Genomic DNA, 67,391 nt, shown 5'->3' with positions numbered 1-67,391 from the left:
AAAAGGAGATAATATTACTCTGCTACAAAGTGTTTCCAACTAGAAATGAAGGGACAAGTTGTTGAGAAGTCAATACATGTTTTTAGGTGTCACTTGTTGGAAATATAGTTCTAAAACAATTGTTCAAATTGTTTTTGATTACCCTTATTTTATTACCAGATCACAATAAATGCTGTGGGGCTGTTTTTATTAAAAAACAAAAAACAAAACTCCGGAGCCTCCTCTCCCAGGGACTCCTTGGGCCGTGGCAGCCCCCCTCCCCAAGGGACAGAACCGCTGGAGGGACAAGGCCTGGCCCGACTGCAGTGTGGCAGGGTCGGCAAGGTACCCAGTGAGGCCAGAAGAGGTGGGGTGCAGGAAGGGCCTGCCAGGGAGGACGAGGGGAGGCCAGACACCAAAGGCAGGCCCCAGAGCCCATGGAGGGGACACTGCAGCCATGGAGGGGACACTGCTGGGCCCACGGAGGTCCAGAGCCAGGTGCCTTGGAGGTGGGACCAGGCTCCCCAGGGAGGAGGCCCAGGTGGGCGACATGGGCAGTCCTGGGGCAGGGGGTGGGGTGGGGTGGGGAGGGGACGTTGAGGACGGAAAATAGCAAGGCAGGGCTCTCAGCTTCTTCCCACCACATTTGGGTAGGAAACGTCTAGAATGCCTGCAGAATGCATACAGCAGGCATCCATACAGGGTTTCCTGCAGCATGCATACAACAGGCATCCATACAGGGTTTCCTGCAGCATGCATACAGCAGGCACCCATGCAGTGCTTCCTTACCACTGCGAAAGCATTCAATTCAGATTCATGGGTTTAGGTGGGATTTGCATCCTTGGAATTTACAGCTGGAGAAACCGACGCCCGGCCAGCCAAGTCCCCGTGTCCAAGACTGCGCAGCCAGGGGTGTCTGGGGGACTGGGGGCAGGCCACGGGATGCCCCGCTGCCTCCGAGGCAGGTGGGCGGGCTGCCTGCGCGCCCCCAAGCACACCCCGGCGCGAATGAGGCTGTGCCGCGCCCTTTGCTTGGCCTGGGAGATGGAGTCGCAGCCCGCCCCTCCCTGGATGGGGAGACCTCCCTGGGAAGGCAGACTCCGTATCCCTCAGGCAAGCTCACTCCGAGTGGCCCATGGGGACACACCTGAGACACTCGAGGGCAGTGCCTTCTCCCCCACCTGCCAGCACATGGCCCCCGAGCGTCACCCACGTCGCCCTCCTGCAGCCAGGGTGCCGGAGACCTGCCACCCTCAGAGGCCCGGGCAGGGGACCCCGCACAGCCCCTGGCACCCATCCTTTGGGACCCTGCCTCGGGGTGGCCGCAGCTGGGAACGGCAGCTGGAGGCTCAGCTCTCGGTGGCCTCAGGGCCTGCGGGGAGGGGCAGAGGGCTCTAATTGCTCACCTGCTGCTCCACCGCTGGCTAATTGGACAGGTGCCTCCGCCTGGGTGGGGGGGGCGCTCGGGCTGGATTGCACAGTGGGGGGGACTTTCAAAAGAGCAGGGACCATCCCCCTCACCCTGCCCCAGCAGGACAGCCTTCGCGCCCTTGCGGGGGTTTCCCAGGTGACCGGTTTCTTTGCGGGGCTGAAACACACCTGGGCAAGAGCAGGTTTTCCTGGGCAGCGCTGCCTGCCCCTCCCAGCAGGTCCGCAGGTCCCATGACAGGAGGGGGGCCTCCTCCTGCCACACCAGTGATTCCTGGGCTCTGTGGGGGGCCTGACACAGGAGGCCCTGCTGGGCCCCAAGCAGGAGCCCCCTCTGTGGGGAACACAGGGCCCCGGGCCCCCGCCAGGTGCTGCTGGGGCTCAGATGGGGTCACCTGCTTGGCACGCGCTTCCCCATTAGGCTGTGAGCGGGGCAGAGGTGCACGACTCAGATCCGAACAAGCCGTCCCTTGGCCCGGCGGACCCTCGTTTTGCGCTCGCCCGTCGTTTACACCGATGAATGCAGACTCAGAGTCGGTTCCCCAAATTGGAGAAGAAGGGCTCAGCTCGTCATTAGCCTGTGAACCGGGGGCGCGGGCTCCGAGGCGCTCAGGGATCCAGTTCCCTTCTTCTCGCCCTCACGTCGTTGGCTTCCCGGGTCCGTGGCTATCAGCAGAGCCCCTTGTAATTAGAAGCGTCTCCTGTCATTTCTTTTTTTCCTCCTCTTTTTGAGTAAGGCATGTTCCAACTTGCTTCTCAGTTCTTAATTTTTGATCAGGGCTGGCTTCTTGACTAATTATTTGGCAGTAATGAGGGAGGAAAAATCAACTTGTGAAAGTTTCCCTGAGCTTTTAGAACGAAACTGCAAATTAAAAAATGAGGTATCGGTAAACAAGAAACTAATTGGATTAAAAAGAAAAGCATGAATTCTGATAAAAATAGCAAAAGGGGCCATTGAAAGATGGAGGTCAAGGCAATTCCAAGCACATTGCCTAATCTTCATGGGGGCAATTTGGTTTTTGAAAGTATTAGAATAATAAGCAAGATTCTATTCTTGACTATAATAAATACAGATTCAGTAATTTATGTAAAGCACATTTTGAAACAAGAAAGTCCCAGTGAGGGTGACACACATGCAAACGCTGGGAACGCCTGGTAGGCAAGCTGACCTTGACAAATTTGCAGGCTGACTCCGGAGTCACCCTGGGGGACTACGAGAACCTCGGTGGCACTGCCTGCCTCTCTTCTGTTAGGACTGAAGCTCTTTCTGTTTGCTCATCCTGTTAGAGTCATGGATTATCATTATGGGCACCTGCTGTGTACCAGGTCCTGTTAGAGTCATAGGTTATCATTATGGGCACCTGCTGTGTACCAGGTCCTGTTGGAATCATGGGTTATTGTTATTGGGCACCTGCTGTATACAGGCAAAGGCTCCTGCCCTCGTTCTTGCCCTTCAGCTATGGTAGCGCAGAACCAGGTCTGCAGAGACGGGTGGTGCTGCGCATCTGAGCACGGCGGCTGCGCTCGGAGCTTGCTGGAGCTCAGGCCTCCCCGTGCCGAGCCTGGCGTGAGGGATGCGCCAAGAGCAGCTGGCTGGACAGGTGATGGGGCAGGTGGAAGGGCAGACATGGGCTGAGCTGGGAGATGAACCGCCAGGGTGCTCCGAGGTCGCCGGGAGCAGCTTGGCTCCTGGTTCTTCTGAGAAGCACGCCCACCTCTCAGCCCCTGGGGTGTCCGTGGCACGACAGCTGCAGCAGGACGTCCACAAGCAGTGTGAGCCAGACTCCTCGGCCCGGAACCCCGAGCACTGCCGGAAGACAGCAGTGCCTCAGGGCCTTCAACGCAGACTTACGGTTTGACGGCAAGTGTGTGCCTGGGTCTGCGCCTGAAAGCAGACTCAAACAGATACTTGTACACTCATCCTTTGCAGCGTCCTTCACAACCGCCCGGAGTGGAGGCGGCCGGGGTGTCCGCCGGCAGATGAACAGACACAGCGTGGTCTGTCCCGAGATGGAAGTGACTGCCCTAAAAGGAAGTCCTGAGACCTCCCACGACCTGGTGGACCTCGAAAGCCCGATGCTGAGTGAGATAAGCCAGACATAAAAAGACAAAGGTTGCGCAACTCCACTTCCAAGAAATCACGAGAGTGAGCAAATTCATGAGACAGAGAGTCGAGGCGACTCGGGGCTGGGGGGGAGGTGTGCTTGGTGGGTTCAGAGTGTTTGTAACTGTGGGAACCTTTTAAATAAAGGAATTTTTAACCAAAGAGGGGCCACCCGGAGACCGACGGACCCAGCCACGAGGCGGTTCACGTGGCCCTCTCTGCCTCGGTCTCCCCGGCTGTGAGCGGCGTCTCGGCATGTTAACCCGGCCTCGGGGTTGTCTCGAGGTTTCGAGGTGATCTCGAGGGACAGGCCAGAGCATGCGCTCAACCCAGGGCCGCTGCCCTCCAGGGCCAGCCTGCCTGTCCCCGAGCCGCGCCCCCCGTGTGGACGGCAGTGCTGGACCGCAGCCGCCCCCCGAGCCTGGGGCCGGGCGGGTGCAGCCGGGTGACGAGCAGGCCCGGGGTGGGGGGTGCCTTCCGGCGCTGCCTTTCTCTGTGGTGCTGACCAAGGCCGGGCTCTCACGGGGGCAGGGGGCGACGGAGTGGCCGCTGGGTTGCCATGAAAAGCGAGTCTCGGGGGCCTGGCAGGCCATGAGGGCTCAGGGCGGGGAGATGCTGTCGGAGGTGGGTGGCGGGTGGTCTCGTCTGGTTGCCTCTTCTGTCTCTTTTGGCATTCTCAGACGAGCCGTAAGAAGAGAAAAGGGGAGGGGGGAGTACGGAGGGTGGTCCCCAAAACGTCTGCTTGGGGCTCGGCCCAGTAGGACAGAGACGGGCGCCTCCACAGGGTCGGGCGTGGGGGGCCCAGGGGCGTCCCGCAGGGGGCTGGGCCGGCCCCAGCCCCTCCAGTGAAGGGGCCTTGTTAGGCTGCCCTGGAATGAGAAGGGGGCTTGTGTCTGGGGCAGGCTGGCAGAGGGACAAGATGCCCAGTGATGGGCCCCAGGAGGGTTGGTGACGAGTGGTGGGGTCCAGCTTTGAGCGGTGAGTGGTCCTGGCCGAGGCGGCAGCCAGGCCATCGGCGGGGGGCGGGGGATCAGTTGGTGCCAAGCTCAGGGGCCCATCATGGCTGTCCCATCTGCCCAGTGCCTGGACTGAAGCAGGTGGCAGTGGGGAACATTCTCAACGCTCTGAGTTGAACTTTCCCACACCCGCCCCTGCCGGGCGCTGCACGTGGACCCCTCACGGCCAAGCGCGGACCTTCCGCCGGTGGCTGTTGCCCTTGGCAGAGCCTCCAAAGCGTCACACACGAAGCCGTCTGCCGCTGCAGCATCTGGGGCTTGGCCTTTGTGCTCGTAGAAAGCCTGGACTGGCAAACGGACAGAGGACGGTGCTGGACTCCCCCCAGCAGTGTCAGGCCCACAGACGTGTTGTGAGACAGCGGGGTCCACGGACCAAGCCCCAGTGGGGGCCCAGGCCATCGAGACCCAGGCCTGGCCCGCCTGGAGCAGGGAGGGCCCACGGCATGTGCACATGTCACACACACATGTGCCCGCCGCAGCCATGGCTGCAGGAGGCAGGCAGCCGCGCCCCTGCCGCTGCAGCGCACATGCCTCTGCACACGTGTGTCCCTCCGGGTGCAGCCGTGTTCGATGTTGGCCCACGTGCCCACACGTGACCCCAGGGCCCCCGCCGCCCCCCACCTTCTCACCAGGAGTGGCCACTGGGCGGAGGAGGGGACCTGGCATGCCCTGCTCCTGTGCTGCCGCTGGCCCTGGAGGAGAGGTGAGAGAGCCGTGCACCCCTCAGGAGCGCACGTGTGTGCATGTGTATGTATGCGTCCTTGTGTGCGGGCATGTGTGTACATAGATGCGTGTGGAGGCACGTGTGTGTGCAGGCTCGTGTGCGTATGCGCAGGCATGTGTGTACACGTGTACAGGAGAGATGCCCGCGGGCGGGGTGGGGCCCATGGTGGATGAGCTTCCCCAGCCGAGGGTCTTTATCAGCGGGCCCGGCCGTGCCGGCCCCCAGAGCCTCCAGGCAGTGTCCATTTCCCAAACTCGCGTCCTGGGGAACGGAGCTGCTGCCGCAGGCGATCACGCCGCGCATCACACGGCTCGCATTTCTTCTCCAGGTCTGCAGGCCAGAAGCCCAAAAGCAGGTTCTCGGGGACAGTCGCGGCGCGGGCAGGGCCGTGTCCCCTCGGAGGCTCCGGGAGGCACCGGGTCCCCACCTTCCGCTCCAGCTCGCAGCCCCTTCTGTGCCTTCTTCTCCGACCCTGCTTCGTCCCCCGTCTTCTCTGGCTCCTGCCTCTGTCCCCCGCCTCTGAAGGCCCCTGTGTTGACGTTGGTCCCTGGGGTCACCCAGGTGGTCTCCCACCCCGACCTGAACTTGACCCCTTTGCCGTGCAAGGTCACCCCCTGGGATGGGGGCGTGGACATGGGGTGTCCGTGGATCGTTCCTCCAGGGAGGTGCTCCCTGAGCCCGGGGTTCCGTGGCCACTTAAGTTTGGGAAACACAGCGAACGCTCGCCTCTAACTGAAGGTCTCCGTGCACTTCGGGAGACCCAGGATCTGAAACCTCTCGGGATTCAGGGACTTGCTTGACCTTGTGTAACCCTGTGCCTCTCAAACGCACTTGACCGCGGAAACTTGTGAGTGAAGACGGGCATTGCCAGGGTCCCTGGAGCGTGCTTGGGGGGGGTCCCTGCAGTGGAAGACGCCCCTAAGGGTCACGAGGGGAACCAGATCTTCCTTTCCCTGGGGTGGGGGGTGGGCAGCAGGTGCTGTTTTCACACCCTCCAGTGGCCCCCGCCCCCTTCGGGCAGCCTCGCTCCGTCCTCACCGCCCACTGGGCGCACAGCCCACGTCGGCTGTGCCGGGGGCCGCCGCTGTGCCCTCCAGGTTGTGTTTAGCTGGTTTCTCTCGGGGGCTGGGTCTCTGCCGCCCGGACAAAGTCCCGCAAGCCGGGCGGCTTAGAGAGGCACTGGCGTGTTGTGTCGCGCTCCGGCGGCCAGGCTGACGTCGAGGCGTGTCCCCGGCCCCCCTCGAGCCCGCGGGGGACACTCCTGCCTGGCCTCGCCCGGCCCCTGGCGGCGGCCGCCTTTGCACGTGGCGCATCGCCCCAGCCTCCGCCCTGCGTCTCTCCCGGGATCCCCCCTTCTTGTGAGGACCCCCCACGTCGGGTGAGGCCCGTCCTGCGTGGGTGACCTCCTCTTAGCGCGTCCCACCTGCAACGCCCCTGTTTCCCGCCAAGGGCACGTTTCAAGGCGCTGGGGGAGAGGATGTGGACGCAGCTTGTAGGGGGAAGAGCGGGGAGAGGGCGAGATGCAGACCAGTCTCCCCAAATCCAAGGAGGGTCCCCAGTGCGGGCCGTGCTGCAGTTACGGGCAGGCGCTGGAGCTGCGGAGTGCAGCGTCGTGGCTGCGATCTGGCTGGGACGCGAGCGTGCTGTGGGCGTGTTTGGTGGGACAAAAACAGCTGAGCAGCAGCAGTCTCACACGGTTCAGCCTCGTCTTTTTTAGGAAATGGTTCTTAGGTGGTAGAAGCACGTAGTGAAGTGTTCCAGGTAAAGGGCTGGAAATCGTAGAACTTGCTTGAAAACGCTTCGGAAAAAACAAGTGGTAGATTCCAGAGCTTGGCTGGGCGGGCTTTGGAGCACTCAGACATTTCTGCGACCAGGAGTGAAAGGGCAGCCTGCGGACCTGGGCCCCTGCCCAGTGCCCGGCCCCGGCTCAGCTGCTGGAGCCGTCCCCAGGCCTGGGGGAGGGCGTGGGACGGGGCAGCGCCCAGGCCGGGCACTCCCCAGGGCTCCCGGCCACGCTCCGCCCCCTGACCCGCAGTTCCAGGCCGGCCACGCTGCTGCGGCGGCTCCAATGTCATCACCTAGGTGACGGGGACGCTGCCACCTCCACCGGGAACGAGCCACGGCCTCCCCGAGCCTCCGGCAGCCGCACTGACCCTCCGGGGGCCCAGGCCCGGCCAAGGTAGGCTTTGGCGGGGCCTCCTCCCTCGGGCAGGCACGCGAGTCCCGTCGCCACCCCCTCTGCGCGGCAGCTCCAGGGGGCCCCCGGGGTGCAGGGCAGAGCCCCAGCTCCCCCCGCCTCCCACCCTGCACCCACCCGGGAATGGGGGTTCGTGTGGGCTCCCTGGAGGCGGGGCATCCTGGTGGGACATAGTGGGGCGGCAGCCGCGGGGCCCTGAGGAGGGCCCTTGGCCCAGACTGACGGCTGCACGTGTGGCCCTGCGCTGGGTGGGGGGCAGAAGTGGCTTGGGGCCACCACCTCTCCCGCTGGAGCTGCCCGGGGCCCCCCAGGCACAGGCACGGCTGCCTCCCTGCGCACACCCGCCATCTCCACCTCCCGAGCTGAGGCCCACCCGGCCGGGGAAGGGCTCCGGGGCCCAGTGGCCACGGCACTGTCACGTGTGGAGACACCGGGGTGCGGGCAGACCCGGCGCTGGGGAGGGTCCGCTTTGGGGCATTAGTTGTGAAGAGGGCAGAGCACGTGTGCACGTACATGAGTGTGCATGTATGTGTGTGTGTGTGTGCGTGTGGCTGTGTGTGCATGCTTACCTGTGAGTGTGTGCACAGGCGCATGTACGTGTGCCCCAGTGTGTGCTCATGGTGGGAGAGGGTGGCCGTTGGGGTCACCCTCGTGCCAGGGCGCTGGTGTCTCGTGTCTGCGTCTTCTAGAGAAGCTTGAATGGCTCAGCTGGCTGCCCGGCCCTCCTGGGTGTGGCGCGGGCAGGGCCGGGGTCACCCTGACGTGCTCTGTCGCAGGGAGTCCCAGCCTCCAGAGCTCTTTTTCGTCTCCAGAGCGCCATAGAGGAGAGCTGGGGCCATCACCAGACCACCCCGGGACCCTGCAGGCTGAACTTGCTCCCGCGGCTCAAGTCCACGTGCGGACACCGGCCGTTGAGAACTGGGGGCGGAAGTTAAGAGTTCCCCCAAACCGCCCTCCTGGGCCCCGTAGGCCCCACCCGGCTCAGGCCAAGGCCCCTCGTCCTGCCCCCGGGGTCAGGCAATGCCCGCTGTGTGCTGAAGCCCCCAAGGTGCTCAGCCCCCGTGATGGGCAGAGGGACCCAGGCCCCGTCGTGGGCATGGGCGGGCCTCGGGTACCCGGAAGTGCCAATGAATCCCCAGTGCCACCCATGGTGGGTGCCATGGAGGGAAAGAGCTGGGGGTCCTGAGGGCCCTGGAGGCCAAGGGCCCCTCACCAAGGTGCAGGCAGGGTGGTGGTCCCGGGCTGCATCTGCTCCTGGCGCCTGCCGCCCCCTCTGCCCACCCCCCCGGGTGGGCGTCTCTCCTCTGCTCCTAGCAGCCCCCACTCCCTACATCTGCCCCGGGGGGGGGGCTCCTCTTGACTCGTTCCCTCTGCTTCGACCTGAGCAGAGCATTTGGGGACACAGGACAACCCTTAGCAGGTGCAGGTTGAAATCACGCAGGGGAGGGCTCCCTGGAGATGGCTGGCGGCAGGCGGACCCCTGGGCGTCAGCTCAGCAGGGTGACCTGTGTGGCTGGAGCCCGAGAGCTGGCGGAGCAGCGGGAGGTGTGATGTGGGGGTCCGGGGCAGGTGGCGGGGGCTCTGGGGCCAGGAGGCCCCTGGGTGCTGTTCTGGCTGAGTTGGGAGACAGGAGAGTACTGGGGGAGGGGTGGCAGGGCCCCGGCTTCCTCCCCTACCATGCCGGGAATGCCAGTGACCTGCGACGGGGGCAGCCGTGGGCGGGAGAGCTGGAGTCTGGGTGTACTTCTGGGCCGTGAGGTAGGGAGGTATCCAGGGCGAAGCCACGGCTCTTTCCTGGATGCCACAGAGGACTTGCCCCCCGGCGTGCCATCGTGTCTGCTCAGTGCCCCCAGCCACCGTCGCCACTCCAGGCCTAGATCTTCTCGGCCTCACAGCCTGCAGCCCCCTCCTCCACCACCCACTCCCACGCCACCCCCCAGCCCTCACCAGAATGTGCGATATGTGACGTAGATCTCTATCTTAAGTAGCCACTCTGATCACAAGCTCTTCTTCATCCCATCAGCCTCTTCTCCATCATGAGATGCCCTGCCCCTGTGCACAGCACCTCCTCTCTGCTGTCCCCCTAGTTCAGCCCCCTGGGACCCTCTTCCTCTCCCACTCAGCTGCTCTGGACCTCCTTCACCCCAGCCACGGCCCCTGCCCTCCTCGAACAGAGGCAGACGGGCACTGCCTAGAAAGCCCTCGGCGGGCACGGTGGCCTGTCGCGTCTCCAGGCTCAGTATGGGTGGCATCAGCACCCCTGGACTCACCGCTGCCCCCTCACCACCCCCTGCCCATTCCCACCGCCCTTCTCAGAGGGCGCTTCTGCCCTTCGGGTGCCACGTGCTCCTACCTGCCCTCCAAATGCGCCTGCTCGCCCCTGCCCCCAGGGTCTGCCACCCACCCTGCACAGGTGACGGGGTCGAGGCCTCCCCTCCTCCTGCCCCTCTTAGCGTCTGCCCCCCGAAGCACCCCAAGACAGAAATGCTTTTGCCTCCACCAGGTCCCCTGGGAACGTCACCGCACGAGCCCAGTTCTGTGGCTCCCACGGGCCTCAGTTGCCTTGGGCTGCGGGGTCGCACTCGTGTGGAAGGTGACTCATTCCTGGAGAGACCGCTGATGGGGTAGCCCTCTGCGAGAGGGCAGCTTGAGGCCGCTTTCAAAAGAGCCTGTGGGGCAGGAAGAAGATGTGTGGCTGGAGGGGTGGGAGGCGCTGGAAGGAACCCCAGCAGGGAGGACCACCGCCATAGCCTGTTTCTCATTCCAGCCTTGGGGCTGGTCTGGTTTCTTCTTCCCTCCCAGCAGCCACACTGATACTAAGTAACTGATGGTCAAGGGCATGCCGACACTGAGTAACCACGCAAGGCCACGCTAAGGTTCACTGAGGCTGCTGGCCCTTCGTGGAGCTCCGCCGCTTTTTGCTGCGCCTTCCTTCACCCCGCCCCGTCTTCCGTGTCGGATACCACCATGCCTCCCGTTTTATAAATGAGGGAACAGGAGCAGAGTGGGAGGGCACCTCTCCAAGCTCGAGAGCAGCACAGGGGGGCCACGAGAGCCAGAGGGGGAGGGCCTGCAGTGCAGGAAAGGGTGGGCCTGGGGTGCTGGCATGCGGGCCGGGCCTGGAGGTGCCCAGTAGAGGAAGAGGAGGGGCCGGCATCCGGCTCCTAGGTGCAGGCCCCGAAGGCTGACTGGTACTTGCACGCTGAGTGATGTTCACCACGGCACTCTTCCCAGTCGCCGAAAGGTGGAAGCCACCCAGTGTCCCTCCGCAGACAGGTGGGGGAACAGAGGGTGGCCCGTCCAGGCGGTGGACAGTCATTCAGCTGTAAAATGGGTCAAGTGCTGGGCCATGTAACAGCACCAGAGACCCTCAAAGACCCGGTGAGTGAAGTAAGCCAACCACAGAAGCCCGGGAATTGCACGCTGCCGCTGATGTGCTGTCGCTAGAGTCAGCAAACGCGAGGCGTGGGAAGAGGACCGCGGGGCGGGGACGGGCGTCAGTGCTGGGGGGCGCAGAGTTCTGTCTGGGTGATGGGAGTTTTGGAAATGGATGTGGCACAGCATTGTGAGCGAAATTAATGCCACTGAATTGTATGCTTGAAAGTGATTAAAATGGGAAATGTTTTGTTCCATATGTTAGCACAATAAAAATTTTTAAGGAAGCAGATTTGGCTCAACTGATAGGGCACCTGCTTACCACATGGGAGGTTTAGGGCTCAAACCCCGGGCCTCCTTGACCCGTGTGGAGCTGGCCCACGCGCAGTGCTGATGCGCGCAAGGAGTGCCCTGCCACGCAGGGGTGTCCCCCGGGTAGGGGAGCCCCATGTGCAAGGAGTGTGCCCCATAAGGAGAGCCGCCCAGTGCAAAAGAAAGTGCAGCCTGCCCAGGAATGGCGCTGCACACACGGAGAGCTGACACAGCAAGATGACGCAACAAAGAGACACAGATTCCGGGTGCTGCTGACAAGAACACAAGCAGACACGGAAGAACACACAGCAAATGGACACAGAGAGCAGACAACTGGGGGGGATGGGAGGAAGGGGAGAGAAATAAATAAAATAAATCTTAAAAAAATTTTTTTTTCAAGAGAGAGAAGAAGGGAGGGAGGGAGGGAGGAAGGAGAGAAGGAGGGAGGGAAGGGGCTTCCGGCAGGAAGCAGGAGAGGAGCCGGCAGCGCCCTCTCTGTGGGTCCCGGGTGCCCGGGGTCTGCCACCCACGGCTGCGCAGTCCCAGCAGGGGCTTCCGGGGCACAGCCTGTGGGCACCTCGCGGCTTGGTGGCTTGTCCCCAGCCTGTGGACCGAGTGACCTCTGCCGGCACAGGCCGGCCTGAGCCCGGAACCCTGCCACCGCGCGCCTTCCGGAAGTGAGCCTGGCCACGTGGTCAGACCCTCACTGCCACCGTCGCCCGCCCCACGTGGATGCCGAGCCGCCCGTCTGATTCAAACAGAAACTGCTGAGCAAACGCAGAGCTCCCTTGCCGGGACGGGCGCCGCAGGGCGGGCGCCCCGGGCCTCCAGGGTGCGTCCCGGGGGAATGGATCTCGGCCGAGGCCAGCGGCCAGGGTAAGCGGCCGGTGGTGAGGGGCGGCCAGGGTGGGGAATTCCTCGGGGCCGTCCCGGGAGCCTCCCCACCCTCTGGTGGGCTGTGGTCCAGGAGGGAGAGAGGCAGCCTGACCGGGCGCCCCCAGCTGTTGCCACGGTGCACCCTGCCCAAGGGTGGGGAGGCTAAATTTGTCCGTCTTCGCTGACCCTTGTTTCCCCAACTGGGCCGAGGGCAGTGCAGGCCGGGAGGCCATCTTGGGGCAGCGGCCGCCGTTCTCGGCCACGGGACCAGGTATTCCGTAGGAAGTCGGGGCAGCGGTGCCCTCTTCGCATACCCGGACCGGCCTTGGGACACGGTTCTGGCCAGCCTGGCCCAGGCAGGTGCCCGTCCCGGCACTGACCCCCAGCCCCCACCCACTGTGGACACCGGCACAGAGAGCGGCCCTGGGCTCTGGCCAGGTGCCCCGGATGTGGGCAGGGGGCCCGGGCCAAGATGGCCGCTGTCCTTGCCACCCCAAGGACAACCAGGGTGACCCTGCCCTCGGCTCTGCCCCACCAGGCGGGTACAGCCCCTTCTAGGGGGCTGGCGGGGAGGGCAGAGGGCGCTCGGCCCGAGGCCAAGAGGCTGGCCGGGGCGCCGGTGGGGGGTCTGACCAGCCTCGCTCCGTCCCCGTGAGGGCGGCCGGCCCCTCCGCCCAGGAGGGGGGCTTTTGGGGGCGTTCTGCTCACCTCTGCAAAGGAAAGGCCACAGGGGTGAGTGCCGGGGGCCCAGGAGGCCCCTTGGGTGGGCCGGGGGCCGCCCCAGATCTCGATGGCCGCTTCACGGACATGAAAAGCAGCGCACACGGCAGGAAGAGGGCCACGGGCCGCGTGATCACGGGGGGCGTCCAGCTCGGTTAACCTGGGGGTGGCGGGGCAGGGTGGGGCTCGCGGGTCTTTCCTGTGGAATGGACAGAGAAGCCCCCCTCACATGGCGGGGTGCGCGGCTGGTGGGCCTGGCTGTGTGCGTGACCAGTGGGCCTGGCTCTCGTGTGCGCGGCCGGCGGTCTGCAGCTCCGTCCGGGGGAGTCCCACCGAGGGGACGGTGGGCAACAGAAGGAGGCCCCTCATCGCAGAGCGGGCCCGGGAGGGGCCGCGGGGGCAGCCAAGGTGGAGGGTGGAGGGTGGAGGGCTCCGCCATCGGCTGGACCCACGAGGCTGCCCAGGTGAGCTGGACGGCCGAGGGGGCCTGTAGCCAGGACCATGTGTCCTTTGGATTCGGGGTCAGGGAGGGGCTTGGGAGCTGGCTTCCTGGAGGAGGGGGCCTGGGCAGAGAGAGGAGGGAGGAGAGAAGGGCGTGAGCAAGGGCAGGGATCAGTGTGTGGGGTGCAGGGCAGGGGGTCAGAGAGGGGCACATGGGGGCAGGATGGGGCGGGGCGCACATGGGGGCTGGGCAGGGGTGCGGGTAGGTGTTGGGGGGCGCGGAGAGGTCCAGCTGAGATAAGGGCTTTGCCCCAGGAGGTCGTGGAAACTGAGGCCAGAGGGGTGCTGTGGTGGGCTGCGGGTGCCCAGGAGGGTGGGTCCCCTCCTAAATGGGATGGGGGCGGGAGCCGGATGCCAGCTGCGCACGCCGAGCACAAGTGGGTGCCGGCACCCCGCGTCTCCGCCGTCGCTGGCTTGGGGTCGGGCCCCTTTGTGGGGACCGTCCCTGGCCTGGGTGGACGTGCAGCAGCACCCCCGGCTTTGGTCCCTGCTGCTGGCAGTGCAGCCTGGGGTGCCCAGCCCGGCTGGAAGTCCCCGGGGCGTCCCCCGCGGGCAGGATTGCCCCGTTGAGCCCCCGCCTTGGGGCCTCGGAGAACGCGGTGAGTCAAACCGAGAGAGCCGGGGGGCTGGGTCATTTCTAGCTCCCACAGCTGCCCAAGACCAGTCTCGGGCATTTTATTCGGGACACCCGAGTTTTGCTGCCACAAAGGAAGCCAAAAGGCAGTCGTTTCGGGGTTCTGGGGATGGCAAAGGATTTTTTTTTTGAAGATTTATTTGATTTATTCCCCCCCCCCCGTTGTCTGCTCTCTGTGCCCATTTGCTGTGTGTTCTTCTGCGTCTGCTTGCATGATCAGGTGGCACCAGGAATCTGTGTTTCTTTTTTGTTGTGTCATCTTGCTGTGTCGGCTCTGTGTGTGCGGGGCCACTGCTGGGCGGGCTGCACTTTTTGCACATGGGGCGACTCTCCTTGCGGGGTGCACTCCTTGCATGTGGGGAACCCCTGTGTGAGGGCGCCCCCGTGTGGCAGGGCACTCCTTGCGTGCGGCAGCGCTGCACGTGGGCCAGCTCATTGCACGGGTCAGGAGGCCCTGGGGCTCGGACCCTGGACCCTCCATATGGTAGATGGACGCTTTATCCATTGAGCCACGTCCGTTACCCAAGCAAAGGATTTTTGTAGACAAAAAGGAAACTGGCTGGACTCCTGGGCGGGGCCGGGGTTTGTCCACCGTGCAGGGCGGTTAGGGCAGGGCGGCTTGGCTGTGTGTGGGGTCAAAGGTGACGAGTGAGGGGCTTGGTTGTCTGGGTCAGCACCTTGGTGGGGATTTCAAATTTCAACAGATAAAGAGGGAACTTAAGAGGGCACGTTTTTTGGCTTTTTTGGTTTGTTTTGTTTTTTTCCCTGGCTCTGAGGGCCCCGGGGCTTTATACACTTTCATCACGGGCTCGCACTTGTTTTCTGGGGCCACAGCCCGGCCTGGGCTCCGTGGCTGACAGCCGGCGAGGGCACAGCGAGGCAGCGACACGGAGCAGGGGCTCAAGGCCGGAGCGCGTTCTCCCCGGGACCTGGGCACGTTTGCAGGAGCCCGCGCCGCCCCTCTCTGTACCTACGGAGTTACAAACATTTGGGGCATCCCTGGGGCCAAGGACTTGTGCGGGCCGAGGTTTGAGTTTGGTCTGGGGGATGCCCGGTCTCCCTGGTGTAGCCCTCCCAGGATGTGCCCGCTGCTCACCTGTCCAGCCCGGAGGGGATGGGGCTGTCCGAGGCCTCGCGGGGCAGTGGGGCCGCACTGAAGCCAGGTCGGAAGTCGTCTGACACGCGTGGCCTGGCTACGTTTGAACAGACACAGCAGCGAGTCGGCCATCGGGCAGCTACCCCAGACCCACGCTGCCCACCCCGAGGCCCCTGCAAAATCTGCACTGCGGCAGCCGGTCCTCGTTGTTTGCAAACAGCGCATTCGTGAACTTGCCTCCTCACTAAAATGTAATGCAAATCCAAAGTCAATATTTGCAGCTCTCTCGCAGTCGTCCGCGGATGAGCACGGGGAGGTGAAAAATTTGAGCCGCCCGACACGCGTGTTCCCACCTGACGCTGAGCAAGGAGACGCTGGACTGTCAATGAGCATCCTTTGCGCGGCGCATTGAGTGCCACGTTTGTCGCATCTCTGTGCATTTTCTTGGTGATTTCGCGGTTTAAAAGGGCCCCAAGCGCAGTGCAGGAAGTGCGTGACGGGCCTCACGGAGAAAACGCGTGTGTCAGAGACTCCGTCCAGGCGTGAGGGGTGGCGCGGGTGGCGTGCACTCCCTGTAGTGAACCACGCCGTGTGGCCGACGCGGTGCCTTTAAGCAGAGACCCGCACAGACGAGGTTCCGGGGCGATGGGGCGACGGACGTGCTGCGACCAGGGGCTTGCGGGGTCCCACCCTGGACACCCCCGGGGGCGATGGTTCAGGATTCTTGGGTCCAGTGTCCCGGCAACCTTGGAGAACCTCCCTGCTGCGCTAAGGGGAGGTCGTGGGATCGTCTCTCCTTCCGTCATCCAGCGTCAGTTTCCCCCAGAGCAACCCCGGCTGCAACGAGAATGGATTAAAAGTAAAATGGTAGTAGTGGTAAATGGTAGTGAAATTTGCATTTTACTACTTTGTTATAAGCTCCCCAGAATGTCTTATCAGAAATTCACCTTTTCTATCCCTTTAAACCTGGGATGTTTAAAACGATTTGCGACATTTGTCAAAATCATTTCCATTTTGTCTGACACCCTCGTGCCCTCGTTCCCTCGTGAACACGTTTCCAAATTTAAAATGCAAGTCGATGGGAAAATTGGATTTAATTCACAGAAGCCGTCCTAGAGCTCTCGCCTTGCCCCAAATGCCGCCGCCAGGAAAAGGGAATTTGTCGTGTAGCCGAAGTGAGAACGGGGCTCGTGGGACGCAGGGAGGGCCGGCTGCGCCCCGAGTCCGAGAGTGTGCAGCAGCACCTGCCCTCCTACGTCCCACGCCGGGGGCAGTAGGCAGCTTGCCGACACCCGCACGCCTGGGGCAGTGGCTCAGGGATGGGGCGGGTGGGGTGGAGACCCCTGCCGTTCTGGGGTGCCCTATCTCCCCGGGAGATGAAATCGCAGGCTCCCTGCCTTCTTGGCTCTTGTTCTTTCAGGACCCTGCGCCCAGGGGCGGCTGGGGGCCGTCTGCTGGGTGGCAGGGAAGGGGCCCCACAGTGGCACCCGCGGGATGCTCCCCGCTCTGGGTGCTTGTTAAAATGCAGATTCCTGGGCCTCAAGCCAGACCCCCAGGACAAGCGTCTGGACCGGCACCTGCAGGGCGCAGAGGCCCCCGGGCCTGGCCTGCCGGGGTTTCGGGGAACGGCCCTCGCCCTGGGCTGCTCCCGCCCGCCGTGCCCGGGGAGACGAGGCCCCTCCCGCGCTGGGGGCTGCTGGCGGCCGTGCCTTCGCGGGTGATCTCTGTGCTCCCGCGGAGGCGGGGAGGCGGGTCAGGGGTCCTGCCACGAGCTGCTCTTGGGCAAGCAGGGCCGCCGTCGGGGGCGTGGGGCACCCCGACCAAGAAGGCTGGGGACACACAGGCGGCGTGGCCTGGGCACAAAAGGCACCTCTCAGTCCCGGGCTCGGGGAGGAGGAGGTTGTGATGTGGTGCGAACATGACGTCACGCGAAAAATACGACCCGCTCCGAGTTCAGGCCCGTGGCCAGAACAGCGGGTGCCCCTGAGGCTGACGGGCAGCCCTCGAGGGCCTCCGGCGTGGGCTGCGGGGTGAGGGGACAGTGGGCAGAGGGGCTCCTGGGCTGGCGGGATATTGGGGCGCAAGCAGCAGGATCTGTCGAATGCAACAATCTGTCCATCCTGTTGGAGCCCGGTGACCGCTGCCGTCGCCGCGTCCCCGGGGACCCCTCGCCGTCTGTGCCGTGGGCAGGTGCCTGTAGCCTCCCGTCAGTGTGCTCCGCGCCCGTGCCTGCCCCGTCCTGGCCGTGAGGGTTCACGGGGTGGAGGTGCGCCCCCGCTCCCCGCTCTTGCTTCCCTGGAGGGCCTGGCACTGCCGCCTTGTCCTGGGTGCTGCCCGCTGTCGGCTCCGAGCCCGAGCGTGGGGTGCAGCCAGGCTCGGGGGGCATGGGAGGGCGTCGTTCTCTGTCTCTGGGCTCAGGGTGGCTGTCGGCAAAAGGAAGCAGGGGTCTCAGGTGGCAGAAGCTTCCAGGCTCGCCCCGCCCCCGGCCCCCAGCCCCGGCCCCCCAGACCCCCTCCTCGCCGCCTGCCGTCCATCCTGCCTGAGCCAAGGAGCGGCCTGGCCAACTGCTGCTCACACAAGGGAGCGCAGAGAGGGCCGGCCTCTGTCCTCCCGGCCGCCAGCCTCAGCTAGGGTGGCCATTTCCGGGCCCCCCACAGGGCTGTTCCCCCAAAGCCCGACCCCTCTAAGTTACTGGGGCGGTGAGCCCCACACCCTGACTGAGCAGCCCCACAAGGCCTCAGTGGCCCCTGTACTCGGGAAGGGGCCCCTCTGGACCCAGGTGTGGGAGGACGCGCCGGCCACCACTTGTTAGCACCTCGCAGACCCGCTAGTGAGGCAGGGGCAGGGGGGCCCTAAAAGACGGGCAAGTTCATTTCCAAGTCAGAGAAGGAAATGCTCGGTCACGCCTGCACTTCCGCTCTGTGACCTCAGGCAAGTCACTGGACCTCTCTGCGGGTCAGCCTCCTGGAAAGCGGGTGGAATGGTGACTGGGGTGGCTGCTTGTCGCTGAAAGGAGTGCCAGGGTGGCGGGCGCTCTCCAAGCCGCTCGGCCCTGTGATGACTGCCCCCCCTCCCCGCCCTCAGGCCCTGCGGGGGCCTCCCGAGCCCAGTGGGTGACCGGTGGCCTGGCACGTGGCAGCCTGGGGGCATGCTGCGGCGCCTCCACCGGCGCCCGCCCACCAGGGACAGACAGGAGCCACAGACTGCAGCCACGCCCTCCGCCCCTGCCGGCCTGGGCAGGTCCGGGCCTGCCCGCTCGGGCACTGCCAGGGGACAGCCGCTTGGCACGCCACGCCCCTTCACAGCGGGCCCAGGGGACTGGCCCCGGGGAGGCACCGCCTTGGCCTGGGGCCCGCGGGGTCAGGCAGGGTGGGCTCGGGGCCCCAGCGGTGCCCGGCGGGCGGCCGCCTCCTCCCCCGGGGGCGGGGGCTACTGCAGGGCTGGGTGCTGGGCCTGAGGCCTTCCAGCCACCGCAGTGTGTGGAGACAGAGGCCAGGGTGAGGGTCCCCGCCCCCTGGGCCGCCCCCTGGACGTGCCTGCGCTTTCTCCTCCGCGCCGTCGGCTCCACACGGGGCCACGAGCGCTTTCGTTCCCATGCCTCCATCTCAGGGGACGCCGCGTGGTCACCCCGTAACCCCTCGCCCAGCTCAGCTCCCGGCCCTGGAGTGTCGCCCCTGCCTGGGGGTGACCCAGGCCTCGGGTATTTGGGAAACCGCCAGACCAGGCTTACGCCCCCAGGGCCAAACAGAGGCTCCCGGCGCCCGCACCCCGCATTTTCCCAGCATCCCCTGCGTGTCAGGGCCGGGAAGGCTGTTCCCACCCCCCCGCCCCGTTCACGGGCTCCCCCTGCCCAGACATCAGGCCCACCTCGGCCCCCACCCCAGCCCTGCTGAGGAGGAGGTGCTCACGGGCCCTTCCAGACGTGCTTTCTTCCTTCTCTCGCAGGGTGCCCACCCTTGGGGGGCCGTGGGGGGGGAAGATGTCCCAGTCCACCTCGAGCAACGAGGGAGCCACGTTCGAGCACCTCTGGAGCTCTCTGTGAGTATTTGCTCCATCTGGGCCAGAGCAGGAGGGGGCAGCCCAGGCTGGACCCCGGGCTAGCCTCAGCCAACACCCCTCCCCCAGGCTGACTGGGCCGCAGCAGGAGGGGGCAGCCCCAGGCTGGACCCCGGGCTAGCCCCAACCTCTGTCACCACATTGGGCGAGCGGTCGGCCGTGGGACTGTTGCCTTCTCTGAGGATGCAGGGTCCAGAATCCAGCCCTTCCGTTGACCACCTCCCGAGAGGGGTCAGGGCCAGAGGAGGGCCAGGGGCCCCAGCCTGGAGGGCAGGCAGAGCGGGGGAGGGGAGGGCCAGGAGGCGGGGCTACGGGTGGGCTGGAGGGCAGGGAGGTGGCGGACAGGAGGGCTCCCTGGGGGTGGGCGAGGTGGCCCTGGCGGGCGCGGGGCCTGAAAGGTCTGGGGTTGTGTCCAGCGGGGCTGACACTGTCTCCTCTCCCCGGCCCAGGGAGCCTGACAGCACCTACTTTGACCTGCCGCAGTCGAGCCGGGGGAATGACGAGGCGGTGGGCAGCGCGGAGGCTGGCATGGACGTCTTCCACCTGCAGGGCATGGCCACGTCTGTCTTGGTGAGTGGGGCGGCCCACAGTGGGGGACCAGGGCGGTGGCAGGAAGTGAGGACTGACCTCGTTTGGAGCCCAGCAGAGCCAGGAAACAGGCTCTTGGGCGCGCAGCTTCCCCTGTGAGTTTGTCAGGGCTCTTCAAATTGTGAAGTAGGAAATGTGTCAGCTCATGTGCAGGAAGGGGATCAGGTGTGGCTGGATCCAGGCGCAGGAAGGGGATCAGGTGTGGCTGGATCCAGGCGCAGGAAGGGCGTCAGGCGTGGCTGGATCCAGGCGCAGGAAGGGCGTCAGGCGTGGCTGGATCCAGGCGCAGGAAGGGCGTCAGGCGTGGCTGGACGCAGGCGCAGGAAGGGCGTCAGGCGTGGCTGGATGCAGGCGCAGGAAGGGCATCAGGCGTGGCTGGACGCAGGTGCTCAAAAAGCTGCCTCTCTTCAATGATGTGTGCTCTGCTTTCTCCTGGTGGCTTTGATCTCAGGCAGCCTCTCCCCTTTGTTGAAGGGTGCCAGGTCCCCCCGGCAATCCTGCCCGCAGGGAGAGGACCTGTTTCTCCCACAGTCCCGCAGGCCTGCCTCTCCTTGGGCTGAGCGTGGCCTCGTGCCCATCTCTGAGCCATCCCTGTGCCTCTGCCTGGGCTGGGTCCATGGCCCCCACCCCCTGGAGCACAGTCGGGGGAGAACGGGGGAGCCGGCTCCCCCTCTCAGCTGGGATGCTGTTTCCAGAGGTTAGGGGGGGAACGCAGCAGCCGCCGAGGGCCCTGCACCCCCTTTTCTACTAGAGCAGTTGTGGTTTTAGAGAGCAGCGTGCATAACACCCCCGCCCCCGCCTGGCCTGGCCTGGCCCACGCCCCTCCTGGGGGCTCCGTCCCTCTGCTGGGAGCCGCGGGAGTCCCCCCTGCAGCACCTGGGCTTAGCCACGCCCCTGCCTCTCTGACCCTCCAGGCCCGGCTGTGCCTGGAGGTGGCATGGCAGGCGGGCAGCACACGCGGAGGGCTGAGGGACCCTGGCCAGGGGAGGCCAGCAATGCCTGCTGTCCCCCCTGCCCGCCCTGCAGTCGCCTCCCCGGGCTGGCCCAGCCACAGCCCCCATCGGACCTCGGGGCTGCCCGGATCTGCCAGCAAGGCTCGTTGCCGAGGACGGGGGTCCCTCAGTGGGGCTTCTGCGGGGACAGGTCGTATCAGGCGGGGTGGGGAGGGGCGGCGTGGCGTTCTTGGGCTGGCTCAGCTCTGCCGGGGCCCTCGGTCCCCGGGACGGAGGCTGTGCTGGCCTCGCCGCGGCCCGAGCCCCTCGGGGCAGGGCTGCAGCTCGCCCGTGGACACACGGCTTCGGGCATTGGGCCAGGCAGGAGGGGGGCTCTGGGGGCCAGGACGGCACTGAGGCCCAGCCCCTGTCTTCCCGCCCAAGCCCCCCGTTCCGGAGCCTGGAGGGCCTCACACCCCCACCCAAGGTGAAGGGGTGGCGCAGTGCGGGGTGGAGGGGTGACGAGGGGCAGGGGAGGTGGGCAGGCCTTGGAGAAGGGGCCTCTTTGGCCCTCGCGGCCCCGGGGGGGTGGGGGCCTGGCAGCCAGCGCGCCCCTCCTGGCCCCCTGCTCTCTGAGGAAGCCCCTTCCTCGGCCCCAGCCAGGGTGGCTCCCGGTGCCCACGGGCGCCCCGCGGCTCAGCTCTCCCCGTTTCACAGGCCAGGAGCCGGGGCCAGGCGGGGGGCAGTGCAGTGCCAGGGCCCCGCCCAGGACCACTGCCTGCCCCCCAGGCCCTCCCGGGGCGTCCCCTTTCTGCCAGCAGTTCTGGGGGCCAGGGTCCTGCTTGGCCCCTTCCAGGACCCTCTGGGACATCGGCGTCCCCTCCCGGGCTCCAGGGAGGGGAGCCCCTGCGTGCAGATGTGCAAGGCGTCTGTCTGTCTGTCTCCCACGATCCAGAAGCTGCCTCCCCACCTGAGAGGTCACAGACCCTGCATCTCGAGGGGCGGCCTCGGTCCTGGGAGGCAGAGGGCGCCCGGGGCCCTCGAGGGGCTGTGCTCCCTGCCCCCCGCAGGACGCCCGCTGCCTGGCGTGGCTGGGCCTCGCCCGCTGCCCCTCCCGGCCCGTCCCGGGCTGGGGTCTCGCGCCCCGGGGGACAGGGCGGTCGGTTCTCACGCAGCGGCGTGCCTCGCGGTCAGAGCCGTCCTGCAAGGCCTGTGAGCGAAGGCCCTTCGCGGCGGCGGGAGGCCAGCCCCGGGGGGACAGTGGGCTGCCGGGCGCCCGCCTCGCCCTGACCTGGGCCCGGGCACGGCGGCGAGGGCGGCGAGCGCGGCCGGGGGACGGCAGTGAGCGTGGCACGCGCGGCCGGGCCTGGGCAGCCACTGAGCGCGGGCGGAAGCACCCGGACTCCTCTGGCGGCCGGGGCAGCGGGGGCAGTGGGGGCCACGGGGGCCGCGGTCGACATGCTGCAGAGGGGCACTTAGAGCAGCCGCCAGGCCCCCCTGAGGTGGGGGGCAGAGCCGATGCGCGCTTCCCGCCCTCAGAGGCCCTGGTCACCCCTGAGGGGTCTGGGGGAGGTCTGGGGGGCCTCCAGGAGCCTGGGGGTGGGCTGAAGGGGGCTGGGGGGACCTGGGGGGTTTGGGGCTGGAAGGATGTGCTGGAGCATGGACAGGAGCTGCGGGGGTGGGGGGGTGGGGGGGGTGGGGGGGGTGGGGGGGTGGGGGGGTGGGCCCGGAGTGGCCTGGAGCCCGTGGGTGGGGCTGGCGGCCTTGGCTGAACTGAGCGGGGAGTTGGGGGGCAGGTGAGCCCCTGGGTGTCAGCAAGGAGGCTGCCCCAGAAGCCCAGTGCTGGGGGGCCCCGGCCTGCCTGCCCCCCACCCCGCTGGCCCACCCCGACATGCATCGGCTGGTCACGGCGACTGCGCAGGCCTCGGGTGGGGGCCTAGACCCCCCTCTGGGCTGAGCTCAGGGACCCTGGCAGCCGCCTGGGACTGAGAAGAGGGGCTACAGGTGCCCCCGGCCGTGGGTGCCCCCCACCATGCAAGGGGCGGGCAGGCCCTTCCCAGACCCCTGCCCCCTCCAGAGGCTGCACCCCAGCCTGCTCTGTCCCCTGTGCCGGTGGGCACTGGCCCCGCCCCCTCTGCGCAGGACCCCACCCACCCCCAGGCCTGGGCAGGGCCACACCCCCTTTCTCCAGGACAGAGCCGCCAGCAGGGCGGCGTGGCTCAGGCAGGCTCCGCCCTCACGGGACCTTCCGACATCGGGGCCCTGGCCTCCTGCACCCCTCAGCCAGCGCCGGCCGCGCGGGGGAAAACAGGCAGTTTCCTTCTCTCACCCCTGTGAGCCTCTGTGTCACTTGCAGCTGTCGTGGGGACCCCCTAGCCCCCAGGCCCGCGTCCCCGTGAGCAGTGGGCATACGAGGCTCCGGGGCCCTGACCGAGGAGCCAGCCTGCTCGGCTCGAGTCGTCCCTGCGCCCCAGGGGGACGTTGGGGTGACTGGGCAGTGGGGGGCCTCGGACCCCCTTGCCAGCCAGGTCCTGTGGAGGGAGCCGAGCTGGGAGGGGCTCAGGCAGGAGCAGTTGGTCTCCAGGGCAGGGTAGGGGCCTGGGTGGGTCCCAACACAGCCCCCCTGGGTGGGCCGCGAGCACGGGGGCCACGGTGGGAACGGGGACCCTGCAGCCAGACGACGGGGGTCTGAGCCCCCTGCGCCCCTGCTGGGCCCAGGCTCCTGGTCTGTAGAATGGGGCTGTGAGAGGGTCCCCGGCCGGGGTCCGAAGCCTCCGCGTGCGTGTGGCCTGGCATGCGAGAAGCTCGTGACACGCGCCAGGTGTGACGGGGAGGGTAGGAGATGAGCCGCAGCGGGGTGCCCAGGGGGCCCGGGAACAGCCCCCCCAGCCCCCATGGCCCAGCGTGAGGAGCGCCTCGTCAGGGTGGGGGGCTGAGACCAAACCCAAAGGGTCGTGCCCGAGGGACCCCCCACCCTGTCCTTGCGGGGCCCTGGAGCAGGCCCTGACCAGGTGGGGGCCCGCGGGGACACCGGAAGCCAGCAGAGTGGGGCCTTCCCACACTCTAGGAGCACGCAGACATGACCAAGCGCTCCCCTGGCTGGGTGCTTGCGGGCGGGAGGCAGGGGCTGAGGCAGGCCCCCCAGTGTCCCTGGCGCGGTCCTCATCCTCCTGCTCTCCGCGTCCACGGAGCGAGGGGGGACGCTCCGCCAGCAGCGCCCGGGGATGCACCGAGGCGGGGAGGAGGCTGGGAGGCAGGATGGGGGCGGTCGGGGCTGGGGTCCCCTGCCTCCGCCCTGCCCGTCCCGGGCGCCCCTCCTGTGGCTCCATCCCAGGCGCTCTCGCCCAGCGCGCGGGCCGCTCGCCTTCCCGCCTCTCCTGGCGCCTCCGGGACAGCAGCTGCGCGGGCAGGTGGGCTGTGGGGGCGGGGCGGCCACCAGGGGCAGAGGGCAAAGCTGTCCGCCCGCGCCCTCTGCGGGCCCCCAGGGAGCTGCGGCAGCAAGAGCCCGGGACTCAGGGGTCCGCAGAGAGGCGGGACCCTCGCGGTCACCCCGAGGGAGGGGTATTCCCCCCCAGGTCCTGGAGAAGGAGGGCCTGGGCTCCCTGCGTCCGCTGTCCCGGCAGAGCCGCGGGGGCAGGGAGGGAGGGTCTGCAGCTCCGCAGCAGGGAGGGTGTGAGCTCGCCGTGGCCCACCCACCTCCCCACGGCCCACCCACTCCAGCGCAGGGGGGCCCCCAGTCAAGGCCGCCCGCCCAGCAGGGCCGTCAGCAGCATGGGCAGAGCCTGGCCCTGTGCAGATGCCCAGATGCCCAGGAGAGTGCGCCCCACCCCCTCCTCAGCAGACCGCCCGCCTGGAGGGGCCAGGTCCTGGGGACGGAGGCTTCCAGCCCTGCTGCCCGTGTGCTCAGAACTGCCAGGCCGTGGGGACTTCCAGGGGGTGGTGCTGCCTGCCTCTTAGAGCCAGAAATGTGGGGCCGGGTCAGAGGCTCCGCGTGGGGACAGCGCAGGTTCCCAGGCCAGGGCCCCCCTCCAGCGGCTCGGCTCTCTCTGCCCACCCCCAGCAGGGTGGCAGAGGGGCCTTTCCGACCTGGCCTCTCACCAGGCAGCTGCAGCCCAGGGCCCACGGGTGGCCAGCTCCCCCTCCCACCCAGCCTCGGGCCCTGCAGGCCTGAGGTCAGAGGCACGGACCGGGGCCAAAGCAAGCCCCTCGACCTTCTCAGTGGCCTGAGGTCACCATGGAGCCCAGACCTTCCTCTGCCCGAGGTCTTTGGCTGACGCCAGACCCGCTGAGTTATTTGTTCTCCTGGTGTATCAGTCAGCTGTGCTGTGTAACAAATGACCGTGAACTTAGCAGCTTAGGTGACACCTGTTTATTACCTCCCCGTTTCCATGGCCAGGAGGCCCGTGTGTTTCCACTGGGGCCCGCTCAGGGTCTCGCAGTGTGTCAGTGTGTCAGCCGGGCCTGCCACCCTGTCTGAGGACAGGGTCCTCTTCCGAGCTGTGGCCTTCTTGCGGCTGTAGGACTGAGGTCCCGCTTCCCTGCTGGCTGTCGACCTGGGCCGCTGAGCTCAGCTCCCTGCCGGTGCCCTCCGCGGCACGGCGCTTTGTCCTCCGGCTGGGGGGTTCTCCCATCAGAGCTCTCCGCCTCCTTTTAGGGCTCACCTGATTAGGTCAGGCTCACCTGCAGAGTCTCCCCTTGATTGACTCAGCACCCTCCCCCTAGAAAGCTAGTCACGGTCCTGCCCACACTCTAGGGGAGGGGTCCATGCATGGTGTGTGCCTGGGGGTGGTCTCAGGCCACCTTAGAACTCCCCCCGGGCACTCCCCCGGCCCTGGCCTGGAGTCTCTCGCCACATCAAACTCTTTGGCCCTTTTGTCCCTCCCCCCACTTCGGGTTGTTCTCTAACCTGATGCGGTTAAGGAAGCAGCCAGCGGCCCCCTGTGGCCCCTGTGCCGGGAGCTGTACCTGGTGCCCGGTCCCACAGGTGAGGGCCTGCCCCTCATCGCACACCGCCGTCGGGGGTCGGCATTTGAACCCGGGGCCCTCCCCTCACTCCTCCCCCATGGCTCGGGATGTCCTGCCAGCCCCACCCCCAGGAGCCCCGCCCCTCAGAGCCCCTTTGGAGCAGGGCCCCCGCCGGGCCACGCTGCCTGCCCCCCCGCGTGCATGCTGGGCTGCACGCACTGGGCCTCTCGCCGGCGGTGGGCGGGAGGGATGCGCGGCGGGCACCCGGGGCAGGGGCCTCTCACTGCCACCCCCCCCAGGCTCCGCCCTCGGCTCCACCCCAGACCCTGCGGAGTCTCCCAGGAGACCCGACAGAAACTCCACTTTCCTCCGTTTTCACGCCGAGCCACGTGGTCCACGGAGGGCCCACGCCTGCCCTGGCCACTGCCCACACCCCGGGCCCCAAGCCGGGAAGAGGCCCCGGGGCCACGGCCCTGCGTGGCCTCTTCGGCCCCTTGCCCCCAAGAGCCGGGGAGAGGGGGCTTCCCGGCACCGGAGCTGGGGGCTGGAGGGGGTCGGGGGCCCTGGCAAGAGGAGGCAGGGGCCCAGGTCCCGGCACACCTCTCAGCGCCCCGCCTTTTCCACCCCTGCTGGGCCCTGGGGACCCTCTGTCGGGGACCCGGCCCCCACACCTGCTTCCGGGCTCAAGGGGGCTGCAGCGCGCTCGCCGAGGGGAGCTCTGCAGCAGAGGGCTAACACGGAGCCGGGGTTCCGCCTCCCCCGGAGGACAGCGGGTGGGCAGCCGCCCCGGGGCCCCTGCCTACCGAGGCCCTCCCCATTTCCGGGGGCTCGTCGGGAGCAGGGACCCGGTCAGGAGCCGCCCCGAGTGGGGACTCGCGGCCTCTGGGCTCCAGGTCTGCCCACTCGGCCTGCTGCGTGGAGCTGCCGGGGCTGGTGGGCGACAGGCCATGCCTGGCCACGCCTTGCTGTTGCAGGCTCCCAGGGTCCCAGGGCCACCGCCTGCCGCGGGCCCCACCTGTCCGGGGGACCCCAGGTTCTGTGGGCAGGACGGACGCCCGCTCCACCTGGTTGCCACGGGTGACCCGAGGCAGTCACACCTCCCCTGCCCCCGGGTGGCCTGGCCTCCCCGAGTCCCTGGGTGGAGGCGTCCCCCCGCGCGTGCGGGGATTGGAGGCAGCTTGTGGGGACGGAGCCCGTGGCCCCCCGGGCCTTACCTGGCGGCTCCTCTGGAGGGACCGGGGTGGGGTGGGTGATGGAGCCGCAGCGGGCGCGTCCCCGCCCCGTCCCCCCCCATGCGGGAGCTGTGGTGCGGGCCGCCATTGGGCAAGCTGGGGCCTGCCCGGGGCTTTGATGAATAGTCATGAGGCGCGGGGGGCGGGCCGCGCGTTGTGTTGTTGGATGCGGCAGCTGACAGCACGGAGGGCGATGGGGAAGGCGGCGAGGCCAGCCCCCGGCCCACACGTGCCGCAGCGTCCCCGGCCCCTGCCCCCCTAGCCGCCGGGCGGCTCCCGCCCCGCCCCTGCCCTCCCCGGCCACCCAGCCCCATGCCGCTGCCCACGCCGCGCCGGCTCCCCAGCGTGCCCGGACCCCCGCCCGCCTAACATGCTCTACGCCAGCGACCCCATGCAGCACTTCCCTGCGGTAGGTGCCCCATGCGCGTCGGTTGGTTTGGGGGACCCTGTCTCCCCCGCCCTCCCCGGTGGATGGCACGGGGATTTGGCCGTGGTGGAGGTGGCGCATCAGGGTGCCTGCAGCTGGGGGGACCGGCCGAGTGCCAGGGGGCCGGTGCTGGGCATGGGGGCTGGACAGATGCAGGGATGCCTGCCCGTGCTGGGTAGCACTGGGGACCGGTGCCCACCAACTGGGCGGGGACCCCAGCACCGGGGAAGTGGGGGTCGTGGCCCAGGGCGGGTCTGCCGGGGGCTCCCGAGGCTCTGGGCTCTGGGGCTGGGGGCTCTGGGCTCCTCTGTGCTGTCCTTCCCAGCCCCAGCTGCCAGGAGCCCAGGGACCCGGGGCCGCCTTGCCCCCAGGGCTCAGGCTGTGGAGCTGTCACCTCCGGAGCGCAGGCCCAGGAGACTCCTGCCGGGGAATTGCTCACTTGACAGCCCGTGGGCGCCTGGGTGAGCCCAGGCTAAGGCTTTGCTGTGCGCCGGCCCCGGGGCTTCTGCTGACGCCTCAAGGAGGGGACGGGATGGGGTGGGCTGGTGGAGGAACGGAGAAGGGGCTGCACGGGGGCTCAGCTCGTAACCCGAGCCGGCCCTGGGCTGGTTTCCAGGCTGGCGGCCCCTGGGGGCTGGGCGGCGGCCAAGGGCAGGCGGGGGCTGGGCGCGCCCCTCGCATCGCGAGTCACTTCGTCTCGTCTCTTCGAGGGAAGCGGCAGGGCAGGGGCGCTGGTGGCCTGGGCCACGCCGGAGGCCCAGCCGCTGTGCGGGACGATGTGTGACAGGCTGAGGACCGGAGCTGTGGGCAAGATCACCAAGCCTGGGGGCGCGGGAGCGGCGGGTGGCTTGGGAGGGTGCGTGCTCCAGTGTGTGTGCAGCTGTGCCTGTGTGAGCATGCATGTCTGAGTGTGGATGAGTGTGCATGCGAGGGGGGGTTGGTATGGACGTGTGTCTGCAGGTGTGTGATTGTGATGTGGGTGTGCGTGTGCTGTGCGTGCATGTGTGTTGTGTGTGCTGTGTGTGCATAGGGATGTTGGGGAATCTGTGGGTGTGTGCCTGTGTGTTGTGAGTGCATGTGTTTGTTGTGGGTCTCCATGTGTTGTGGGTGTGTGCCTTTGCGCTGTGAGTGCGTGTTTGTTGTGGGTCCGTGTGTGTTGTGGATGTGTGCATGTGTGTTGTGAGGGCATGTGATGTGGGTGTGTATGTTGTGGATGTATAACTGTGCGCTGCAAGTGCATGAGTTTGTTGTAGGTCTGTGTGTGTTTTGGGTGCGTGCGTGCTGTGAGTGCGTGTATTTGTCATGGGTTCGTGTGTGTTGTGTGTGCATGTGTGTTGCGAGTGCATGTGTTTGTTGTGAGTGTGTGTATTGTGGGTGTATGCCTGTGTGTTGTGAGTGCGTGTATTTGCCGTGGGTTCGTGTGTGTTGCGAGTGCATGTGTTTGTTGTGGGTCTGTGTGTATTGTGGGTGTGTGTGTTGGGGCAGGTGTGTGTGTTTGTGTGTGAGGGTGTCTCCCAGGCACGGCTGTGGGCAGAGCAGCAGTGGGAGTGTGGCCGGCTGTGTTTGTCGGGGTGACCTGTCCACACTGCCTGAGCAGGTGGCTGTCTACACGGCCGCCCGGGCTCTGTCTCTGTGCACTGACTCGAGTCTGGGCCGTGTGGACCGCTCAGCCCTGGCCGGCCCCGCCCTGGGAGAGGCGCCGGGCAGGAGAAGCAGCAACAAGGGGAGGGGCTGTGGCCCCGCCCCCCGCCGTCAGCGGCCCAGTCGCTCGTTCATTCACTCACTCATTCTTTCATTTGTCCTTTCCCCCAACACGCTGTCCTGGGCGCCCTGAGCCTGGGCCCCGGGCCGTGAGGGAGCGGCGCGCGTGCCCCTGGCAAGCCCGGGTCCCTGGTCGGGGTCCTGAGCCCCTGGGGGCCTGGGGGCCCTGCCCGGCCAGCGGGACCCGCGCGGGTTTCCTCTCGAGGTCAGCCGACACCAGGACGCCCCGGGGAACTCGGGCAGGGGAGTGGCTGTGAGCGGTCCCTGGGGCGGGGCACCCCTGCGGCCCCCACGCAGGAGCGCCTTCCGCGGCTGCAGAGCAGGGACCGCCGCGCTTCATTCGTTCGCTCGCTCCTTCGTTCCCGGTCCCCCGCCAGGCTCGGGGAGGCGGGCTGGACTGGGCCCCCTTAATTTGGGGCGAGGGTCCCTGTCTCCATTCCTGACCCAGACAGGGCTCTTGGCGGCCCCTTCCCCCTGGAGGAAGTCGCGAGTGCAGGCAGGTCCAGAGGGGCAGTGGAAACCAGAAAAAACAGCCTCCGCGGAGCGAGGGCCTCCCAGTCCTTTCTGACGGAGTGTGAGGGCAGTGCGGGCCCGGGCGGGCAGGACCAGCTGGGTGGAGGGTCACGTCCAGGTAGGGGGGGGGGGAACTCCTGGACCCCGGCTGGGTCCCAGCGCTGCGGGCAGAAGAGCATGGTGCGGGGCTGGCCTCGGCCACATCTTTGGGCCGGTGGCTCCCCTTCCCGGGCCAGCAGCCTGGCCGACCTCCCAGATCCCAGCCTCGTCTTTTTTGGGGGGTGGGGGGCAGGGACCCTGGCCAGTATCCAAAGCTACCAGCAGGGCTGCTGCAGCGCAGCCCCTATCGGCATCTTTCTCTGGGGAGGGGGCTGCAGCCCCGTCCTCGTGAGCTGGGTCCCCGGGGCTGCCCTGTCCCCGGCTCCGTCCGGCACGAGGCCCTCACCGGGGAACGCCGTTCCACGAAGGTCGGGGCTCCCCAGCGGCTGCACCAAGGCAGAGAGCAGCCGCGGGGCCGCGGGGCATGGGAGACGGGCCTCGCCGGAGTGCAGGGAAGCCGGGAACACGAGATGCATTTGCTAAGTGCCCACTGTTTGCAGGGGGTCCAGAGCAGAGGGGCGCCGTGATCCGGCGGGCGCCCAGCAGGGCCGCTGGCTGCAGCACACAGGGGACAGCGGCCGGGGTGGCCAGAGGGGCCATGGGGAGGGGCTGGCGCCAGCCCGGTGGGGGCTGCAGGTGTGGGAGGAGCTCCACTCCGGGCCAGGTTTGCGGAGTCCAGGGGAGCAGGGAGGGTGCGGGAGACGCCGGGTTTGGGCTCAGCGAGCGGGGCAGGGGGCTCCGCCGATGGGGACGGGGCTGCGGTGGCAGAGGCCGGCTGCGCTGGGCTGCGACTCCGTAAGAGCTCCTGTGTGCGTGAGCAGCAGCAGTGGCGGGAGGAGGCGGAGGACAGCGCGGGGCTCCTGGGCCCCCTACGGGGAGGGCGGGTCCCGTGGTGCCCATGACCCCCACTCCCAACCCAGGGGCTCTCGGTCCAGTTGGGGGTGACGGACGGTGACCAAACAAGCGCGCCCATGATCAGAATCATCTGCGAGGCAACGTGGGTGCTGCCGTAGAGGGTGGGAGCGGGACCCCTCTGGAGGCACAGGGGTGGGGAGAGGTGGGCACTGAGTGCTGCGACAGGCCCCCCGGCTGCCGGCCCTGCGCTGCCCCGTCCTGCCCTGCCCTGTACCTCGGGGCGCAGGCCCTGCCAGCGAGAGGCCTGGGTTCCGTGCCAAGGGCCTCAGGGTGTCTGTCCAGTGGGTGCTGCGGGGGAGGGCACCCCCCAGGGCGCCAGCTCCTTCCGATGGGCCATCACTGCCCAGCTTCCTCTGGTGACTGCAGCCGCTGGCTTTGGACACCTGCTGTCCCTCTGCCCCGAGGCTGGGGGCCTCACCTGCCCCTGTTCTGGGGTGGGGCACCCTCTGCTGCCCCATTCCGGGCCACCCTGCTTGGCTTCTCGCCCCGGGGACCCATTTCCCTCTGATTTACGCAGGGGGCATCTTTCTGGGGCGGGACCCCGACTGAGGCCCAGTGGAGGCTGAGCTGGCACATCTGAGAGGAGGGGGGCGTTACAGGGTGGGGGCGGGGTGAGGGGAGGGGCGGGTCTGCTCACGTGGACCTTCCAGGTGAGGTTGGTCCTGGGTCAGTGGATGTGGCAGGGGAGTGCCAGAGGCGGGGGGGGCCTGATCGGCACCCCAGAAAGACAGTGGTAGGGACAGAGGGTTTGGAGAAGGGCCAGGGCGGAGGTGGTGGGGAGCGGTCGGGGGCTGGATGGTTCTGGGGCTCGGGGAAGGCCAGGGCTGTAGGAAAGCATCTCAGGTGGGGGCTCTGCTGTTTAGGGGGACAGGAGAGCCGGGAGGTGCTCAGGTCAGAAAGTGCGTGGCGCTGGGGGCTAGTGGCCACTCGGAGGCTGTGGGCACTGGAGGGCGGGAAGGCGAGCCCAAGGGAGAGCCGAATCCTGAGCACCCCGACATTGGAGGCTGGTAGGATGGGGGGACGCTGCCCAGAGGTGGGGGCCAGCAGGGGGGCTTGCTGAGCTCCTGCGAGGAAGCCGCGGGAGGAGGGGCTGGGAACCCGCTGGCGGGGAGGGAGGGCGCCAGTGGTGGCCGGGGCTTTGCTGAGTGAGCAGACAGGTGTCTCTCGGAGACCTGCCCCTGCGGCTCCTTCTGCTCCTGGCTCTCCCATAGTTCGTCTTGGACAGCCTTTTCACTGATTTGGGGGTCCCACTAAACTGTCACCTCCTGACAAAAGCTCTTTAAAGGGGTGCACTCATGACTCCCCGTGTTGCCTCTTTGTGACCTTCACTGCTCTTGACCCAGGCTAAGTGCTCGCCCATGTTCCTATCCTGTCTTCCCAATGAAACGAGCTTTCCAGGGGCAGCAACACTGCTGCTGGGACCCTTGGAGGACTCAGCACCCGGCACAGGGCCCAATGCTGGCCCAGCCTGATCAGCACCTGCACGATGGAGGGATCGATGGACACGGATGGATGCACGGATTGTGAATAGATGGATGGATGGATGATGCATAGACAAATAGATGTGGATGGATGAGTGGATTAGTGGATGTGTAGATAGTAGACAGATGGATGTACAGATTATTGGATGGGTGAATGGACAGTGGATGGACAGAGATGGATGGGTGGTAGATTAGTGGGTGAATGGATGATGGACAGAAGGATGCATGGGTGAATGGATGGATGGTGGAGGGACAGACGGATGGATGGATTAATAGAAGGATAGATGGTGGATGGATGGTGGATGAGTGAACAGATGGATGATAGGTAAATGGATGGATAGTGGATGGACAGATGTATGCATGGATGGTGGGTGGATGGATGGATGATGGATAGATAGATGTGGATGGGAATTGATTAGTGGATAGAGAGATGGTAGATGGATGGAAGTACAGATTGTTGGATGGGTGAATGGACAAATGGGGGATGGACAGACAGGTGGATGGATTGATGGATGAATGGATGGATGGATGAAAAATGAATGGGTGGCTAGGGGATGGATGGATGATAAGTGAATGGGTTGCTAGGGGAGGGATGGATGGGTGGATGGGTAGATGGATGGAAGTACAGATGGGTGGGTGAATGGACAAATGGGGGATGGACAGACAGGTGGATAGATAGATGGTAATTGAATGGGTGCATAGTGGATGGATGGATGGATGGATGGATGGATGGATGGGTGGATGAGTGGAAGGACAGGTGGGTGGCTGGACAAGGCTGGGATGTGACTGCGTGGATGCAGATGTCCGGGTGGACTGGATCAGGGACGGGGGCGGGAAGGCTGACCAGCGGTGCTCACGCGGGGAGGCGCTCCTCCCAGCCGGCCCTGCTTCAGGCTCCCAGCGTCCGGAGCAGCGGCTCGGCCCGCCCTCTTCAGTGGCTAAATGAAGCCGGTGCATCCCGAGCCACCTGCTCGCAGCCGGGAGGCCCCTGGGGCCCTCCGCGGGTGCTCTGGGGTCCAGGCTGGCGCCCCGCGTGCCCCCCGCCCACGCCGTCCCCGGCAGCGAGCCGCCTGCAGCTGGAGGAGCTGGCAGCCCGGGCCTCGTGGTCCTGCAGACACACGCCTTGGCAGCCGAGTGGGGCTTCTGGGGGCACGTTCCCCGGGTGAGGCGCGGAAAGTTCTGCCCGGCCCTGGCGAGGATTGGGCAAGGCCTTGACTCACCGGGTGAGAGCAGCGGGGGCTGTGAGCACGTCTGCAGAGAAGAGGGAGCCTTTCCCCCCCACCGCACAAGTTGAATCTTGTTGGCATTTCCATCCGTTTAATCACAGACTCTCGGGGTGCTGTGGGAATAGCAGCGGGATGGAGGGCTCGCTCGGGGTGGATGGGGGAGCTCAACCTAAGCCAGACTGCGTGTCGGGCCGCCACCTCGGGGGGAGGCCGGAGCCCCGAGTTCAGACATGCCTCGGAGATCAGGGAGCGTGGAGCGCTTCAGACTCTCGAAAGGAGGTCGGGTGCTGGGCTCCCCGGGCCCGCGGGGCTCCGGCCCCCTCCCTCGGCTCTGAGCGGGGCCTGGCGAGGCCCACACTGCGCAGGGGTGGGGCAAGAAGGCAGAGAGGCCTGGCTGACCCTTTAGGGGAGCTCCAGGCAGGCCCCGAGGTCAGACCCGGGCCCTCAAACCCACCAGCATTCTGAAGTCATCCCTGAGAGCCCCGCTCCCCGCAGTAATGGGGTGGGGGAGCCAGAGCCAGCGCCCATTCTAATGCAGGGAGATGAATACACAAGGGGAACAGCAGGGTGCCTGCGTCGGGAGGCAGAGCCGGAAGGGGGAGGGGCGATGGGGGAGCGGCGAGAGCCAGCGGCCATCTGGGGGCAGGGGCCGGGCAGGGTGGGGGCTGCAGGCAGGCCCCTCCCTCTGGGCTCCCCACCTCTGCGCCCCCCCATGTCCCCCTCCCCGCACGCTGGTCCCTGGGAAGCTGGGGGGCCCTCTGAGCCCCCGATGGAGGCCGTACTGTGGTCCCCCCGGAGCCGACAGAGGCAGCACCGGCTGCAGCTGACGAGAGGACAGCGCTGGGATTTGGTCTCGGCTCCCAGCGCCCCAGCCAGGGCTGCCCGGCCAGGGGGGCTTCTGAAGGCCGTGGAGGGTGGGCGCGGCGTAGCTGTGGGGAGGGAGAGGGGGTGGTCGAGCTGCGCGCGGCCGATGCGTGAGGGCGGCTGCGCGGGCATAGCTGAGGATGGGGCCCCTGGGCAGCCGGGGCCAGCCTCGGGGAGCCGCACGAGACCAGACTCCTGGAGGCGTCGGGGGCCCCGGTGCAGCCCTGCCCCTGCCGAGGGGGCTCCAGCTGGGAGGGTGTGCCCTGTAGGGGGGGACCCCGGGGGCCAGGGCTCAGCGAGATTTGGTGGAAGGAAAGGGGGAAGGGGAGGAGGGAGGAGGGAAAGGGGGGAATGGGGGGAGAGGGCCCCCCGCCTTCCACGGTGACATGGCCGTCTTGGTTTGCTCTGGAAGCCTCTGGAGAGGTGCTTGCACGGCTGCAGAGACCCTCCCTCTGTGCGCCCGGTGGTCCCGGGGCAGGGCCTGCACGATCGGGCCGGGGGCACAGGCCTGGCTCTGGCCCATTGCTCCTCCCTGTCCCCAGCACGGTTGGCTCAAGAGAGGCAGCTGGACCTCCTGGGGGCTGAGAGGTGGATGCTGGATGGACCGATGGACAGAGCCAGGGAGGTGGGAAGCCTCTACTGCAGGGTTCAAAAGGGACAGGGGAGTGGCGTAGCTCAGTGGTTGAGCGCCTGCTTCCCATGCATGAGGTCGCAGTTTCAACCCCGGCACCCCCTAAAAAGAAGGGCACAGTCCCTGGGCTGTCCCTTGGACCCCTGCTCCCCTGGGAAGCAGCCCCAGCCCTTGATGTCCCTCCGGTCTGGAGAAAGGTGGGGCAGGGCCGGGGTCTGGCCTGGCCTGGCGTGTGCGCCCAGCAGGGGCCAGGCACAGGAGGCAGGGCCAGGTGGAGGCCCCTCTGTGCCTGCCCTGGCGACCAGTGCCTCCCGAGGGGAGGCAGCGGCTGCCGGCTTAGGGCGTTGCCTCTGGGGCGGCACAGGGGTCCCGGGGCCCCCAGGGAAGGAGCTCGGGGTCAGCAGGCGTGGGCTGCGGACAGAGGCCTGGTGCGCTCCCAGCCACTTCCAGCTCGTGGCCGAGACAACCCACAACCCACGGTAGCACGGTCGGGGACTTGCATCCTTACTGGTGACGGCCGAGGGCCGTGCTCATTCCATGCACCCTGGACGTGCCTTCACGGGACCAGCCAAGAGGGAGCGCGTCCGCGCGCCATGCGCAGAGACCTGCGCCCGCAGAGGCTCGAGGGCTGCTCGGGCACTCTCCCTGACCCTCGGTGCATCTGCTCTCCCCGCTGCGGGTCTGGAAGTCCGTGTCCTGCCCGCTTCCCTCTTCGTGCTGGTTGCCAGGGCGATGGGGCTGGACCTCAGCTCCTCCACGTTCCTCCCCGGGCCTGGCTCAGCTGCCCCGGCCCTTGTTTGAGCTGCTCCCCTGTCTCCGTGCCCTGGGTGTGGTAAATGGAGACCCTCTTACAGGAGAGCCTGCGGTCACGGCGGGGAGGGGGGCGGGGGGGTCCCTGGGTGTGTGCTCTGATTGCCTTTCCCTGCCCAGCCCCAGAGCATGGGACAAGCTGCCTGGGGGGGCTGCCTGTGGAGGTGGTGGCAGAGGGGAGGCTGCCTGGGGGGGCTGCCTGGGGGGTACCTGGGGGGGGCACATGGAGGGGGAGGCTACCTGGGGGGGGAAGGGGGCTGCCTGGGGGGAGCTGGGGGGGTGCTTGGGGGTGCCTGGGGGAAGGCTGCCTGTGGAGGAGGTGGGGGAGCTGCCTGTGGGGGAGGCTGCATGAAGGGGGAGGCTGCCTGGGAGGGGCTGCCTAGGGGGAGGTGGGGGGGAGGGTGCCTGGGGGGAGGCTTGAGAGACTGTACCAAGAAAGGGGTGTGGCAAAAGCAAAGGCCCTTCGAGACCAGGTCTTTGGTGGGAGGGGTGACAGGGTGGGAGTGGCCCTTTGGGGACTGCTATGGCCAAGCCAGAACGGCAGGAATCCCACCATTTGCAACCTTGTGTCTTCTAAACTGGGGGCAAACGAGCACTTCCCAAGTCGAGTCGGCCGTGCTGGGCTCAGCGCAGGGCTGAGGCTGCAGACTCCCCCCTCCCCATCTGAGGTGCTGCTGAAACCGCGGGCCCTTGGGACGTGGTTTCTTTCTGCCCTCAGGGTTTTTGTTACCGTTTTGTTCTGAAGAGCAGGACGCATCGCGCCTGTGGCTGTGAACCCGTCTCCACGAGGGCCCCATCGGCCTGACTCAGGACCCGGCTCGGGGGTCCTGGACGCCGGGAAACGAGAGGGGCAGTCAGGAGGGACTGGGGGGACTTCGCAAAACAATCGTTTCCATCTGCTTCCAAAACGTGGTTGGAGAAGGTCTGCAGATTTCAAACAACAAACACCCACACTGAGCTTAAAAGGAGCGGGGACACGTGCCCACGTGGGGACGGCACAGGGGCCTCCTGTCCGGCCCCTCATCTGCAGGATGAGGCCAGGGTCCTGCACGGCCACCTGGGGTGCGGGGAAGGTCCCACAGGACGGGGCGGGAAGAGGGTGTGCGGTCTGAGGCGCCCCACCCAGACGTGGGGCCCGACCGGTGCTAAACGGTCCCGTGTGCTCCGAAGCCTCCCACTTCCCAGCCAGGCCCCAAGAGCAGGGGACGCTGCGGGATGCGCAGACTGGCGGCTGGGGGCGGAGCTGAGACCCTTCCCACGGGTCAGCCCCCCTGGGCACGTCTCGGCACCTGCGCCCGCCCTTGCTGAGCTGTGGCCCCCTCCACGGGCTCCAGGCCCAGGAGGTGTGCCAGGGCAAGTCTTTGGAGCCTCCTGAGTCTTGTTTCCCTCCTCAAAGGGTGGGACTGGGGGAGACCCCACATCACCTGGTGAGCTCCGCGCCGGGCACTGGGGGAGCGCTCAGCCAGCAGCATCCAGCCAGTATTGGAATCGTCGTTAGCGATTTCTCCAGCTGTCCCTCCCAGAGGGGTGGGCGGGCAGGTGGGCTCTCCCAGGAGCCTGAGAGCATCTGCTCCAGCCCGGGTGGGCCGGGGTCCTTGTCAATGGGCTGAGGGGCCGTCCCTGGGCTGGGCACACCCGAGCTCCATGGGCATCACCTGGATGTGCCTGTCAGAGGCTGGCCAGGGCCCTGGGGCGGAGTGCCAGGCGGGGGGGCAGTGGCTGGACGGGGACTCAGTGGGCTGGGCAGAGGGCAGTGGCTGGATGGGGAGCTCTGGGCCAGGCAGGGAGCTCTGTGGACCAGGCAGGGGGCTTAGCGGTCTGGGCAGGGAGCAGTGGCTGGGCAGGGGGCTCTGTGGGCTGAGCGGGGGGCTGGGTGGGCTGGGTGGGGGGCAGTGGCTGGGCAGGGGGCTCGGCAGGCTGGGTGGGGGATTTCAGCCGGTCAGATGGGGGTTTTTGTGGGCTGGGCGGGGGGCTCGGTGGGCTGGGTGGAGAGCAGTGGCTGGGCAGGGGGCTTTGTGGGTAGGGCAGGGGGTGGTGGCTGGGTGGGGAACAGTGGCCGGGCAGGTGGCTCGGCCAGTCAAATGGGGGTTTCTGTGGCCAGGCAGGGGCTTGGCGGACTGGGCAGGGGGCAGTGGCCAAGTAGGGGGCTCTGTGGGCCGGGCGGGGGGCTTGGTGGGCCGGGCAGGGGACAGTGGCTGGGCGGGGTCTCGGTCACAGAGGCAGGACTGCGCTCCAGCCGCCCGGCCCGTGCAGAATGGCTGGTGTGAGCCGGTGCCCATGCTGCTGCGGGGCCACTTCCCTCTGGACAGGGTCGCGGCCGGCCCCTGTGTTTCTAAGGCTGGCGCGACCAGGCCTTCTCCACTCAGCTGGCCCTTCTCCCCTCCACCCCCACGGCCAGGAGCCGGGCCCACCCCAACAGTGCTGGGGCCTCCCGGGCCCGGAGCCTGTGGGACGCAGCCTCGCGCTGCCCTGCCCCAAAGCCCCCAACCCCAGCGGCGAGCCTGGCCTGCGCCGAGCCGGGAGAGGGGACTCCACGCCGGGCCTCCCACCCGAGCCCTTCTCCAGACCGCCATCTGGGCCAGGCGCCCCCCCCCCCCGGCGTCCTACGGGGAGCAGCTGGACTCACGTCTGCAGCGCAAATAGACCGGGATGCGGGAGCGCGCGGCACTGCCCTGTCCAGGAGCGGTGGGGCCTCTCGGGGCTTGGCAGCCTCTCCCAGGCCAGCTGCAGGGGACCCGCTCCCCCAGCCCCGGCTGCCTGCCCCAGCTCCTGCCCCATCAATGCACACGTACACCCCAGGGCCTCGGAGGCAGCCCCCTCTGCCCCCGGCCCCGTGCTCGCGGCCTTCCTGGGGTGGGGCCGGGCACCCTGCGCACATGTAGACACACGCTGAGGGCCGCCGCGGGCCGGGCGTGTCCCAATTAGCCCATTATCTCGGGAGTTCTTAATGAAAGCAAAACAGCCCGAAAGAGCCGGCGTTTGCCTGGGTTGCTCCCCACTGCCAAGCGGGTCTCGTCGCAACTCCTGGGGACCCTCGGGTTCTGGGGTCCCTCGAGCACTTCTGTGCGGCCTGTGCTGACCGCTGCCTCCAGGCTGGCCTCCGTGCAAACCCAGGCCTCTCCCGGGCCTTTGCAGCTTGGTCCAAGGTGTGGGCCCAGGTGAGGCTCCCTGGCCTGGCACAGGGGCGGGCGACAAGAAAGCTTGCTCAGGGAGCAAGGTCCTCAAACCCGGCGGGGGACAGGGCTGTGGTGGGCTCGAGCTGCCCACACTCTAACTGGTGGGTTCCCAGCCACACTCGAAGCTGCAGCCTCAACGGGGGCCCTGGGCCTGCGATGGCCTCGTGCTCAGAGGCCGTGTGGGCGGGTGGGGGTGGCCCTGGGAAAGCGGGCACAGGGGCTGCACGGCTGGGTCGGTCCCCTGGCACCTGACCGCAGTGCCATTGAGCTGGACGTTTCAGGGTGGTGGGGGCGGGTGGCAGGGAAGGGGGACCCTGGGCTCTCTCGCGTCTAGTGTCTGGCTGCACGTCTTCACTCATGAGCGGACAAGCCCAGGGACCACGGGGTTCCGTGTTTGCGGTCCCGTCTCATCAAAACTCCCGCACAGGGCCAGCGTGCGGGAAGCCGCCCGCCCCCTCGGGATCTGTCGCTGCTTGGCGTGGAGATCCTATCAGCCTTCTGCTTTGGCTTCAGTGACTAATTCCTTGGCGCTCACCTCAGATAATTAAAGAATGTGGACAAGTTAAAATATGAAAATCGGTGTCCCGGGTCTGCCGCCTGCTGCTCTAAGCATGGGGCGGCGTGAGCTGTTTACCTGCTGGTCGGTTTCCTGGGGACAGGGCTGCATGCCTGTGCCCGCTCTCGGGCTGGACACCGCCGTTGAAAGGTCCACATGACCGCGGCTGGGCTTGGTCAGGGTGCATGTCAGAACCAAGAGGGGGGCCGGCCCCCAGGGTGCATGTCAGAATCAAGAGGGGGGCCGGCCCAAGACCCCAACTGGCCACAGAGCCCACTCTTCTGGAAAAGCAAGGGCCATCTGGGAGTGAGACAGACCTTCGACGCTCTGGAGGGAGGCCAGTGGGGACCTGCTCCTGCTCTCTCCAGGACCCACCAGAGTGCCCAGTACACCTGATCCTCAGTGGTGCAAGAGACAGGCTCTCAGCACTGGGGAGTGGGGGGCGGTAGGCTCATGTCCAGCCCTCATGCCCAGAGAGCCTGCCTTTGTTGCCCTTTCCATCACCATGAGTATCTATTGTCAGTCACCCACCTGTCCATCCTCCACCACCATCCATCACCCATCATCTACCTGTCATCCATCCATCCATCCACCATCCATCATCCATCATTCACCTATCATCCGTCTGTCCTCCACCATCATCATCCATCCATCCATCATCCATCCATCATCCATCATCCACCATACATCATCCATACATCATCCATCCATCATCCATCCATCATCCACCCATCATCCATCATTCACCTATCATCCGTCCGTCCCCCACCATCATCCATCCGTCCTCCATCATCCACCATCCATCATCCATCATCCACCAACCATCATCCATCCATCATCCATCATCTACCATCCATCATCCATCCATCCTCCACCATCATCCATCCATCATCCACCCATCCATCCCTCCATCATCCACCATCCATCCATAACCATCTACCCATCCATCCATCCATCCCTCACCCATAATCCACCCATCATCCATCCATCCATAACCATCTACCCATCCATTCATCCATCATCCATCCATCCATTCATCCGCCTATCATCGATCCATCACCCATCATCCATCCATCATCCATCTATCCATCATCATCCATCCATCCTTTCATCTGCCAGCTCACACATTCAGCAAGCCTCTTGAGTGACCATGCTGAAATGAGCAACACGTTATGTCCCCGAGGGGGTGCTAGAAATAATAATAATAATAATAGTAATAATAATAGCTGCACTCCCTCACTGGCTAAGCAGACATCAATTAAGGGTCTAGCCCAGCACCATCCCCTAGGATAGAACGGGAGCCACTTGTGTAATTTTATGTTTTCTTGTCGCCACATTTTAAAAAGGTTAAATGAAATTCATTTAATACTTTATTTGTTTATCCTGAACTATGATAATTTCAAATGTCACCAACATGAAAACTGCTCACTTTCGAGAGCTCAGGATGGCCTGTGGCCGAGGTGGCTGCACGCATGTGGCTGGGGCCAAGCAGCCGGCTCTGCGTGGGCATCCGTCAGTGACGGGCAGCACCGTGACTGTCCTAGCAGGGCTCGCCGTCCAGTTCAGGGGGCAGGGTGGGTCCAAGGAAACCCAAACGATTCACTTACAACACCAGTAGCTGGTTGGGTTGGGCCGGGGTGGCCCTGGCCACCCCTCTGCAGTAGGGACCCTCAACCGGAGACCCCCGAGGCTCGAGAGGAGCCCCGAGGAGCCCCCCAGCAGTGGAAGGGCCCGGGTGGGCATGGGGTTAGAGGAGGGAGGGCGAGGGGCAACTCACCGGAACCCGGTGCTCCTGTGACCCCTCCAGTCCTGGTCAGCGCCACGTGGGAGCTGCCGGTGCCCTGGCCTCAGGGAAGAGGCTCGGCGGGGGGGCCGGTTGGGTCCCTAGGGCTCCAAAGCCATGCGGGCAGGTGCCCTGCCCTCTGGAGCCAAGGTCCAAGCGTCCTGGCAAATCCACGTGGGCAGGTGGAGGTGCACTCCTGGCTCGAGGCCTCGTGGGCACCTCCCGGGGGCCGGAGTCTGGTGGGAGTCCTGGCCCAGACCCCGCTCACGCAGGAGGCTTGCCGCACTCCACCTTTCCCTGGGTACGGCGGCTGCCCCTCCGCCACCCCCCTCCTGACAGCCCAGAGCTAGGAGAGGAGGGGGTCGCGTCCTTCCTGCCAAATAGGGGAGGGGACTGCCACGGAGGTGCCAGATGAGAGGAAACTGTTAAAAAGGTAGAAAAGAGAGACCCTTTATCTCAAGGAGACAATTTGCAAATTGGGGAGCACTCTGTCGAGACAGACACTCTCGTGCCCCCCAAGAAAGCGACAGCTTATGTGGCGAGTGCAATGAGTTACACCGAAAAACAAGGGGGGCTAAGGAAGCAAGGGGGGACAAGCAGGAGGACGGGGCACTAACAGGCAGCCGAAGAGACTACGGCCCGTGCCCTCCCCCAACCTCAGTTCCCTGGTTCACGGGGAACTCGGGGCTCAGGTTCAAAGACAGTCGAATGGCCGAGCAGCTGTTGAGGTTGAGGGGCCCAGACAGCCTGTCGGGGGCGTGGGAGGCCATTTCCACAGTGCGGACAAGCGAGCGTTCACTTTAGACGCACGTGGTTCTAGCTAGGTTGGGGGGCCGTGGGGGGACGTGGGCAAGGAGGCGGGTGGGGGTGTCGGCAAGAGGGGCCAGGGCGGGCCGGAGAGGAGGGCAGAGGCTGCCGGGAGGTGTCCTGGGCCCGGGGGCTGTGGCTCGGGAGGGCCAAACAAGTCACGAGGAGACACGGGATTTCCTGCAGCCTCGTTGCGGCAGCGGGCCGCGGGCCGCGTCAGCCAGGGCCGGCGGAGGGGACCTGGAGCCCCCACGGGCCCCGGCATGCCCGGCCCCGGAGGCGCAAGGTGGCACAGCCCACCGCCTCCCCTGTTCCCTGGGTCGCCCCCGCCCGGAACTCAGGGCACCCCTTCCTCACTGCTCGCCTGCCGTCGGGGTCCCCGTCGGCCGTGCTGCTGCCCACGGGTCCCAGGCAGCCCGACCAGCCCCGGGGCTCCGTGGGCTCTGGTGGTGACATGGACGGGCCAGCACGCGGCTGCTGGTGGCGCTCAGACTGGCCGGGCTGGGGGGACCTGGGCTACGAGGCCGAGATGGAGGTCAGAAAGAGGGGCCGCCCGGGTGTCTGCGGAGAGCGGGGCCGGGGGGCGGGGGGCGCAGTCTTGGCTTTCAGTCTGGAGGAGTGGGCCGGTACCCGGGGCGTCCCCAGCCTCTCTGAGGAGGGGCCCAGGGCTCAGCGGCCCCCGCCTCTGGGACCCCAGGCGCCCTGCCCGCCTCTCTGAGGGGTCCCCCACCCCCAGTCACCACCTCCACCCGTCCCTGGGGTCCTTGGCTCAGCCCTCGTCAGCTGGTCTCCTGGGACGTCTGCCAGGAGGAGGCAGGGGCAAGGGGACCCAGAACCCCAGGTTCCTGAGCCAGAGGCTCGCCCGGGATAGCCTCAGTTTCCTGGCCTGTTGGAAGGGGGCCCGGTGTGCCTGCCCGGGCTGTGGAGAGGACTGGGTGGACCGCACCCCCCACGGTGGCCCCTGCCCGGGAAGAAGCTGCTGGAGCGTTGGCAGAGACCATGTGCGGACACTGCTGATTTCTGGCACCCCCAAACCCCACCAAAGCCGCCCTCCCTGGAAGCCTCCAGAGCTGGAAGGACGGTGCTCCCCTCCAGCAGCCCCTCTTAGGCTGCTCTACCGGGGGCCCCGGAACCCCCGGAGGGCGGCCCAGAGGACGCGCCCACCGCCCCGCGGGGCTCCAGTGTCAGCGCCGTTCCGAGAAGCGGGGGTGTGGCGGGAGGGAGGGCAATGCCAGCGGGCGCCGGGGGCCTGGGTGGAAAATGAGGCTCAGCCCCCCACGCCCCGGGGGCCCGGGCTGGTCTCCCCCGCTGTCGCGGCGAAGGGGTCCAGCAGGAGGAGCCTGCGGGGCCGGCGGGGCGCGCCGGACGCTCCCCTCCAGGCGTGCCAAGCCGCGGCTCCGCCCGCCGGCCGCCCGGTGGATCCCCGCGCCCGGGCACCTGGGGGGCCGCCGGGGAGGCGGGCGGGCCAATGTGTCAGTTTCTCCCGCGCAAGTAGTGGCCTGTTGGGTGGGGGCGGGGGCGAGGAGCTGCCCGGGCTGCCTGCGCTGGCCCTTTAAGGCGCCTGTAACAGGACACCTGCGGCCGGCCCGCGGCGCCCCTGCCTGACGGTGTCTCCCTCCTCCCGGCCCTCCTCCCTCCCGCCAGCCCCAGTTCAATCTGCTCAGCAGCACCATGGAGCAGATGGGTGGCCGCGCGGCCTCGGCCAGCCCCTACCCCCCCGAGCACGGCGCCAGCGTGCCCACCCACTCGCCCTACGCCCAGCCCAGCTCCACCTTCGACACCATGTCGCCCGCCCCCGTCATCCCGTCCAACACCGACTACCCCGGCCCCCACCACTTCGAGGTCACCTTCCAGCAGTCGAGCACGGCCAAGTCCGCCACCTGGACGGTGAGTGGCCCCCGCCTCCCGGCGGCCGCGGCGGGGCGGGGCGGGGGGCGCCGTCTGCAGGGCGCGCGGCTTGTCCCGGCCCCGGGGTGGGGGGTCGCGGGGCGGGAGGCGGGCGGGTCCAGCCCTCGGACGCGTGGCCGGAGCTGGCCGGCCTCCCGCAGGCACCCAGGGGCGTGGACGCGGCTCCGCTGGGAGGTCCCGGGCAGGGCAGAGCGGGTGGCCCGTGGCGAGCTGACCCCTGGCGACCTCCAACCCGGGTCCCCGTGAGCCGGCGGGGGGCTGTGTTTGCATCCTGGGTGGGCGATACCCCGGGCAGCTCCCACGGGGCGGGGGGCATGGATGGGCTCTGACCTGCTGTTGCTGGGCTGTCACCTCCAAGTGCCTTGATCCCTGGACGTCAGTGACTCCCGCTGAGCGCTTTGAGTATACGTTAACCCTTTAGCCCCCAAGGTGGAACGCGTCCTCGTTGCCGTCTCCCAGCAGAGGAGGGCGAGGGGGCGGGAGGGAAGGGACTTGGCTCCAAGTTACGGGATGGAGAGTAGGGTGCCCGCGTGGGAAGACGGTGGCCCGCGTCTGAGCTCCTAACTGCTGCAGCTGGGGGAGGAGGGGACTGCCAGCTCCGCGGGCAGAGCTGGGGTGGCGGAGACCCTGAGGTGCCTGCCCGAGGAGTGGGCAGGGGAGGCAGCCCTGCGGACCCTGTCTCCTTCCCCGCCAGAGCCTCACCCCCGTTCCCTGGGCTGCGGGGACTCGGCCAGGCCTGGCAGGTCCGGCACACGTGGCTGGCGCGTCCCCCGCGGGGCTCCACCCCCGACCCTCTGGCTGGGAGCTCAGTGCCCACCCCCAGCGCTCCCAGAAACGGGCCTCGGAGCGGCAGGGGCTGGCCCCGGGTAGGCCCCCCAAGGCCCTGCCGCGGCCTCGGGGCCGGTCCTCGGTCCCCAGCCCTGCTGGCCGGAGCTGCCAGGCTTCCCACGCTGCGGGGGGCTGGGAGTGGGTGGAGCCACGCTGAGCTCTCCAGCGGTGCCCAGGCATCCCGGGCCGGGGAGACGTGGCCAGCCGGGCACCTCGGAAGGGGTGCTATGTGAAGCCTCGTCCAGGGCCTCGGGGTGCGGCGTTCCCGGCCCTTGTGGTTCTCACTTAAAAATTATTTGCCAATTTTCACTCCGACACCACCCACCGTGGCACCCACTGGGCGGGTGGGGAGGGATGGCCCCAAAGTCGCTGCACTTGCTCACCTCTGGCAGCGGGAGGCTCATGACCGCTCTCTCCCACGTGCAGATCTCCTCGCCCTCTCCAAAGGGGTGGGTCCTGTGCCCCCTGCACTGACATCTGTCACCTGGCCCCGGGTGGCCTGGTGTTTCTAGATGAGTCCCACTTGGAGCTGGGCAGGAGTTTGGAGGGCTCCTCCCAGGTCATTTGGGGGTGCCCTGCGGTATCTGCAGTGTCTGGGGTCTGGGAGGGCCTCGGGTGGTCCGAGCTGGTCCTTGGGGAGGGTCGGGGTCCGCCTTGGCTGGCTGCCCCCTACCCGGCGCCCCCCTGCCCCGCTGGCCGTTTGCCTCCGCCCCCTCCCTGTCCAAGTGTGTGGGCACCAAGGTCGGTGGGACCAGGGGCCTGGTCACTTGGCCTGGCCCTAGGTGGCCCTGGGTGGTCCTCCTAGCCCCAGGTGGCCTGCCCAGCTGTGCTGGCGCAGGGAAGGCTCACCTGCACCCAGGGTCCTGCTCCAGTCTCCCCAACCCTGGGGCCCGAGCAGCAGATGCTGCCCCCACCCCTGGCCCCAGTTGCACCAACAGAGCAGAGCTGGGAGGAGGCACTGTCCCGGAGCCACGGCCCCGCCCCCTGCCCCGCCCCCGGCCAGTGCAGGGGGGAGGCGGGACGAACTTTGATAATGAGAATCTTGGCACCTTGGCTGACAGGCGGCCGACCCCCGCCATGCACCGGGGAGGGGGCAGGCCGGCGGCGGCCTCGAGGAGCAGGCCGGGCAGCCCGCCGGCCGCAGCTCTCATGGGCCTGACGGCGCGGGCGCTGCCCGGACTCGCCCCGGGCCTCCACGCTGCGCTGCCCTCGGCCCCTGCCACGCCAGCCGGCTGGTAACTGGTGGATAACTCGTATTTTTCTCAAGTGCAATTCTGAATTGACTGCTGCTTTTCATTGGGCTCTTTCAAGAAAAACACCTCGCGGCCCCGAGCGGCCACAGCTGTGAATGGGGTCTTTGGCCTCAGCCTGGCTGTGCCCCCCGTGGGTCTCCCCAGCCACGGGGGGTCCCCCTTTCCAACCAGCTTCTCTGAGACCTCGGCTCTCAGTCCCGTGCTCCTGGGGCACCAGGAGCTGGAGCCCTCCGCACCCAGGCATACGTGTGCGTGCAGACAAGCACACACACGCAGCATGCACGCCCACACACACCTGCAGTCACATGCACGAGGACACACACACCTGCACTCACATGTACACATGCAGATACATTTGTACACACGCACACATACATGATCTCACACAGTGATGCCTGTGCACTTGCATGCACACACCTGTACTCACTTGTACAGGGCACACACAGTTGCATATGCACACACACCTGCGTACAGAGATGCAGACACACTTGCACTCACTTTTACACATGCACACCGATGCACATGCACACACCTGTATACACGTGCACACAGAGACACAGGCACACATGCTTGCACATACTTGCACTCATTTGCACACATGCTACACACATATATAATGCACCTACCTTTACTCACATGCACACACACCTGCACTCACTTGCACACATGTGCACGGACATGCACACACACACGAACATGCGCACACCCAGGCCTCACCTGGTCGCTGCCCTCGGTTCTGACAACTCCTGGCCCAGCAGGTCAAGGTGGAGCTGGGTGCATGGCCGGCAAGTGGCCAGAAAAGCGGGTGTGTTCAGCCACGAGGCTGTAGACCAGGAGCCCGGGGGCGGCAGAGGCTGGGGTGTGGCAGGTGGGGACGCTGCGGAGTGGGATGGGGGGTTGAGAGCTGCCCGACGGGTCTGCATCTGATCGGCCTGGGGCGGTGGCCATTGCCCACTTCCTCCTCCGAGGGGGGCTGGACGAGTGGTTCACCTGCTTCCTAGAGTGCCCGGTGCCCAGGAAGGGGCCACCAGAGTCATCAGTTGTCCTGGCCGAGGTTGCCCCGTTTCAGAACTTTGGGGCCTCGGAGAGTCAGACCATGTGGAAGGTCAGAACTGCACGGGAGGGCTGTGGCCGCGGGCAGCTGATGCTCAGTGGGCGGACGACAGAGCCTGGCCGAGGGCGGGCTGCCCATTGCTTTCTGTCCCCATCACACACCCCTGGGAAGGCTGGCCTGGGACCAGGGGGACCCAGCAGAGAGCCCCAGACATCACGGGAGAGAGTCTCAGCCATGCCCTCCATGAGGGTCCAGCCGACGGCTCCCCCCGCTTTGGTGATGAAGGAGCAGCTGGTGCCCACGGGGGGGAGGGGAGGCCGAGCAGCCTGGCACTGCTGGACGCTGGCGCTGTCCCCCAGCTCGGTCCCTTCCTGCCCCCAGGCTCGGCTGCGCCTGGGAAGGTGGTGGACGTTGGGTCTTAGGAGGCTTGTTGGGGGGGCTCTGAGGCAGGAGAGAAGGCTCTGTGGCCAAAGCCCCAGCCTGGGCCGCCGTCGGCAGACACCTTGGGGCGGCCGAGGCACCACCAGCTGCCGGCCAGGGCTGCCTTTCGGGGGGTGGGGTGGAGAGTGGATGGGTGCAGGTGGCAGAGTAGTGCCCAGGGCCCCCCAGACAGGCGGGCAGCCTGGCCACAGCCCCGATGGCCTCCAGCCATGCTGCGTGTGCCCGCGTGTGCCCGGGAGAGAGCTGCCTCCACGTGGCGGGCCAGCCCCCACCCCCGGAGGAACGCGGGGTGCACGGGGGGTTCCTGGGGAGAACGAGACTGAGCCAATGGACGCCAGAGAGAACGTTCCAGCCCCTCGGAGGTTTGCAAGTGGGAGAATAATAGTGGAGGTGTCCCGACACGATTGTGGTATCAATTGCGTTATCCTGAAAGTTTATGGAATGCATAAATGGAATTAATACCTTTTACTGGCACCAGAAGCAATTACACGTATTTAAAGCCGAGGGAAGAGTTCTAACTGCTGCGTATTGTGGAGATGAAACGGGATTATTAAGGGGAAACGAGAACACTTAAGGAGAAATTGCAGCAATTGCTGGAACTGCGTGAAGCTCCACGGCCAGGAGCCCTGGGGAGGGGACCGGGCATCAGGCAAGCTGGCTCAGGTCGGGGCTGGCGCTGGGGCTTGGGACCCGGCAGGAGTGTCATCCGGAGCTCGGGCAGCCTCCCGTGGAGCTGGGGCCCTGGGGGACGCGGACCTGGGCCCGGGAGGACGCACCCGGGACCCCTGGCCCTGGCTGCACCGCCGACACTGACAGCTGTGGTCCTGGATGCCGAGTGGTGCCCCCGGCCTGGGGTGGCTTGGGGGAGACGATCCCGAGGCCCCCACCCCACATCATCTGGGGGCTTTCGGGGACACAAGGAAGAACCCCACGGGAGACGGGGTTCCATGCCGTGGGATCAGGCTGTGGAGGGCCAGGAGCCTCGTTATGTTTCACGAGGAACGGTCTGCTCCTAGGGCTGGCTCCAAACAGGGGTGGCCAGACAGTCCTAGAACTTGGCTGGCTAAGGTGGCAGAGGTGCTGCGTGGACAGGCCACGCTGGTCACCCACGAGGCTTCCCTGCCAGGGCGTTCCCCCCATGCCACGGAGGAAACCGAGGCTCAGAGAGGCTGGTCCCCTGCGCAGGGTCAGCACTGGCCAGGGGCAGGCCTAGCAGCCGACTCCTGAGCTGTGTACCAGGTGGGCGGCCCGGGACCTGCCCGCTGGGTCCAGCCCCCTCGAGTCTCCCGTGGCTCCTTGCCGGGGAAGGAAGCAGCGCCGTGGCTGGGTGGTGGCACGTCTGCCTGGCTGTCTTCGCCGCATGGTTTTCATTGACCTTTGTCACGAGGCCGTGCCAGGGCTGACCAGCCTCCAGGCAGATGTGGCTGGAGGCCTTGGACTCCCCTCCCCGGGGCCTCTCAGGGGCGCACGGGCCCCGCCTCCCCTGCCCGACCCCCGAGTCCCATCAACCCTGGCACGGTCTTTCTGCTGGAGCCCACGCAAAGGCCGAGGGGGTTCTGGGGTGTCTCGGGTCAGGGTACCCGTAGGACACGTGGGGCGAGGAGCGGGCACAGCAGCCGTGAGCTGGGTTCTTTGACCACAGTTCTCCTGGGCAGTGGCTGGTCATGGGGAGATCTGCTTCTCAGACCCCAAAGACGGAAGCCAGCTCAAGGTTGGTGGACCCTATGGCGACCCCTGAATCCCAGCCCCCAGGATCCCACGGGCCAGGGGGTCTGTTACCCCAGCGGTCTGCTGGTTTAGCCCCTGGGTGGAGAAACCCCTTGGCACATCCAGGCATGCGTCCATTCATCCGAGGGGGTTCCCGGGAAGGGGAGGGGGCAGAGAATTCCAGGGTGCCGGAGCTCAGAGCCTGGGTTTCCAAACACGGGGCTCGTGACGGGGCCGCAGAGGCTGTGGGGAGGGACACGGCTCACTGTAGGGCTCACAGCAGTGCTCGAGGCTTCCGGGAGGTTCCCTGGGGGAACTGGACCTGCAGTGTGGCCCCTGGGCTGGCCCCCGTCTCCTTCCGCCTCGGGCTGCAGGGAGGGTGTGGCAACGCAGACCCCAAAGCAGAGCTGGGGAGGCCGTGCGATGGGGGGCGGGTGCTCCCTGAAGAGGTGGCTAAGCCTTTAGACACCCGAAGTCTCCCCACCCTGGGCCCTTTACCGAACATTTACAGAGTTCTGTGAGAACTTAGATTCCTACCAGCTGTTTCCCGAGAAGCTGAAAAACGACCGCCCCCCGACGTGCCCTCTGGCCGGCCAGTGCTCCCGCCACTTGGAGAAACCGGGCGTCTCCCCTGCCAGCCTGGGCAGAGTTTACCCAGAGTGAAGGGACGGAGCTCGAGAGCCGGCAGGGTCTTGAAGTGTGGCCGTGACCACACCTGCAGCTCTGGGGCACAGGCCAGAGGCCAGAGTGGGGGGCCCCCCGGGCAGGGCTCGGAACAATATCCACCCCCACAAAGGCCCCGGGCAGTAGCCCCGGCTGCGGCCAAGGCCCGGCTGTGGCCAAGGCCCGGCTGCCCCTCCCTGCATGTCCCCAGCCCCCGGCATCCTCCCCAGGCAGGGGCCGGGTCTGCAGTTAGGGCCCAGCCTCCGTACCCTGATGGAGCACCCACAGAGGGTGGGAGGCCCCCGGGACTGCTGTGAGAAGAAGGGGCCTCCGTGGACCCCAGGGTCCCATCAGGGGCGCTCAGCCTGCCAGTCCCCGTGGCCAAGGCCAGGCTGGCTCACGCAGCCTCATGGATCCGGCTTCTTGCTGAAGCCACAAAGCAGGCCGGTGAGGACACCAGGACTCTTCCCCGCGGCCGCCCAAGGGGGCCCCGCTGCAGAGCCCAGCACAGCTGCAGGCCAGCCCCCCGCCCCAACCCCCGGGTCCGGCCAGCGCCCACAGCCTGCCTGCTGGGTGTCGTGCCTTCCTCCACAAGACCGGGGGCGGGGGCAGCCAGGGGTGTCCCCTCCGGGCTGCTGACCCCAGCTGGCAGCGTCTGGTTCGTGGGCAGAGGGAGCCGCACCTGGCCCCGGCGGGAGAGAAGAGGCTGAGGGTGGAGCTTGGACCCGGCCGTGGCTTGGTCCTCGGTGGGGCCTGCTGAGCTGGTGGTGGGCCTCGCGCTAGCTTGGCCCTGTCCCCAAGGAATCAAAGACTGCCTGACCCCTCCCCAGCCCTGAGACCCCTCCTCGAGGTCCGGTGAGGACCAGGTGGGTGCCTGGCTCACAGCCCAAGGACCCAAGGGGCTCAGACTCTCCCACCTGCCTGTGCTACCCAGGCAGGCCCTGACGTCCCATGGGAGCTGCCCCACGCCTGACGGGCCATCTTTGTCTCGGTGTCCCTGAGGGGCCGAGCAGACCCAGGTGCCACGAGCTGCTGCTAGGGGGGACGCGCACCATCTCCCGTGCCGCACTCCTCGGTGGCTCACCTTCTCCTGGACTCCACCTGTCCTCGGCCCGCCTGCCGTCCAGCCTTGTGGGTGTTGCACGTGCAGCCATCTCCCTGCAGCGGGAGCTCTTGAGGAGCACAGCAGCCCCTTTTAGGGGGCCCTTTGGGGGGGCTGGGCTGGTGGCAGGCTTGTGGGGCCCCCAGGGGACCCCCAGAACCTCCTAGGCCCTGCCCATGGCCGGGGCGGGTGCCAGCCTGCTCTGGCCTGATGCCAGGGTGTGCCGGAGGAGGCGGCTGTGGGTATGGCATGTGCCCCTCTTCCTCGTCCCCCCAGGCTGGTGACTTCCCGGGGGTGGGAGCCAGGCCTCCCTGGACACCAAACGGAGCCCCCCACCCTGCCACCACGCTCCTGCTGCCGTGCTGGACGAAGGCATGAGTGCGAGGCCGGGGAATGGCAGTCGGGGAGCAAGGCCCCCAGGGGAGGGCTGAGCAGGGGCCCACGGGCCCTGCACGGAGGGGAGACCCTCCTCGCCTGGAGGGAGACAGGGAGGGACTCGGGGGGGCTAGGAACGAGGGGCCGGGGCCTGGGCTCCCTGCGTGAGTTTCGGGGGGTCGGCCTGTGAACCCCCAGAATTGCGTTCCAGGGTTCTGTGGATGGGCACCGGGAGCTTTGCTGGGGAGAGAGTGAGGGTCGTGGCCTCGGGCACCGTCCTCGAAGGGCTCGCAGCCCACGGAAGCAGACAAACGCGGCTCGAAACATGCTCACATGCAGAAAGTGGAGAAAAGCGGGCTGTAAGAAAATCATTTAAAAACTACGAGCCCCCGGTGCAGGCCACGTCTTCCAGAATCTGTCGTAACAGATTCACCCAAGCTGGTTAACGGTATTTGCGGTTTGCAAGATGCTACACGTCCTGGGAAAATGACAGACAAGTTATTATCACCTCCCCACCGTCCTGCCCAGACCTGCCCGTGCGGGCACCCGGCTGCGGGGGGCGCGAAGAGATCGCCAGCCCCCACCCACCCTCGCGCCCGCCCGCCCAGGCCCGAGGCTCCGGGGCTCCCGGCTGGGCCCCTCGCGGACAGGAGGGGTGGAGGGCCGGGGGAGGGTTCCGAGGAGCGCGCCCCGGGTGGGGGGTGGGAAGGCATGGGCGCACGTGGGTGTTTGGGCAAATCATTTCCTGTCGGTGCGAAGAAATACACACATCCTGGAGCGGACAAGTCTAGACGGCTCCGTGTCAACAGCCGAAGATAAATAAGATTTTATCGGCTCGGAATCTGTTGAAACATCCATCTAGCGGTTCTGGGGAAGGAGAGGAGGAAGGAAGCAGGAGCAGCAGGAGAGGGCGAGCGTCTCCACCGGGCCTTCTCCGTGGGGTGGAGTGGACCCCGGCCGCCCGAGGCCCCGAGGCCCAGGGCAAAGGGAAGGTGCTGGCCCAGGGCACTCGCACACTCGTGGGCTGGGGACCAGCTTCTCAGGAAGGACTTGCTGTTTCTGGAGCCCCCTGGGTCAGGGCCCCCACGGCCCAGCCGTCCCCGACCCCCAGCCCACGGCCCCAGGGTCACCGCATGATGCTCCTGGTCAACCTGTGAGGCTGCCCCATTCAGCCCGAGCTGGGTGGCTTTGGGGCAAGCCCCTAGCCTGGGCAGGGAGCCGCCTTGGGCAGGCGTGTGTGTCCCCAAGCGCTGGGCTGGGGACAGCCTGTGTGGACTCAGTGGCTCAGCTTCCCAGGACTTGGCTGGGGGCTCGTGGAGGCCCAGGGGAGAGGTGCCCCCAGGCTCTCGGGGTGCCTCCTGGCCCCCCACCAACTGGCCCGCTCAGGAGCACCCCCCCCCCGGGTCCGTACCGCTTCCAGTACCAGGGACAGCTCCCACCAGCCCAGCCGCGTCGTGCCCTTAGGTGCCTCCTCCTGCAGGGGCTCTATGGAGAGTCCCTCTGTCCACCCAGGACCCCCCAACCCGGGCGGAGCTCCCTGGGTTCATAGAGTCGCCGGGTGCCCCGGTGAACTCCTTGGCCCAGGTCCATGCAGCCCCAGAGCCTGCCCCCTCCAGGGCTGGCTGCACCCCTGGGGGCCACGGGGCCTGCGTCGGTGCCTGGCACCCCAGTCCGGAGACACCCCTCCTCTCAGCTTTGACCGCGGCCACCAAGCTCTGCCCGTTTATGAAATGGTTGTGCGGCAGGCGCTGCCCCCAGAGGGGCCGAGTCGAGGTGCCTGAGCCCCGGCAGGAGGTGGGGGGGGTGGGGGCAGGGGCAGCTCCGCAGCCTGGACCTGCTGCCAGGCTCAGAGCTGTTCAGACAGTGGCGGGGAGGGGGGGTGATCAGGGTGCCTGGGGGCAGCCTCTGCCCGCGGGTGCAGCTGCGCCTGGAACCCAGTGCCATCGTGTGGGAGCGCAGCTAATGGGCTGCTCCCCAACCCCACTGACAGGCATGGGGCGCCTCCCCCTCCCGGAGGGGCACAGGCCCCCACCCCCCCCAGGGGCACAGGCCCCCGCTCTCTGTGTGGCGGCCACAGGCTTATCACCCCTGGCCCCGGCCTCGATGACCTACGGAACTCCTCGGCCCTCCATGGGTTGGACCCTTGGGTGCCGGCCCGAGGGCCTGGGGTGGGGACCCCAGAAGGCCTGCCACAGCCGGGCCATGGGCTCCGGCCCCTCCTCGTGCTCCTGGAGGCTGCGCTGGCTCACGACGGCCGTCCCCAGCCCGCCTGGCGGCGAGAACAGTCCCCCGTGTTCCTGTGTGTGGCCGCCCCATGTTGGGCGTTTCCGGGCGCTTCTGGGCACTGCCCCCATCCAGCGCACTGTCACTCACAGACGGCAGGAGCCTCAGGATGGTCCCTCAGCGGTTCCAGGCGTCCCAGCTGGCAAATGCCAGAGCTGGGACGAGGCCACATGGTCGGATTCAAAGGCTGCCCCCTCCTGCTGCCACTCGTGGCGGTGACCCGAGCCCTGCCCCCAGGCAGGTCGCTGCGCCAGCGTCTGTCCACCCCCTCCCCAGGGCTGGGTGGCCCCTGGCTCCTCCCTCCCGCTTGGTTGCTGGGAGCCCTGTCCTGGGGGAGGGGACGCGGCTGTCCCAGAACCCAGCCCCCAGCACCCCTCACTTGTCTGGCCCTTACACTCCTCATCCATAAAACGGAGCCAGCGGCACCTCCTCTCCGAGCTCAGCATCGCACATAGAGCGCCCGCGGCGGCGGCGGGCCCTGGGTACACGGCTGAGGCTGAGCCCGAACAGGCCGCGTGTGGCCGAGGCCACTGGGGAGATGAGCCATCGAGGCGCCGCGCAGGGCGGGAGCTGGAGGGAGCCGGCGGGCGGGAGAGGCGTGCGGGGTTTGAGGAAGGGCCCCATGGCTCCAGCTGGCCAGGATGGGATGGGGGGCAGCGGGGGCATGGTGGGGGACAGTGGGACTGGGGTGCAGGGCTGGGGCCTGGGGTAGGGGCGGCAGGACCAGGGTGTGGGACCAGGGTGTGGGGCAGTGGGGTTGGGGTGGGGGGCAGCAGGGCCAGGGTGGGGGGCAGTGGGGTGGGAGTGTAAGGTTGGGGTGCGGGGCCGGGGTGGGGGGCAGCAGGGGGCTGGGGCCGGGGTTGGGGTGTGGGGCAGCGGGGCCGGGATGGGGGGCAGCAGGGGGCTGGGGTGTGGGGAAGCGGGGTTGGGGTGGGGGGCAGCGGGCCCGGGGCAAGGGGGCTGGGGTGGGGGGCAGCAGGGCCGTGGCAGCGGGGCCGGGGTGGGGGGCAGCGGGGCTGGGGCAGCGGGGCCGGGGTGGGGGGCAGCAGGGGGCTGGGGTGGGGGGCAGTGGAGCCGGGGTGCGGGGCAGCGGGGCCGGGGTGGGGGCAGCGGGCCTGGGGGCTGGGCCCGCCGCTCACCGGCCGCCCCCCGTAGTACTCCCCGCTGCTGAAGAAGCTCTACTGCCAAATCGCCAAGACCTGCCCCATCCAGGTGAAGGTGGCCGCACCCCCGCCCCCCGGCACCGCCGTCCGGGCCATGCCCGTCTACAAGAAGGCGGAGCACGTGACTGAGGTGGTCAAACGCTGCCCCAACCACGAGCTGGGCAGGGACTTCAACGAAGGTGAGCGCGGTGCCACGTGGCCCCCTCGGCCTTCCGAGGGGCGGTGGGGAGGGGCCCGGGGCGGGCGGGCCTGCGGGGACCCTGTGGACCCTCCCTGCGGGGTGCCAGGCGTCTGGGGGTGCCAGGAGGTGGGGAGCAGGGCTGCGAGCCCACGGGGGGTGCAGGTGGGTGCCAGGCGGGGCGCTGGGCAGCCCGGGACCCCCCTGAAGCGGCACCCCCCCCACAGGGCAGTCGGCCCCCGCCAGCCACCTCATCCGCGTGGAGGGCAACAACCTGGCCCAGTACGTGGACGACCCCGTCACCGGCAGGCAGAGCGTCATGGTGCCCTACGAGCCCCCCCAGGTATGGCCTGGCCACGGCCTGGAGCACGTGGGGGCCTGGGCACCCGCCCTGTGCCGCTGCGCCCTGAGACGCCCGCCTCCAGCCACCAGAGCCCCTGCTCTGCGCGTCGTCCTGGGGCACCCCAACCTCACAGGGCGCCTTCCTGTGGCTCGGCCACCAGGTGCTCACACGGTGCCCACTGTGTGTACTGGCACTCTCCACTGGGGTCCAGCCCACATTTATGCAGTGCCTGCTGCATGCACTGCTGCTGTCTATTGGGGTCCAGCCCACATTTAAGCAGCGCCTACTGTGTGCACTGCCGCTGTCCATTGGGGTCCACCCTACATCTTGGAGCACCTGCTGTGTGCACTGCTCCTCTCCATTGAGGTTCACCCTACATTTATACAGTACCCACTGTGTGCGCTGCCACTGTCCATTGGGGTACAGCCCACATTTATGCAGTGCCCACTGTGTGCACTGCTGCTGTCCATTGGGGTCCAGCCCAGATGTGGCCCCTGAGTGTCTGTGGGGACTTGGCCCCTGCCCCATCACTGTGGTGGGGTTGGAGCTGAAGACCTCGAAGCTTTCAGCCTGGCCCATTTGTCCACCCCCCCACTCCCCAAATGCTGACCCTGGCCTGGGCTTCCGGGAAAAAGGGGTGGGCCAGGGAGGCCTGAACCAAACCAGCGGCCACGCGTGCAGGGCGGAGCTCCCGCAGGGCGGCTGTGGGCTCGTGGCCGGGGAGGCGGAGCCGCCCTGGGGGCTCCGGGGAGCTGGGGCAAGGGGAGGAGGCATGGGAGGAGGGGAAGCAGCAGTCTTCTCTGACCGGGTGGCGGGTGGCGGCAGGTGGGGTGGAAGTCTGGGGCGGACAGGAGAGGAGCATTTGAGAAGCCGCGGCGCGACCGATGCGGTGGGTGCCAGGTGGGCCAGGCTCCCGCGGAGGAGGAGGGCTGGCGAGCCCCCCCCCTTCCCTGGACCTGGGCCCCTTGGCTCCCTTCAGTGGCGCCGGGGCCTGGGGAGAGGTGAGCACCACCTGTGCCCTTCCCTAGCGCCCAGGCCTCGCCAGCCGCACCTGCGCGCAGCTGCCGGGAAAGCAGGCCTCCCTCGCCCCCTAGCGACTGCAGCAGGCAGCGTTTCCCGAAAGGCCGAGGTTTCCCAAACCAGCGTCGTGTTTAATTTCCTGGCCCAGGGCCCATTTTGTGGTGGCAGGGTGACAAGCACTCACGAGACCCCGGTTCACGTCTCAGCTTGGCCCCTCACATCTCTGAGCCCCTCTTCCTCCTGGGAAATGGGAGTGTGTGCCGGGGGAGTGGATTGGTGGATGAACAGATGGATGGATGAATGGGTGGGCGGGAAGGTAGATTGATGGTGGGTGGATGGGTGGGGTGGGTGGATAGGTGGGTGGGTGGGTGGGGCAAGTGGATGGGTGGACAGATAGATCAACTGGATACATGGATAGAAGCTCTGCCTCAGAGCAGAGCTTCAGCCCGCCCTGTCCCTGCTCACCCAACCTGACCAGGACCACAGGTGGGTGCTGGGCCTCCCCAGCCGAGGAGCGGGTGTGGTTGGGGCTGGGTGCTGACCCCCGGCCCTCTGCGCACCTCCCCGTGTGCAGGTGGGGACCGAGTTCACCACCATCCTGTACAACTTCATGTGCAACAGCAGCTGCGTGGGTGGCATGAACCGGCGGCCCATCCTCATCATCATTACCCTGGAGACCCGAGAGTGAGTGGGCGGGGCCTGGCGGGGCAGGGGCGGGGCCTGGCAGGGCAGGGGCGGGGCCTGGTGGGGCAGGGGCGGGGCCTGGGCTGATGGGCTTGGCATGGAGACAGGCAGGCCCTGGTGGCGAGCTGGGGAAGAGGCCTGGTGGGAGGGAGGGGCTTCCCCCAGACTGCAGGGGCTGCTTGGGCAGGAGCCAGGCCTGGGGAGGGAGGCAGGGGGCCTGGAGCCCCTGGCTGGCATCACAGAGCTGTCGGAGGCCCGGCCGTGGGGGTCAGGGAGGGCAGGGTGGAGGGTGGGCCCAGAGGCTCACAGTTCCCGCTGTGCCCACCGACAGCGGGCAGGTGCTGGGGCGCCGGTCCTTCGAGGGCCGCATCTGCGCCTGCCCCGGCCGGGACCGCAAGGCCGACGAGGACCACTTCCGCGAGCAGCAGGCCCTGAGCGACAGCGCGGCCAAGAGCGGGGCGGCCAGCAAACGCGGTGAGCAGGGCGCGGGCGGGGGCCCGCGCTTCGGACCCGCCACGGCTGGGGGCTCGTGGCCGGCCTGTGTCGGGCAGCGCCGAGGCCGCCAGCCCCTGTGGCCGTCGCCGGGGGCAGCCCCGTGCGGCGCGGTCGGCTGCCCCGCGAGCGGGCTTGGGCCCTCCCTCTGCCGCCCTCCCGCTGGCGCTTACCCCAGCCCCGCCCCCCCCAGCCTTCAAGCAGAGCCCCCCCGCCATCCCCGCGCTCGGCTCCAACGTGAAGAAGCGGCGCCCTGGGGACGAGGACATGTTCTACATGCCCGTGAGTGGGGGGCCGCCGGGGCGGGGGCCGAGAGGGAAGGGCCAGTGCACCGGGGGCCGGGGGCCCAAACCGCCAGGGGAGGGGTCTCCAAATCCCAGCCGAGTCAGCCAAGGCCACGGTGCTCCCGGCGAAGGGGATGCGGCCCTGGAACGACGAGGCTGAGTCCACGGGTGGACGGGGCCTTCGCCAGGACTCGCCAGATCCTAAGGCCAGGTGTCACCTGCATTTGCACAACTGTCACCTGCTGCGGCCCAAGCTGGGGGCCCGGGACCCCCGGGCTTCAGCAGGGTCTTCTGCCATGATGGGGGCTTCTGAACCCTCATTTTGAGTCCCCCCTGTACCCCGACTGTGCTCAGTGCCGGGGGGAGCAAAGGCCCAGGGTCGGAGCCGGCAGGGGGTGTGCACAGACGGGGAGACTTTGCCCCCGGGACGGGGGTCTCTGCCCAGACCTGCTCGTGGGGGAGAGGGGAAGGGGTTCCTGAGCCCGCAGGCCCAGGGCCTCCTGGGCTGGGCTGCCTGCACCTGCAGGGGGTTCTGGGGCCCCAGCCCCGCATGCACCTGGCCAAGCCCACCTGTGGGCAGGTGCGGGGCCGGGAGAACTTCGAGGTGCTGATGAAGATCAAGGAGGGCCTGGAGCTGATGGAGCTGGTGCCGCAGCAGCTGGTCGACTCCTACCGACAGCAGCAGCAGCAGCTCCTGCCGCGGCCGTGAGTGCAGCCCCCAGGGCCCTCTGCGTCCCCATCGCCCTGAACTGCCACCGGGGCCAGGAGGTGGTGGCAGGCTCGGTCCAGTGGGGAAAACACCCGGCACCCCTCGGAGGTGCCTGGGCGGGGCTGTGAGGGCCCCACTTGACCGCCTCCTCCAGGAAGCCCTTCTTGCGCGGTGGCCGCCTGGTGTCCTGTGTGAGCCGGAGAGCAGGGCCCGGGCATCGTCCTCTCTTGCCCCTGGGCCGTCACTGAGTGGACGGGGCAACACTGACCCGCAGACCGGGGTGCAGGCCGAGGGGTGGGGCCTGCCGAGAGCAGGGGAGGGAGGGTATGACCAGGTGGGGGGCAGGGAAGGACGTCTTTCGGCCCGGGACAGAGGCGCTCCCCACCCGTGGGGGTCAGGAGCCTGGACCGCGGCCGCGCGGGGGGCCTGGAGCGGAGGCGAGCGGGGGCGGCAGGGCGGGGCGGCTTCTTACGCGGCGCGGGCGCTCCCCAGCAGGAGCCACCTGCAGCCGCCCTCCTACGGGCCCGTCCTCTCGCCCATGAACAAGGTTCACGGTGGCGCCAACAAGCTGCCCTCGGTCAACCAGCTGGTGGGGCAGCCCACCCCGCACGGCCCGGCAGCCGGACCCAACCTGGGGCCCGTGGGTGAGTCCTGGCAGAGGCAGGGCCGGCGAAGTGTGGGGCTCTATGGGGAGAGGCAGGGGGCGGGGCTAGGGGCCTGCGTGCCGCGCCCTGGTGCCCACCACTCCACAGCAGAGGGCCTCAGTTTCCCCATCGGCTAAAAGGCGACCGTCCACTGCGAGGCTGAAAGAAGGTGCATGGGGCCCCCGGGCATGCCACGCCAGCGGTGGGTGTGTGTTCCGGGCTCTGAGCGCCATGAGCGGCCTCACCCCTGGCGTGACCCGAACCCGCCCCCTGGCACCAGAATCTCCTGGAAGGCGGTGGACCGTCATGGGCAGGCGCCGACCTCGGGGCCCCCGTGCACCCCTGCCTCCCTCCCTGGCAAGCATGCGAGGACCTGCCACCGGCCCAGGGCTCCCGGCTGCCGCGCTGCGCCGAGCCCCGTGCTTGGGCTGGTCTCACGCTCCGCCCGCCCTCCTGCCAGGCTCCGGGATGCTCAACAGCCACGGCCACCCGCTGCCGGCCAGCGGCGAGATGAACGGTGCCCACGGCTCCCAGCCCCTGGTCTCGGGGTCCCACTGCACGCCGCCACCCCCGTACCATGCGGACCCCAGCCTTGTCAGGTAGGCGCGTACATGGGGGGTCCCGGGCGGCGGCCACCCTGTCCGCTAGACGTGGGGGGTGTGGGGCTCTGGGTCTCCTGGCCCCCAGCCCGCCGTGCGCATGCCGCCCTGACCCGGGCTGCCCTGCTGCCTCCAGGACGGCAGGCGGGCACGGGGCTGGTCAGCAGGGGCTGCTGGGAAACAGACGTTCCCTTAGAAAGAAGAGCATCCCCCAGGCGCCGGGGAGTGTCCCCCAGGAGCTGCAGCACTGCCCTGACGCCTCGGCCAGCGGGTGGGCAGGGGCAGCCGGGGTCCACTCGGGCGGCCGTGCCCCCCAGCCTCACCCCCTGCAGTGGGAGTGTGCCCCCGGGTGCGAGCATTGCTTCAGCTTCACGTGCCCTCTGCAGCTTCTTAACGGGGCTGGGGTGTCCCAACTGCATCGAGTACTTCACCTCCCAGGGGCTCCAGAACATGTACCACCTGCAGAACCTGACGATAGAGGTAAGGGCGGGCCGGGGCCCTCCCGCGGGCAGAGAGGCAGCACCCCTGTTCCTGCCCTGTCCTGGGTGAGGGGAAGCCTGGGGCTTGGAAACAGCCCCCAGCCCTCAACTCTTTGTCCTGGGCTCAACTCGCGTTTCCTGCAAGTTTTAGGCGTGTTCTGCTGAGCCCAGGATGGGTGGGGGGCACAGCTCCCCGTGGATTTGAGAATTTTCTATCGGGCGGGATCTTCGGCCTCCCCGGCTACCCAGGCCGCCTCCGGTTTTACGGGGCCGGCTGCTTCAGGGCACAAAAAATCCGGAATTTCAGAGCCCGGGGGGCTTGCTCAGTACCATTTAGCATGGGGGTAAACTGAGGCCCAGAGAAGGCAAGTGGCTGAACCAAATGCCCGGGGCTTGTCCCCACTTGTGGCCACTGGAGGACGCCGGCCACCGTGACTGGGTTGGACGAGCACGTCCTGGCTGGTGGGCCGTGGCAGTCGTCCCACACAGTCGCGGGACCCCAGACGCCCAGCGGGAGCCCGGGAGACCCCAGCCCGGTGCGGCGGCCACAGAAGAGGGGCGGGAGCTGGATCCGTGCTCCTCCCGCCCCCCCCCCACCCCATGCAGTGGCCAGTGCCCTCGCCCCGCAGCACGCGTGGGCCCAGCGGGCGTGCGGGGCGTGGGAGCAGTGCGGGGCAGGCCGCCCCCCGGGCCTCTCACCCCGCGGCACCCTCCACCCCCTGCAGACCCCACAGCACCCCTCAGCGCTCCTGCCCTCCCTGACCTGCACCCCAACACGCAGTGTGACAAGACCTCCAGACAGGGGGTCCTGGCTCCCCGCTTTAGGCGCTTCCCCGAGGCTGCTTCCTGCTGCCCCCCCAGGCCGGTCCCCTCGCGGGCAGGACCCTGGGGGTTGACGTCTCCCGGGGGCGGGGAGGGGGCGGCCGGGCCACCACCGCCGCGCCCCAGTGCCCCCTGACGGGGCCGCCCTCGCCCGCGCAGGACCTGGGGGCCCTGAAGATCCCGGACCAGTACCGCTCGGCCATCTGGCGGGGCCTGCAGGACCTGCGGCAGGGCGGCGAGTGCGGGCAGCAGGCGGGCCGCGCGGTGGCCCTGGGCGCCGGGGAGCTGCAGCGGCAGCGCGTCATGGAGGCCGTGCACTTCCGCGTGCGCCACACCATCACCATTCCTAACCGCGCCGCGCCGCCCGCCGACGACTGGGCCGACTTCGGCTTCGACCTGCCCGACTGCAAGGCCCGCCGGGCGCCCATCAAGGAGGAGCTGGCCGAGGGCGAGGTCAACTGAAGCCGCCGGGCGCGGGCACCCGGCCTCGCGCCCCAACGCCGGGGGTGGGCAGGATGTCCGTGGCGCTGCCCCCTCCCGGGGGAGGTCCGTGGGAAGGATCGACTGGGCCGATGACGGCCACCAAGTGGCCCTCGGCGTCCTCCGGTCCCGGGAGCCGCGAGCGGCCGGTGATTTTGTCCGGGAACACGCCGTGCGCCCGGCGCGGCGGTCCTCGGAAGGCAGAGCCCTTGAGTCGGGGCAGGGTCCCTCCCGTGTCCCTCTGCTGGACAGCTGACCGCCAGCCAGCCCCAGGCCCCCACGGGCCCTGCCCCTGCGCACAGTGAAAATAGACGTTTCTCTGGGAGAAGATGGGCGAGTGCCCGCCCGCGCTGGGGCGGCAGGACGCTGGGAAGCCCCGGGCAGAAGGCTCCTCTCTGGCACGCAGGCCGACGGCACGTCCTCCTGAGCCGGGAAATTGTCCCGTTTGATAAAACGAAGCTCTTTTCTACATGGTGCTTCAGCTTGCTTTTTATTCTTCTTTTTAACTTCTCATTCTCAACCTTCCCTTACGAGCCCACGCTGGTGGCGTGCCCACAAGTCTGTGTCCACCAAGGGCCAGGGTGCGGGCACGTGGACCCGCCGGCCGGAGGGGGAAGAAACAGAGAAGGCTTCGCTGTGGACGGAGGGGCGCGGCCAGCCTGGTAGCAGTGCTGCTCGGACTTGGGGCTTTTCTCCACGGAAACCGGCCTCCTCTAGTCGCTGTGGTTTCTTTTGCAAGGGCCCCGCACCCCTCCAGGGACGGCCGGGGCAGGTGGAGGTGAGTCCTGGCCTTGTGGAAGCGCCGGCAGGGAATTTCTGGGCCTCTCCGCCGGCCGAGAGCCTCGCGACCCTTTGGAGCCTGCGACCTGGTCAGTCTGTCCTGGCCGCTGGGGTGGCGAGCAGCAGGCACCCTGCCCTGGTTCTCGACAGGTGAGGCGATGTCCGTCGCCACCTCCCAGAGGCCACGCTCTGGGGCCAGCTGCCTCAGTGCCTTCCCGTCCCTCACCTGGGCCACGAGACGCTCCTGGAGGTCCACGTGCGCCTCTCACTGATCCCACAAGGTGTGCCCGGTTAGGGTCCCCAGGCCAGAGCGGCAGGCAGAGCTGCCCCAGAAAGCCCTTGCAGCTGCGGGAAGCGGGCTCTGGGGCAGCCCCGGGCCGGTGCTGCTGCCATAGGCCGCCACAGAGACGCCGCCAGCCTTTTCTTGGGGGTGCTAGGAGGGGCGGAGGGTGGCCGAACGCAAAGCAAGCAAGAGCTGGAGTCAGCTCCTCTCCACGCCACGGGGACCCTGAGAGCCGTTTCCTGTGAGTAGACGCTGGGAAGAGGGGGGCGGGGCCTGTTTTAGTAATCCTGGCCTACAGGTGCTCTCTACCTGGCCCAGGTAGTGATGGCGCCACCTGCCCCTGCCCCCTCAGGCCCTCAAGGTCAAGTCTCAAGTCCAGAAGATCGCATGTGGATGTCGCCGTCTCGGCTTAGCCGAGGCAGCCGTTTGCACAGACGCGGGCACCGTGTCTTGGGGCTCCATCCCCCCCACCCTGCTCCCACAGCGATATTGGGGCATGTCTTTGGGGGGGCCAGTCCCTGGCTGTTGGAGCTGCGCAGGTGACTCCCGGGGTGACGGAGCCAGCTGGGCGCCCCCGTGGGACGAGCTCAATAGGCTCAGGGCGCACAGCTTCCCAGGGAGTCAGGTTCCCTGGGGGACCCGCTGTCTCCCCGAGAGACACATGGAGGTCACCAGAGCGGTGGGCGTGGCAGGTGTGGCGGGCGTGGCTCCTACGCAGGCCTGGCTCGGGCCTCCCATAGCACACGCGTGGCCGCAGGTGGGTGCTGTGGTTCTTGCCGCTTTGCAGATGAGGAAACTGAGGCACAGAAAGCTACGCCCATTCCCCAGGCTTCACATCCAGCTGCAGGCAGCGCTGGATGGCATCTGGGTGCTGGCCACACGCTGAAGTCCTGTGGGCACCGCCTCCTCTGCTGTCACAGGACACGTGGGCGCCCACTCACCTGGGACCCTGAGGCCCACCCATGGGCTCCTGGGTCCAAAGCCCACCCCTGAGCTCCCAGTGTCCAGTGTCCACCCACAGGCCCCAGGGTCCCCGGGGCCGGGCCGAGATGCCCTTGGCCCCAGGTCTCCCCTGCGAGCCTCTCCACCTGCTCACCTCCTCGCCGGCTCATCCCCCGGTAGGAGCCCCTGCCTGCTCCTGAGCAAGGTCGTGCAGACAAGGCCCAGGCCCCCTTCTCCCGTGAGCCCCCAGGCCGCGCACGCACCCCACACCCCACCAGACCCGTCGGAGGGGCCAGCGGGGCCTTGTTCACAGCCCCCAAGGGGGGATGGAGAGGGAACTCTAGAAACGTCGTCGTGGTTGAGAGAAAAACATGTGTTTCCAGCAGCCGCGATCCACACGGGCCGGAGACCCTCCTTCCACCAAGCTCGCACGTCGAGGAAAACGGACCTCTGAGGCTCGAGGCCTTTCCAGGGGGGCGCAGAGTGCGGGACCCCGGTGTGGGGCGTGCCACGCCTGCTGTGTCGGCCCAGCGCAGGGAGGGGAGCGGGCCCGGCTGCAGCCCGCCTAGCGGCCCCTCGCGCGTTTCCTGACCGGCTCTGGACGCACCCCACGGCCCCCGCCCGGGGCGCCTGGAGGAGGCCGCCCTGCCCCGGCCGTCACCTGCGTGCAGGGATTTGGTGCCGGTGTGACCTGACTCTGGACGCACAAGCACCGGCTTCCCCGTCTCACCCGTTAAAGCACTTTAATGCTTTAAGGTTTTAAAAAAGCGCCTCCCGGGTCTCACTGCAGCCGAGTGCTTCTTCCGGCAGTATTAATGGACTGAGTCCAACAACCTTTATTGAGTTTTTTCTGAGTAATGTCATCGACGGAGACTGTGTTATTTTTTTAGCTGTGTTCTGGTGGGAGCTTTTGTTTTGTAACATAATAAAGCACACACTCCAATGACGTCCCTTGTGAGTAAACTGTCCCCGCGGCTCTGAACGAATGAGGCTCATCCAGCAGGTGCTCAGAGGCAGGTGTGACCAAAACCAAAAAAGGCAGCTCCTTGCAGGTGTGGGCCCGCAGCCACTGCAGGGCCTGCAACGCGTTGGCGTGTGTCCTCGGCAGCCAGCCATGGCGAGCGTCCCCGGCAGCCAGCCGCGACAGACCACGATGTCACAGACCACCCGTGGGCACGCGCTTTCCCCCAGGCAGGGCTGCCTGTGCCACCGGGTCCCCATCCCGGCTCGCCAGCTGCGGCCGTCCCAAGCGCGGGCCCGCCATCCGGCCTCCAAACCCGCAGGCCCGGGCTGCTCGAGCCGCGGGAAGCGCCCGCAGGGCGTCCGTGGGTGTTTCAAAGCCCCGCCGGCCGCCGGGGCCGAGCGCCTTGGCGGCTCAGAGGAGCCGAAGGAGACTGAGGCCCACAGGGAGCTCCTGGCGCCCGGGCCCGGCTCTGCTGCCCAGCGGCTTTCAGTTTCGAGGTTTATTTCAAAACGGTGCGCGAGGGCGCGTTACCCACCGTGGGAAAACGGGAGGAGCCGACCCCCAGGGCTGCGCGCTTCAGGCGCCAGGCAGAGACTAGATCTAACTGGATGAGAGGGACAGGTGGGAAACGGGTGCTGCCAATGCCTGTGACACTTTGCTCAGCCGTGGTGCTTGTCGCCCTGTCCCCAGGAGGAGGTGTGTGGCCGCCAACAAGGCGCAGGGAAGGCCCCGGGCTCTGGGCACAGCCCTGGCAACGTCCTTCCAAGAGGCCGCTTGGCCACTAGCTCGCAGCCCTTGGGGCAGTGCCCATCTCCTGCCTCCTCCAGAGTGGTCACCCACCCTCATGGCCGGGGCGGGGGGTGCGGGGACCCGCCCTCCCAGCCCACTGCCTCAGCCCTGGAGGGCATGCCCAGCTATAAAGGACGCTGCCACACAGTGTGCGAAACGGGCGGTAAGAGTCTCCTTCGAGGAATAAATGCTGATGCTGGTGTTTTCAACACAAGGTGATTTTTAGTATCTTTGTTAAAAAAAGCAAAGTAGCTTTTTGGAAAAAAGCAGAACTATGGACAGCTACTTTCAATTCCAAAACTATGTCCAGTGGGTTTTTTTTAAATTCCCTTCCCCCCTCGAGGCCTGCTTGCTGTCTGTTCTCTGTGTCCATTTGCTGTGTGTTCTCCTGTGCGTCTGTATTTTTTTATTTATTCCTCTCCCTTTGCAACTTGCTTGTTGTCTGCTCTCTGTGTCCATTTGCTGCGCATTCTGTGTTTTTACTTGTCTCCCTTTTCGTTGCATCGCCTTGCTGAGTCGGCTCTCTGTGGCATGTGGGTGAGCTTGCCTTCACAAGGAGGCCCTGGGACGTGAACCTAGGGCCCCCCATATGGTAGACGGGAGCCCAACTGATTGAGCCACAGCCGCTCCCCTCCAATAGGTTTTTTAAAAAGATACCTGGGGAAAGCAGACGTGGCTCAGCTGATAGAGCCTCCACCTACCATATGGGAGGGTCCAGGGTTCAAACCCAGGGCCTCCTGACCTGTGTGTGTGGTGAGCTGGCCCATGCCCAGTGCTGATGAGCGCAAGGAGTGCCCTGCCATGCAGCGGTGTCCCCCACATAGGGGAGCCCCACGCGCAAAGAATGCGCCCTGTAAGGAGAGCCACCCAGCGCGAAAGAAAGTGCAGCCTGCCCAGGAATGGTGCCACACACACAGAGAGCTGACACAGCAAGATGACACAACAAAAAGAAACACAGATTCCTAGTGCTGCCAACAAGAATAGAAGCAGACACAGAAGAACACACAGCGAATGGACACAGAGAACAAACAACTGGGGGGGGGGAGGGAGAGAAATAAATAAAAATAAATCTTTAGAAAAATAAAAAATGAAATAAAATGTGCAAAATGCAAGCAACACTTCCAAGCAATGAAAACTGACTGCACCCCCTCCCACCCCCTCCCTGAGGCACCCTGAGACGCTGGGGTTACCTGGGTGCAGCTTCAGCTCGACACCACACCCCAGAAAACGTTTCACCAAAAGTCAGTGCAGCTGAAGTTTTGGCTTCAAAGAACGCTGGAGAATCTCACTCCCCTCCAGTGTTCTGAGGAGGCCCCTGCAGAGCTAGCGGCCCGGGCCCTGCCCAGCCTGGGTCCGTGAGCCCCGGGGGTCCGGGCGTGCTGGCCTCGGTGCTCTCCGGTGGTTCTCGGCCTAACGTGCCGAGACCAGGGACCTGGGAGGACAGTTTTAAACCAAGATTACACGTGCAGATGCTTAGAAGTGGGTGTGGGGTACGGCTCACCTTGCGCAGTGACAGCTCGTGTCAGGAGTTATTTTTCAGCAGGGGGTGGCGGGAGGCGGGCGTGACCCCGGCTTTCCTGGGCCGGTTTGATCCTAGGACAAGGCACACGGTGACTCAGCACAGCTCCAGGCAGTGGCCTTGGATCTCTTTGAAATAACAATAAACATGAAGGCGAGTCACCTGTGGGAAGACAGCTTAGAGCCTTGAGACCAAAGAATGACTCTTAACCGTCAAAATGTGGAAAACTTGGCTCTAAAATTTTATTTTATTTTATTTTTAAAATATTTTTTATTTTATTTATTTTTCAATTTATTTTATTTTAATTTACTTTTTTATTTTATTTTTAAATGTTTTTTATTTTATTGATTTTTAAATTTATTTTATGTTACTTGATTTTACTATTTTATTTTACTTGATTTTACTATTTTATTTTATTTTATTGAGATACCGGGGACTGGGGAATGAACTTGGGATCTTGTATGTGGGAAGCCAGCACTCAACCACTGAGCCACTTCGGCTCCCCTGAATTGGTTTTTATGTTTGTTTTGCTTGTTTGTTTCCATTTTCCTTAGGAGGCACCAGAACCCAGGACCTCCCCCAAGGGAAGCAGGCACTCAACCGCTTGAGCCACATCCACTCCCCTCTAAAATTTTAAAAATAAAGTTTACAATTATTTTAAGAAGGAGAGACAGTTATCTATCAAGGGCCTGCTGTGCACAGGTACAGTTACTGCAAAGCTCCTCCTGCAGAGGGACTCAGAGCAGGTAGTGGCAGGAAGGCACCGGAACTGCTACCCAACCCCCCCCCCGCCCAAAAAAGAGGTCAGCGGCTTTCCTC

General features: G+C 66.8%; 1 protein-coding gene across 2 annotated transcripts; it reads left to right on the top strand.

Moving 5' to 3' along the window:
* The first annotated feature begins 7,330 nt into the window (after positions 1-7,330).
* On the top strand, positions 7,331-64,246 carry TP73 (tumor protein p73). 2 transcript variants are annotated; one of them, XM_058304588.1, is made up of 14 exons: positions 7,331-7,430; positions 18,908-19,000; positions 19,468-19,588; positions 43,429-43,671; positions 54,554-54,740; positions 54,967-55,082; positions 56,677-56,786; positions 57,118-57,260; positions 57,472-57,560; positions 58,143-58,267; positions 58,767-58,915; positions 59,376-59,514; positions 59,901-59,994; positions 60,975-64,246. In XM_058304588.1, exons 2-14 carry the CDS (start codon positions 18,942-18,944, stop codon positions 61,275-61,277), a joined length of 1,878 nt encoding a protein of 625 aa, XP_058160571.1. In that variant the 5' UTR covers positions 7,331-7,430; positions 18,908-18,941; the 3' UTR covers positions 61,278-64,246. The 2 variants fall into 2 exon arrangements, with proteins under 2 accessions (XP_058160571.1, XP_058160570.1); XM_058304587.1 differs by having other exon boundaries at positions 7,352-7,430; positions 58,764-58,915.
* Positions 64,247-67,391: the final 3,145 nt, after the last annotated feature.

This window comes from Dasypus novemcinctus, chromosome 9, assembly GCF_030445035.2.
Source record: "Dasypus novemcinctus isolate mDasNov1 chromosome 9, mDasNov1.1.hap2, whole genome shotgun sequence".
Taxonomy (NCBI): Eukaryota; Metazoa; Chordata; class Mammalia; order Cingulata; family Dasypodidae; genus Dasypus; species Dasypus novemcinctus.
Note: the sequence above shows the minus strand (reverse complement) of the source record. Positions and strands in the feature narration are given on the sequence as shown.

Bases quoted from the DNA above. Each gene is read 5' to 3' on its own strand.
- TP73 (XM_058304587.1), top strand. From the start codon at position 18,942: ATGTCCCAGTCCACCTCGAGCAACGAGGGAGCCACGTTCGAGCACCTC. The intron at 19,001-19,467 runs GTGAGTATTTGC...TCCCCGGCCCAG, and splicing joins GAGCACCTCTGGAGCTCTCT to GGAGCCTGACAGCACCTACT. The intron at 55,083-56,676 runs GTATGGCCTGGC...CCCCGTGTGCAG, and splicing joins TGCCCTACGAGCCCCCCCAG to GTGGGGACCGAGTTCACCAC.